General features: G+C 38.0%; 1 long non-coding RNA gene across 1 annotated transcript; it reads right to left on the minus strand.

The window, feature by feature from the left end:
* Window positions 1-1,547: 1,547 nt before the first annotated feature.
* Window positions 1,548-60,460, minus strand: LOC129060804 (uncharacterized). Its single transcript, XR_008527700.1, has 3 exons — window positions 60,306-60,460; window positions 3,918-4,071; window positions 1,548-1,695 (listed from the first exon to the last, which is right to left on the minus strand). It is a non-coding gene; the product is annotated as an uncharacterized LOC129060804 (long non-coding RNA).
* Between the last annotated feature and the right edge of the window lie 11,629 nt (window positions 60,461-72,089).

Here is a 72,089-nt window from a genome sequence, read left to right on the forward strand (position 1 = left end):
ACCAAATGTTCTCACTCATAAGTGAGAGTTGAACAATGAGAACACATGGACACAGGGAGGGGAACATCACACACTGGGACCTGTCGGGAGTTGGGGGCTAGGGGAGGGATAGCATTAGGAGAAATACCTAATGAAGATGACGGGTTGATAGGTGCAGGAAAACACCATGGCACATGTATACCTATGTAACAAACCTCCACATTCTGCACATGTACCCTAGAACTTAAAGTATAATAAAAAACAGAAATAAACACATTTTTAAACAATGATGTTCATTGCAATATTATTTATAATAAAATGTCACAAACCTTCTACCTACTTAACAATAAGTGATTAGTAAAATAAAGTATGGTTCAACTATATGTGATGCAGTAGGCAGCCATTAAAATGTATGAGAAGCACAAAACATGGTAAATATTTATTTTATAATATTAAATGGAAAATTCAAGTTACAAAGTAGAATATGCAAGGAGATTCTAATTTGTATATAGACCCAGATATAGAGCCAAATGAAGTGGCTAAGTTAGGTGATGGGATTACAAGTAATTGTCTTCCTTTTTGTTGTTTTTCTGTATTTTCCAAATGTACTTCAAAGGAATGGTATTGCCTTTATAATAGGAGGAATATCCAATGCACTTTGTAAAAATGATAGTAGTACATTACTTTTGAAAGGAATGAACCAAAATGCTGTTTAATGATATTGTAATCTTTTGTAGAAAGATTACAATATCATTATATTGTATAATATATGTCTATAATGAATGGATAACAAAACATATTTTGCTGAACAGAGCCAATACCACTTTATGGGCTACTGTTGTTTTCTGTGACTTTTGATCATAATTTCAGATGATGTAGTGGACATTTGTTGTAACCCCCAAGAATAATTTTTCCTGAAAATTTTCTGCAAATAACTTTTACACACTAAAAGATTGAAATAGAATCAAAACTTATAAAATCAGGCAAGACAGGGGAAAAAAAGGCTCAAAGGGTCCTACTGTAATTTTTCAAAAGAACACATTGTTCCCTCATTGCTTTGTCTCCATTAAAAAGACCTATGTGCTTTGCTTTAATTTATACCAAAGACATTTGGAATTTGGAATAAATTAAAATATAAGATGACTTTCAAGAATAATGTCAGGATAAGAAAGCTTCTATTACACACTAGCTAAACATTTTTAAGTCCATTTTGTCAGATAAAGCTTAAAGCGTTCTGGGGCAAGAGAATTTTAATCTAAACTCCTTGCTCATTTCTTTTATTTTCAGTGTCAATTGACTACATGTTCATTCCAGCTGATAAAATCCTCAGTAGCAAATGCCTGAGGAATGCCTGTCAGAAGTCATCAGTGTGTCACTGATTGCTCAAATTGAATCAACTTTTCTTTAAAATTATTTTTTAGTATTTAAGTTTGTTCTCATGGTTAAGAAAAATTACAACTTCAATTTGTAAATCTCTTAAAATTTCTAGGTCATTTATTCCAACATGATAAAACCTTTTCTTCAAGTGAAAGTGAATATTGAGAATCTTCAGTGCATTTTTAGTTCCTTTGCCTTTATCTTCATAGCCATTCTTTATGCATGGCTTCATTTACCTCCTCATTTGTCATGTTACAGACAACATTTCTGTCTTCAGATATGTCCTGATAGATGTCTCCTGGAACTCCAGTTTTATTATATCTTCTCTCTTTCTTGCATCTGCAATGACAACTTGTTGACCATGAACTCATATTGACACAACTCAGCCTTACATTAGTGTCCCTCCATGGGGCTACACTGTCTACACAATCCCACCTAAAGTACCTCTGAACAGATATTCTCTGCTCTGGAATGATTGTGCTTCTTTTTGCTACATAGTATGTTATTCTTTTCTTTTTTGTCATTTCTTATGTTTTATCTCCATCTAAAATGTCTTTCTGATCAGGCACGGTGGTTCATAGCAGCACTTAGGCTGAACCAGGAGGATTGCTTGAGCCCAGAAATTTGAGAACAGCCTAGACAACCTGGCAAGGCCCTGTTTCTACAAAAATTTTAAAAATTGTCCAAGCATGGTGGTGCACACCTGTGGTCCCAGCTACTCAGGAAGCTGAGGAAGGAGGATTGCTTGAGCCCAGAGGTTGAGGCTGCAGTAAGCCATGTTTGTACCACTGCACTCCAGTCTGGGCAACAGAACATGACTCTGTTTCAAAATAATAAACAAATAAATAAATAAATAATCTTTCTAGGCCTTTATCTCTCTGCTCGCATCCTGAACAACATTAATGTCCTATCTCTGTTCTTTGAAAATCCTTTGACCATCACTTTTACTTTACTCAACATTTTACCACCTGATTTAGTTGTCTTGAATAAGTATCTGATTATCTAAGTCATACATATATAGGTGCTCCTTCCACAAAATTATAAGCTTTTTGTTATTAGAGACTGTATCTTAAAATGTGTGTAACTCGACTATCAGAATAAAATGGCCCACCAATGAATTGGGGTTAATAAACTTTGGAGAAGTTACTAATTATATTGTCTTTCATTAGAATATGATTACTAGTTTTAGAACTATTTTCTAAAGACATGAAATTTGGCCAATTACTCATAAATGTGTGTAAGGGAATGCCATGGAGATAGAAAGAGATATATGAGCTTATTTATTTCCTAAATCTTCATTGCACCTCCTGTTTATCAGGTACTGGGTAGACATTGATAAAAATGTAATGCCAAAAAGTTTACGCAAACTAAAATGTAATTGAGTTAAAAGATACTACACAAGTTATCAAATATGTGCACAAGAAATATATAAATGATTATAAGTGCTGTGACAGACAAGATCAGCAATGGAGAAAATTAGAGGGAGGGAGGGAAAAGTACAAGGTAAACAAGCTGTCTGGAGTGACCTGGAGGAAAGGCGTCAGCTACATGAGGAGGAAGTGAGGGGATTTTGCAGGTTCTGGGAACAGTATATGAAAAAGCTTACAGATGGGAACAAAATAAAATCATGGTAGCTTTGAAGCATTAAAGAAAGGCCAGTAAGGTGAGGGCAGAGTAACATGAGACGAGGATGGAGAAATTGTCAGGACCGCAGACCACGGACAGCATCATGGACCATGCAAAAAAAATTGTGGATCTGATTTAAACTGAAATGTAAATTGATTTGTTCTTTAAACTCAGCTTTACTGGAATGTAGAAAATGGATTACAGAATATCCAACAATACAAAGTGTTTATGTTTTTTATTTGCCAAATCTACGTTTTCATTGAGCCATATCACCTAAGATAATGAAATATCATAATATCTTCTAAAGGTAAATTGTCTAAAACTTTTACAATTGATCATTAGACAATCATCAGTTTTTTAAATAGCAGTTGTAGAACCTAGAGAAACCTGTTGTTTTATTTATATTTCAGTGGCAATATAAAATGCCTCTAGTTCAGCTTCACTAAGCTCCCTTTCCATTAATACTAAGTGGAATGGTTTTCTGTCTGGTCATCCATGTCCAGGCAGGGCATTATGAGACATCTGTATAGGATGCTTCACCCCATAACTGATTATATTCAAACCCAAGACTGGAATTTTCTGATAAAAAGCATTTCTCGGTAATCTTTGATAATTGTCAAACTCAAAAGCGTCTTTTTGCCTCTGTTTAACTAAGATTAAAATGAATTTTAATTGTTTCATCCTTACATTTAAGAAAAACAGTTAATGTATTACCCCACCTAATACCTTAGACTTAATTTGTCAGCTAATATTTTTCTAACCTTCTCAAGGAATGGCTCAAAGTAAGTTAATTATGTTTCTGTGAAGTTGGACCTTTGGGAAGAAAGAGAAGGCTTGTATCTATATATCCTAATCTGCAATATCCTTTCCAATTCATGATACGAAATGACCTAAATCAACCAAATTAGCAGAAAACATGTAGGAGTTTAGCTTACATGGCCCTCATGTGATTGCTGTGGTGAAATCACAGAATGCATCCAATTTTAAATGATCTTGATGTGAGATGAGTAGATGCTAAACAATCCTCTATTTCTTCTCAGCGTGTTTCAATAACAAATTCCATTTTCAACAGTTACATGATTACAAGCTCTGAAATTAAATTTCATGATGAATAATTAAGCACCACTCTTCAGAGTCCCTGGGAGAAATCACCATTGCTGCAGCACAAACACTTGGAATAATCGATTGGGAGTCAATTGGCAAGCACTTCAGTTTTAATTTGCAGTTCGGAAGGATCCTCCTTCTCTTCAGCCATTAGGGAGTGTGTGGCTTCCCCTCCTTGTCCCATTTGGGGGTGGGAGCAGGGAAATAGGACTTTGTCTTGCTCTGGTATTGTTTCACACTGTAATATGTGAGTACTGCGTTTTAAAAGATACCCATACAAGAGAGTTCCACAGTAACTGTAAAATCGTAACTGCTATCAAAGTCCTGAAAAGTTAACCTTTCTTTTACAGCCACAGGTGAAAACAATGAAAAATGTAAATTTAACATTTTTGTTCATTTGTTTTTATTCTGGAGTTCAGGGGATAGCCAATGCAGGAGTACTATATAGAACAAGGACCATGACTTTTTTTTTTTTTTTTTTTTAGAAAAAACTATATTCCAACCACTTGATTAGGATTCAGAGCAATTAGATTAAATTATCTGTGTCTCAGTTGCTTTATCTATAAAATGGGTGTGATGATTAATTTGTCAAGTTGACAGGGACATAGGGTGGCCAGATATTTGGTCAAACACTCTTCTGGGTGTTTCTGTGAGAGTATGTCTGAATGGGATTCACATTTAACTCAGTAGACTGAGTAAAACAGAATGCCTTTTCTAAGGTGGCCATCCATTGAAGGCCTGAATAGAACAAAAGACTAAGAGAGAATTCTCCTGCCTGATGGCCTTCGAACTGAAACATTAGCTCTTCTTGGTTCTACTGCAGCTTCTGGCCCTCAGACCCAAGCTAGGATGTGGCTTTGCAGATTTTGCACTTGACTGTCTCCATAATCATGGAAGCTAATTCCTTATAATAAATCTCTTTTATTAAAATAAATAAGATAATATTTTAAGATAACAAACCATCTTTTTGTTATAAGGGATTTAAAGAGATAAAATATCTTTTATGATCATTTTTAGTATAAAATAATCTCTTTTATTACAAGAAATAAGCTCACGATACACACACACACACAAACACATATATGTATACACATCATATATATACATCCTATTGTTTCTGTTTCTCTGGAGAACTCTGATTAATACAATGGCTATAATAACATTTCTCAAAGTTGTTGTGAAGAGTAAATAAGATTATAAATAAAAGATCTCTCACACAGTATTTGGCCAAAGTAGACAGTTCTCCCTAAGGATAAAGTCTGGATGATTCCTTATTCACAAACCAGAAGGTTACAGAAATGATATTCAGTTTATTTCCATTTTCAAAAAATTTAACCTGCCTTCAGTACACATACGACCATGTATACGAGTGAAATATTCATCTGTCCCACAGCAATGCTGCTTCCTGAGCCCACTGTGGCCTGGCTGGGCTATGACGTAATGGGAGGGTAGATACTGGCAGTCTGGTATAAAGCAAATTTTCTGTAAAGAACCAGATTATGGGTATCACAGTCTCTGTTACAACTACTTACCTCTGTTCTTACGGTGAGAAGGCAGCTGTAGACAACATGCAAGCAAATGAGTATGCTGTTTTCTGATAAAACTTATTTACCGACACTGAAATTTGAAATTTGAATGCTATATAATTTTCACTTTTCACAAAACATTATACTTCAATTGTCTTCAACCATTTAAAAATGGAAAAACAATTTTTAGTTCACAAGTGGCACAAAAATAAGTGGAGTCCTGTATTTGTCTAGTGGGTGTGGATGTGTTGTGGGAAGTCAGGGACCCTGAACGGAGGGACCGGCTGAAGCCATGGCAGAAGAACATAAATTGTGAAGATTTCATGGACATTTATTAGTTCCCCAAATTAATACTTTTATAATTTCTTACACCTGTCTTTACTCCAATCTCTGAACATAAATTGTGAAGATTTCATGGACACTTATCACTTCCCTAATGAATACTCTTGTGATTTCCTGTGCCTGTCTTTACTTTAATCTCTTAATCCTGTTATCTTCATAAGCTGAGGATGAATGTCACCTCAGGATCCTGTGATGATTGTGTTAACTGCACAAATTGTTTACTGCACAATATGAAATCTGGGCACCTTGAAAAAAGAACAGGATAACAGCAATGTTCAGGAACAAGGGAGATAACCTTAAAGTCTGGCTGCCTGTGGGCCAGGTGGAACAGAGCCATATTTCTCTTATTTCAAAAGCAAATAGGAGAAATATCGCTGAATTCTTTTTCTCAGCAAGGAACATCCCTGAGAAGGAGAATGCGTTCCCAAGGGAAGATCTCTACAATGGCCGCTTTGGGACGATCTGTCTTTAACGGTTGTAGATAAGGGACGAAATAAGCCCCAGTCTCCCATAGCACTCCCAGGCTTATTAGGAGGAGGAAATTCCCGCCTAATAAATTTTGGTCAGACTGGTTGTCTGCTCTCAAACCCCGTCTCCTGATAAGATGTTATCAATGACAATGCGTGCCCAAAACTTCATTAGCAATTTTAATTTTTGCCCTGGTCCTGTGATCTCACCCTGCCTCCATTTGCCCTGTGATATTTTATTACCTTGTGAAGCATGTGATCTCTGTGTCCTACACCGTATTCATATACTCCCTCCCATTTTGACAATCACTAATAAAAACTTGCTGGTTTTGTGGCTTGGGGGGCGTTATGGAACCTGCCGACATGTGATGTCTCCCCCAGACACCCAGCTTTAAAATTTCTCTCTTTTGTACTTTCCCTTTATTTCTCAGACCAGCCGACAGTTAGGGAAAATAGAAAAGGACCCACGCTGAATATCAGGGGCTGGCTTACCCTGATATGGATGAAAGAGGCTAAGCTGAGAATCCCACACCTGGGCTCCAGATCATCACTATCAGTAACTCTGTGCCACTGAGACCAGCAATATGTTCTCTTCGGCCCTCAGTTTTATCATTTGTAAAATAGAAGGATGAACTTGATCATGTTTAAATTTTCCTCCTGCTCTAAATTATCTGTCTCCAATTCTTAGTGTACTTATTGTTCCCAAGAAAGTAAAGGCAGAGCCATCCAGCCTTCTCTAACCCTGTTCATGTGGTTTTTTAAAGCCCTGGAGTCCCAAAGTTTCCAAACAGACCTGTGCTCTACTCTAAGGAGTAACATTGGCCTGTCCTTTAACTACACCCTGAGGCTTTCTGGGGGAAGGTGAACCAGAACTTCTGCTTCAATTACTTACCATTGGGGGGAATAGAATCCTTTTCCTTTGTGACCTGGGTGGAAAGGTAAAAGGCTATACTGAGAAATCCATAGACTATATAAATGGATGAGACACTGTATCCCTAGAACACTTTATTTATAGACATTGAAATTTGAAATTCATATAATTTTCACTTTTCACACAATATTGCCCTTCTTTTGATTTAATTTCAATCATTTAAAAATGTAAATATGTTTATTTATTTACTCTGAGATGGAGTCTTGCTCTGTCACCCAAGCAGGAGTGCAGTGGCATGATCTCAGCTCACTGCAACCTCTGCCTCTCAGGATCAAGCAATTCTCCTGCATCAGCCTCCTGAGTAGCTGGGATTACAGGCACGTGCCACCATGCCCAGCTAATTTTTGTATTTTTAGTAGAGACGGGATTTTACCATATTGGCCAGGCTAGTCTCAAACTCCTGACTCAAGTGATCTGCCCATCTCGCCTCTAAAAGTGCTGAGATCACAGGCATGAGCCACCATGTCTGGACTAAAAATGTAAACATATTTTAAAAGGAGAGAGTAGTGTAGCCTCACTCTTGTCAAAAAGGCAAGAGGCAAGGACATCTGCAGAAAGATAAGGAGTGAAAGATCTGATGGGGAAGAGGTAGAAGTTTGGGGCAAAGCAGAACTGGATTTGAATCCTATTTTTTCCCTTTGTGGGTTCTATGACTTTAAACACGAAGTTGTCAAACATCTCTTTCACAATTTTCTCATTTATAAATACTGATTAAAATACTTACTTTATTGGGGTATTGTAAAGATAAATGAGTTATTCTAATCATGGTTCCTGTATACAGAAGATACTCAATATCATTAAAACTACTCTATTTGCTACTATGGTATTTACAGAACAATGGCACCCCAAAATGTCCATGTCTTGATCACTGAAACCTGTGAGTATGCTAGGTTATAAGGCAAAGGGAAGGGAAGGTTGCAGATGGAATTAAGGTTGCTAAGGAGCTGATTTCAGATGGGGGGATTATCTTGGATTATCCAGGTAGTCCTGGTATCATCACAAGGGAAAAAGTAGGTGGGATACAGACAACCAGAGAGATGGTGGTGAAGGACTTGGCCTGCGACAAACCAAAGGAGGCCAGCAGCCTCTACATGATGGAAAAGGTGAGAAAATGGCTGCTCCCCTGGAGCCACCAAGAAGGAACATAGTGAGATCCATTTCATACATTTGTCTTCCGGAGCTATAAGACAAGAAATTTGTGTTGTTTTAAGCCACTAAGTTTGTGGTGACTTATTAGAGCAGCAATTGGAAACTAATACATACTATTATTATTATTATTGTGATTATTATTATTATCCATGCAGAAAAACCCAGCTGTCCACCAAAATATGTGATTCCCCCTTCTGCAGTGTAGAGATTTTGCTCTAAGCAGCTGCCTGGCCAGGAGCTCTATTTTCCAGCTCCTTGCATCTTGTGAAATCATGCAATCAAAATTGGATTGCTTCTGGACCAAAGCACTTAAATAGGTGTCCCTTCCCTTTCTAGGGCTAGATGCAAAGAATCCCAAGTTACAACATGGAAAATGCCTTGCCCCCTGAATCACTATCTGGATAAAGGTCACCTGCTCACCAGGAATACCTGCCTTGGACCATCACATGAACAAGAACAAAAACTGAATTATGTGAACCACTGATGTTTTAGGATTTATTTGTGAAAGCTATCATTATTTTAGCTGAGGTATTATCTGTCACTAAATTCCCATTCATTTTATTTCACTGGAAAAGTGGCCAGAAAACATCCTTCCCTTTTGCAATCCTTTTATCTCTTCAGAAAATTGCAAGTGTTTCCTTAGATCTATCTGTGAGAGTAACCCTGATAGTTACCCTTTTAATATCCTTTAATATTTCTATTGATGTAATCTCCCAATACCCCAATGCCTCAAGGAACTCTATTACCAAATTCTGAGACTACTATATTCAGATCCTTGTCTTGAGACATTGAGAAATACAGTGTTATAGAATTGTATATTTGAGGAGGAACAAACATTGTTCTCACCTCGTCCATGTTCTTATGCACAGAGAGCTTTCCTACATCAGGCCTGGCCTTCTCTACTCCTGGCACCCAGAGCCAGGCCCCCTGTTCCTGCTATCACTCTTAGTCATTCTGGATGTTTTAGAAAGTTTGTAAATGTGAGTACTCATCAAGGAGCTAAATTGCGGTTGGGAGAAAGCTGGCAGGACATGATAATTATAAACATTTATTTCAAAAAAAATGATATGTTCTCAAAGCAAACAGAGTCACCCCATAAGGTGTCATAGCTGGAGTGGTGTGTAAGGCTGCAGAACACACTCTCAGCTTGCTCTCCTTTGGCGCCAAAGTGTGTTGTACAGGACATCCATGGACGTTAAAGGAAGAAAGACGAGTTCTGGGCTCAAATAAGTTTGGGATACCCTGAATTAAACAAGATAAACATATTTGTTTTCTTTGACATTATTGGTGCTTTCGTTCTATGTTTTAAAATGTGAACTATAGTATGCAAGTTTTCTAATTATATTTGATCATGGACTTACATACACATATATGGAATATATGTATACTAGTAAATACACATGTACAAGAAATCAACATTTTTAAAAAGGTTTTCATAAATTACCTTGCTAGCAATGCAGATTTAGGGACTAAATTTCTAGCTTGTATATTATTCAACTTATTTTCATTTCCTTCTTTAACTGAATGGTTTTGTCCTAACTGTGTGCATATTTTCCAGCTAGTGTCAGTGAACAGGAAGGTAGAAATCTCAGACCATTTCCTGGTTTGCTGTTTTATTTTGTCCAAGGTTACAAAGAATGTTTTGATTTCAAAGACAATCATACTCATGTTTTCTTAAGTCTAGTGTCTCCGTGGAAAATCCAGGGATGATGTTAAATGGCCTGCCTAGAACCTCCTTCTTTCCCAGCATATGAGTACAAGTTTTCAATGACAAAACTTTATCCTGCACAGATTAAAAAAGGATTGAAGCAGCCTGGGACCCCTAGTGGAGAAGCAGTGAAGTACGTGGCTCAAATCTCTGGCTGTGAAATCTGGCAGGCCTGATGACAATCTTGTAGCTGTGTGATCTTGGGAAAGTCCTTGTGTCTCAGTTCCTCCTCTGTGAAGTAGGGACAACAATACCTACTTTGCAGGCATGTTAAGAAATTAAATGAGATAATATATATCAATCATGATGCCTCTTGATAAACAGTATTATTTGTGTCCTCAATTTCACTGGTCTCTATTACCAGTTAGGTCAGTTCTGGTAAAGGATCAATACAATATGCTGTACCACAGTATCTGATGATGCAGCTGCAACAAAGTGACACAATGTCCTCTAAGAAAAATGACCCTGTTAACACCTTCTTCTCTAAATATTTCCTATCAAGCTCTTCAGTATTACAAGATCAGGATCCAGAAGCACCGATTCCTGAGTCTCCACTAAAAAAGTCTGTTCTCATTCACACTGCCTCTTGCCCATACCATTTGGAGTTAAAAATATCCTCTGCTATGAAATTAAACAAATTAACTGCTCAAAGGACCTTACTAATTTAGATTACCATCATCCTTTTAAGCAAGAAGGGGAAGACCCCAAGTCCAATGCAGAAGAGTCATTTCAGTGTTTTATTGTTTTCTTGTCTTGGGCTGTAAGATCAGTAATCCTACTGAAATGAGAAGTGAAAATAGTGAATTTCCAAACTCAAGGTCCTCCTGTATGGGTTTCAGACATCAGTCAGTGTTGCTATCAAAACACTCTTACAAACTTTCCCACTGGGAAGTTATCCCCAACTAAAATTACCCTTAGGCTTTCTCCCTTCTCTTAACCAATTCTACCAAATATACTCATAAGAGAAAGGTTTTATGCATACCTTGAAATTAGGCCTAATTCATAATTATGGGAGAATCCTAGTTCCCTTGAAGGAAATGTAGTTTTATTGACTTTAGAATAGCAGCACTAAGGCAATGAAATGGCATTTCATGTTCAGATTGGTGGAATTGTAAGAGCATTAGACCACTAGATGATAAAAAGTGATTAAAAAGTCAAACCTCTGCTTCAAATAGGCATGCTGAGTTACCTGGAAAATACAATGAGCCTCAGTGCCTTCATCTATGTGTAGAAATTCTCTTGCTATATCTTTTTGTCAGTCACATAGGACTAAAGTGGGTGTATAAGGATAAAAGAGACTATCAAGGAGCATGCTTGAATGAGGCAGATTTCTGAATACTGATCCAAGGCTGGCATTTCAGCAAACTTCCACCTGAGTTGCAGATGCAAGCTGTGAGACAGAGCTGAATTGCCACGAACAAAGAGGAAGTTTTGGAAAATTGTGTGGAGCAGAAAAGGAAAAAATAATGTGAAGGATGACACTAGAGAGGGCCCTTTAGAGACAAAAAAGAAAGATATCTAATGGGGAATTAAATTATGTTTCTGTGAGTGTGGTTTTAAAGAGAATTTTCTCCTTACTACATCTTAAACAAAACAATCTATTGCTGTTGGTGGGTTATGAATGTTCATTTATTTTATCTTTGTGATAGTGAGATAATTGGTGACTCAACATAAACAGACCAACCAAAAAGACCTACACATGTGCATACCACAGTATAGATGGAAAGTGCATTAAAGTGGGTGGGAGGCAGGAACTGAGAGTTGTAGTCACATTTTAACAACTGGGCATAGTCAATGACTCTAGGTCATGGTTTTCCTTTTCATATCATGGGATCTGTTTCTTTAATATGCAGGCATCTTCTGATCCAATATAAATGTTTTGGAAAAAGCCTTGAGAAGGAAATAGTAATATTAGCATAAGAATTAGACTCAGAACATCTGATAGCACCCAGTTTGCTGGCAATCACAGCCTCATCCTAAAGATGGCCTGTTCTAATGAAAATCTGAAAATTCCCTGAGTCATGCAGGTTGTACAGTTGCCAAAACAACTCTTCAGAAAGAGTAGCCATGGAAACAGCACACCAGATTGTCTCAAGGGGTGTATAAAAACATCTGAAAACTGACAGGAAGAGCACTTTGCAAACACTGGGAGAGGTAAGAGGCTATACTCCTGAGGAAAACAAAGGCTTTTTAACTGTTACTGCTGCTCTGAAAGGTGTAAACATACAGTCTAAAGGCAAGAATCCTGAGCCCAGAGCAGGCTCTGTGGTGACTAACTTCCCAGCTGACATCTGCTAAGTAAAGATCTGATGGCAGAAAATCTTTAGCCTGAGTTTATCAACAGTAACATCTCAGACAGCTTTGGTGATATGCAATGCTCTACTGCCATTAAATCTGTGATTTGATGGTTAATCTCTTCATCCATTAAGCCCCCAGGAAAGTATACCTCTGCACAGAATGAAGGAAACTGTTCCTAGAACTCTCATTGACATAAGTGAAACCACACTGTTCTCCTTATTACACAGTTACTGAAATCAAAAGAAGTTTATGCATATGTTTATTTGCTTTAATTACATAGGTAACACATGGATTAATTCTTGTGAAAACATTTAAACTATACAGAGTGCAGGGCAAATCGTTCCCTTCTCACCTCGTAATCCCATTGCCCTATAAGAGGCAAACTTGGTTATCAGTTTTGTGCACAAACTTTTAGTCCTTTCTCTACATGTTCCTACAGTGTGTGTTTGGTTTGAGGTTTACTATTTAATACATGGGTATGTTTTCACCTTCAATATACTTTTTCTCCCACTTAAGTGTATGTTTTGAATATCTTTCCACTTGTGTCCATCTACCTTCAGATATATTGTTCTAAAATTTGCTTCAAAACAGGTAACAGTTTCCTGAGAAAAAGCACTTCTCTTTCCTAAGCACAGATCCAGAAATAGCCAGGAATAGGAGAGAGAAGAGGCTTTAACATAAAAACAATTCACATTCCATCTCTGCTAGTTAATATTTAGTTGAATTTGGGCAAATTACATATACTTTATAGACCTTAATTTCTGTTTAAGAAGAAGGACAGATAATAAATTTACAATGAATAAGAATAACATAGAACTTCATCCACCATATTGTCTGGCACAAAATATGTTCAAAGTATATGTTAGTTGTCTTTGCTTTGTAAAAATGTATATAAAGGAATAATATTCTAAAATAGATAGGTAAAGAGTTGGTGATAGTTGGCACATAGTTGGTGTTCAACACATTTTGTTATGGAATAAATGAATGAAGGTGTATCTCCTGTGTAGAAGACACATGGATCTTCAGAATCATATCAATTCTGATTCTATTGTAATTGTCTTACATCCATTGGATGGGAGTTCTTTGAGAAAAGGACACAGATTAGACTTAACCCTGTAACCTAGATTATGGAAAACCTTGGCCACAGTTTCATATGATCAACACACAAAATTCTTTTCAAACAAATAAATGATATATTGTCTCCCAACTGAAGCACTTATTTGACCACAACGAAGAGGTTTCCACTTTTCCCCATCCTTCATTCACCATTTTTGTTATTGTCTTATCAATCTGATTAAATTATATCTCACTAAATGGAAGAATTCCAGGCACATATCAGAAGGGCAATAAAAATTTGTTGAACAAACTGTAGCCCTATTGGAAACCCAGGTTTTCAGCCTTTGGGAAGGATAGTATTAAAATTAAAAATAAATTCAACATTGAAACCCATGCATCTCATCTTTTCTCAAAATCTCATACTCACAGCACATGCTATTTCTCTGTTCCATTCTAGGTAGCTCTTTACCACCACTCTGCTTCTGCTCTTTCTCTTCTTCCTTACATACATTGCCTCCTGAATTGCTCCATGACTTAATAAGAACAATATCTACTATCTAGAAGATATAAAACAATGTATAATTTGGATATTAATGGCACAACCACTTCCTTCTAGAAATTAAGGGTCCCCATAGCATACTGGTTAACATATCACTGTCCTACTATTTCATGCATATAACCTGACTCCTGTCTGTCCAAAGTCATTTCAATCCATCTTTTCCTTTATGCAGTAACCTTGCTCCAATCTGAACTTCTTGCTATTTCTCAAACTCTTGTGTACTTTGAGGCCTTTGCATGTGTAGTTTCCTCTGCCGGAATGCCCCTTTTCCTCCTTAATATAGGCTCCTGGGCATCACTCAGGCCTCAGCATAAATGTCATATCCTCTGAAAATACTACCACCATATCAAAGTTCTACACTCCCATTATCTCTAATCCTACTTTCTTTGTTGTCTTTTTTTTAAACTACAGATGACAGTTTAATTTTTTTGTTTATTCATTTATTGTTTGCCTCCTTCATTAATGTTTCAGCTTCCCAAAAGCATGTCCTATGTCTGTTTCCCTTAATATTTGAATATATAGCAACTAGTCTGAGTTTTGGCATACAGTTGGTACTCATATTGTTGAATGAATAAGTCAATAAAGAAAGATGGAATGTTCTATTAACTTTTCTGGATTTAAATTTACAGTTTCTGGGATACAACATTTAATAGAGATTTTAGTTTCTAATGATCATAATTGAGATTTGGCTTCTTTGAATCCCTGTATATTATGTTTTACAATAACAAAACATTTATTTCCCATTTTTTTCAAGTAAGCAAAGTGTTACTCTCTATTGATAAGGGAAGGTGTTTACATTTAACCAAAGGTGTTAACAGCATGTGGTCAGTTATCAGAAACCTGCTAAATAAAACTAATGTGTAAGAAACGCTAAATAATTTTTCCAAGCCAACAATTTTATTATTAGGCACACTATCTTTCCATGCTAGATATGTAGCAATTCCAGTATTTGGTATCATTTTAAAGAGATAGCTGATATTTTATTTCTGGCATTAAAGCAGAATCTTGCAAAATAAGGAACTGACACAATCAATATCTTAAATGCATGCACTCAGAATAACAAGGCCTCATTTATATTCACTTCTCCAAAATTTTGGTAAAGCAGAAAATAATAAGTATTAATGAGAGCTTATTAAAGGTAAAACATTAAATTATCGTGGGTAAAGAATTAGATTCTATTTCTTCAAAGTTTCTTTCTTCTTGCCAAGAGCTCCTAATTACTTTGAGCTCGAAAACCATTCCATCTGCACCAACATTTCCCTGATGGTATTCCTATTTTGAAAATACAATTTGAAATTACTTATTAAGAACTTGTTTAGAGAAGTAAAATGCAATCTCTATCACAGTATATGTAAACATCTGTTAAGAATTTTTAGTCACTGAAGATTTTTTTAAAACCAGAGGTTTGTAAGAATGCAATATGATTACTATACATCAGCATAAGAATGTATTCTGCAATCAAAAAGAGGAGTGTTCCTGATTAGCAGAAAACTTTACTGATATACCCAACCTTCTGCTCATTATCCCCAGAACTTGGAACTGGAATGTAACTGGATCCATTTGGGAAAGTATTTTACTGAGGAAAGGGAAACAGGATGCTACCAAACTGCTAGAGAGAACAATTGTTAGAATAATAATAATAATACTTCTCAGTGCATGCAGTGTGCTAACTAATTTACATGCTTTGTTTAACTTAATCCTCACCACAGTAGGAACAATTATTATGCCAATCTATGACCAAGACAATGAAGGCCATGTGTGGCCAATACGTGCCTCTCAATATTTGCCAGTCAAGTCAGTAGTTTACTGTATCCACCTGTAGCCTTGCCTGTCAGATATTGAGAGACAAGCATTGGCCACGCATGGAAGTGGGGTGGGGGAAGTGTCTGAGAGGCAAAGAAGCTGTCTCAAATCTCCCTGACTCTGCTGAGGAAGACAGGACTCATGAGGCCATGCCACAGGAAGGAGGGAGCAGTTCCAAAGACATGTGGTCTTTTAGATGAGAAGACAAATGAAATGTAGCAGGAGGAGCTGCAGACAAAACCTCTCAGACACCGAGTTGTAGAAGGAAGGGCTTTATTCAGCTGGGAGCATTGGCAAGCTACTTCCTCAAAATCCGAGCTCCCTGAGTGCACAATTTCTGTCCCTTTTAAGGGCTCACAACACTAAAGATTTCCCATGAAAGGGTCGTGATTGATTTGAGCAAGCAGGGGGTACGTGACAGGGGCTGCATGCACTGGTGGTCCGAGAGAGACAGAACAGGGCAGGGAGTTTCACAATGTTCTTCTATACGATGTCTGGAATCTATGAATAACATCGATTTCTAAGTCATGAGTTGATTTTTAACTACTGGGTTCAGGCCAGGCAGGCCCAGGCCTGGTTTCGGGCCTGGCGCCAGGCTGCCTCTCTTTGGTTTTACTTCCTTGTTGTTTGTTCTTAAAACAGGTACTAAGTATAAAACAATATAAAATAATATGAGAGAGTCTTTCTCTTCCTTCAGAATGATAAGAGAAAGATGGTGGACCCCTTGATATTGAGAAAGGTATCCCACCTGAATGTTTAGTATGTGGAAATAGAAGGGGCAGAAGAAAAACAAAAAGGGAAGGGCTATTTATACCTTCATCTCACAATATTGGAAATCAACAGAAATCATCTGTCTTAGTTTCTTAGGGCCGCCATAACAGAGGCCACAGGCTATGTGGCTTAAACAGCTGGAATATATTGTTTCACCGTTCTGGACACTAGAAGTCTGAAATCAATGTTCCAGCAGGGTTGGTTTCTTTGGCGGGCTATGAGAAAATGATCTGTTCTGGGCTTCTCTCCATGGCTTGTAGATGGGCATCTTCTCCCCATGTCTTCACATCATCTTCCCTCTGTACAAGACTGTACAAGACAAATGTCCCCTTCTTATAAGGATAGAGATACATTGGATCAGGGCCCACCCTAAAAATCTCACTTTACACTTGATTACCTGTGTAAAGACCTCAAATACAGTCACATTCTGAGGTTCTAGGGATTAGGAGGACTTCAACATATAAATTTGGTGGTGGGGGATACAATTCAACCCATAACATTATTTGTAATTGAAGGAACAAAAAATAAAGGTGATAAGTATATATTTTTGTAATTGCAAAAGCAACTGAAAACAGTCATGTAAGTGTACTCGGAAGATGACTGGGGAGCGTATAAGTGAGTCTTCTGTGATAGAGTAGGATCTAACAGCAGACAATCAAGAGACAACACCTGAAATTGACATATTCAAAAAAGTTTATTATTTAGAGATAAGTGGCATCCTCCAGAAAATGAAAAGCTCATTTAAAATTAAAAGCACTGTTCTTAGACTTCTTATACCTTAGGGAAGGTATAAGTGGGTGGGAGATCCAGAGGCTTTTAGCTTTTAGCTGTAAGCCCTGCTGAACTATTTAACTTGAAAATTTTAAGTAATAACTTAAAATAACCAAATATGGTAATTGATTGAACATTAACTTAGTTGATGACCTGGCCCTGGCCCAGAATTGAGAATCAAGTATGAATGCAAATATTGGATAATCCTTTACAGAAAAGACATTTTGGCAAACGGTTTCCATTCATGGAATATTGTAATAGAAAAAGAGGAGGGCTGGGGAGAAAAAATTCCTAGGGCTGCATTCAAACAACATAAACATAGCACTGAAGAAAAAAATTTAAGAGTTTTTTTTTTAAGTTTACATTAAGCATTGAAAATTGTGTAGCAAAGACATCAAATTAACCTAGGTGCCCATCAATGGTGGATTGGATAAAGAAAGTGTGGAATTTTTACACCATGGAATACTACACAAGTATAAAAAAGGAGGAAATCATGCCCTTCAGAAACATGGAAGCAGCTGGAGGCATTATCCTAAGTGAATTAACAAAGGAACAGAAAACCAAATACTATGTTTTCACTTATAGGTGGGAGCTAAACCTTGGGCATGTATGGACATAAAGACGGAAACAATTAAACACTGGGGACTACAGAGCAGGGAAGGAAGGAAGAAAGGGCTGAAAAACTACCTTTTCGGTACTATGCTCACTACCTGGGTAATGATATCAATTGTACCCCAAACCTCAGTGCCACACAATATACCCATGTAACAAACCTGCACATTTTATTTTTCAAAATGAAAATTGAAAAAAAAAGAAAAGAGGAAGTTATGGATGTAAATTGTTATGGGCTGTACTCATATCCACTGTGAACTTTCCTCTAATCCAAAGAGCTCAGTCAAGGCTTTTCCAGATTATTCAGATGTCTAGAGTTCCTTGGGTCTGACAAAGGTCATTTTTTATTTGTATCTTTACTTACAGAGTAGAGAGATCTTGAGAATGGCCAGCAGCTTCTTGCAGGTCTTTGCAACCTTTTCACTTTGAAGTATATTTGTAAAACCCTGATTTTGCTGCTACAAATCTGGGAGACTTGGAAAAAGGGAGAGGTAAAGCCCTCCCTTTCCTGCCAAGAATGATTCTATAGGAAAGCGACTGGGGACAGACTATACTGGCATGTCCATGCCTCTGCCCAAGCTGTTTCCTTGTCTTGGGTGCTCTTTAGTTGCTGGAGGAACCTCCTTTAGACTGAGCTCACTGCCATGGAGCTTTCCCCAAACCCCTTCAGAGCTAAGGGCTGTGGTCCTGTTGCCCACTGTGCACACATCCATCCTAACCCTTTTTATTTGGTATTCTTACTCTCATCCTCACCATCAACAACCACCATGAGATTTTGAGTTGCTTGAATAGCAGTTAGGAAAAGTTTGTTGAATGGAAGTTTAGCAGTAGTAGGTCTTTGAAAATAAAAACTTGACTAGAATGACAAAAGGAATGGCAAGTTCTAGAAACAGATATATGAGACCCAGCGCTAGTGGTTTCTATCTTGATTCTAAAGTGAATTCTGAGAAGAATTCTGATTGGAAATATAAGAGAAAAAAGATAAAATAGGGGAGGCAGATGTTCAGAGTTATAGATAGGAGTCTTTCTTGATTTAGTGACTGAGTAGAAAATAATAATAGTTAAGTCTTACTGTACTATGTGTGAAGTTATTTAATAATCACTATAACTTATGCTGTCAGTACTATAATTGCTGTCAGCATATTTTCTTTTACAATTATTTTTATTTCAACTTTTATTTTAGGTCCAGGTGTTACACGTGCAGATTTGTTACAGGGGTATATTGCAAGATGCTGAGGTTTGGGATACAACTGATCCCATCACTCAAGTAGTGAGCACAGTACATATTAGTTTTTCAACCCTTGACCCCTCCCTCCCTCTCCCCTCTTGTAGCCTCCAGTGTCCATTATTTGCATCTTTTGCGTCCATGTGTGGCTTAATTCCCAAGGTTTAATTCCCACTTATAAGTGAACATGTGTTATTGGAATTTCTGTTTCTGTATTAAGTTGCTTAGGATAATGTCCTCCAGATGCACCCAAGTTGCTGTAAAGGGCATTGTTGCACTTTATGCTATACTGTACTATTGGCTGTGTAGGATTCCATAGTGTATATGTACCACATTTTCCTTATCCAATCAACCATTGATAGGCAGCCAGGTTGATTCCATGACTTTGCTATTGGCTATCAACATTTTATAAATGAGGAAAAGACAGGTAACTTGCCCATGCAACCACAGTTAGTGTGCAGTAGGGCCAGGAATCAAACCCTGGGAGGCTGACATCACCACAGTACTAGCAGTCACCATATTATATGCTATGTTAGATTTAAGGAAGAGACTGAGAGATGAAAGAAGGATAATTTTCTTGTTTTTAGTATGAGTAAATGGGGAGTGCTTTTATTCAGCTGAGAAGAAATTTACTTTCATTTTGTCTTGCCTCTCATTGTTCGTGGTGGGACAGAAGGACCCAAGAGATGAAGTAGCTTGCTTGAGGTCACATAAGGAGGTTTCATTGTGTAATAAATAGCAGAAGTTTCATCAGTATGCCCGTTATCTGCAACCTATGTTCATTGCAGTACTATTCACACTAGCCGAGGTATGAAATCAGCCTAAGCATTCAGCAACAGATGAATGGAAAAGAATGGCATATATACACAATGGGATATTATTCAGCCATAAAAAAGAGTGAACTCCTGTCACTTGTGGCAAAATGGGTGAGCCTGTGGCACATTATGTTAAGTGAAATAAGCCAGATACAGAAAAATAAATACAGCATGTTCTCATTCATATGTGGGAAGTAAAAAAGTTGATCTGATAGAAGTAGAAAGTAGAATAATGGTTACCAGAGAAGGGTAAGAAGGCATATAAAGAGGTTGGTTAATAAGTAGAAAATTATAGTTGTATAGAAGGAATAATTCTAATATTCAATAGCACAGTAGGGATTATCGTTAAAATAATGTATTCTCTGTTTCAACATAGCTAGAAGAAATGATTTTGATGTTCCCAACACAAAGAAATGATAAATGTTTGAGGTAAATGATAGGCCAATGATAAATGTTTGAGGTAATGGGTATGCCCTGATTTGATCATTGTACATTGTATATCTGCATCAAAAGAACACATATACCCCATAAATATGCATAATTATGTATCAGATAAACATTTAAAAATTAAAAATAGAAAAGAGCAGAGATTTCAGCTCATGAGGACAAGTTTAAGGCTTAGCTCTGTCTACGTACTAGCCTGAAGCCATTTCTTACCTTCGTATCTCAGCTATGGTCATGTGAGAATTGAAATTCTGATATCTACTTCTAGAAGAGAATTTCTAGAAGAGAAGGTGAAAGTACAGTTTAAGCTTCAGGGTTCCTCACTTGCATAGGCCCCCTGCAAAGCTGTATACTTAATTTTCTATTCATAATTTTATCATTTTTCCCCATAAGGTCCCACAGATGTATCAGCTTCACAGAAAGACCAGGTGTGCCTTGGATCTATTTCACTTTAGCATTTACAATGGCTTTGTTTATAAACCTGGGGCTAAAATCAAGGTGTCCTGACATCTAAGCCAGAGTTCTCTCCCCTTCACAAGAACGAATGCTTTTTCCCTTCCATTTCCAAATTCCTGGACTTTTTCTCATTATCTCTTCCTTTTCATCCCTGTCTATCATTGATGTCCAGACACCCCCAACACCCTCAATGGTAGTGCTGTAAGACTTTAAAATGTATCCTCTCACCCTACTCACCTCTGAAAATACCTACAGGTAGAATCAAAATACCATTCTCTTGGTTACATTTTCTTAATTTTAAATGTTTTTATAAGCAAACAAGTGAAGGACAAGTAAATGCTGCAAAGTTGTAACTTTCATCTTTCCAGAGGGCATTTGCATTCTAAGAGAGGCTATTTATTAAGGCAAAGGAAGGAATGAACAAGGTAGAATTTGCTCCTGTTGGGCTGGCTCCTGCCTTCTTGGAGAAGTGGGTTCTACTATGATCCTATTTGGAATCCTGAAGGTGGTAGTCCATCCCCATGAAGGCTGGTAGAAAGAACTTCAGGAAGCAAGATTGTGGTACCTAAAACTGATTTTCTCCAAAAATCTCAATCTTGAAAAAATGTTTAATCAAGATTGTTAAAATGAAAAATGAAATTACAGACTGTGATTGTTAATATTGGGTGTCAACTTGATTGGATTGAAGGATGCAAAGTATTGTTCCTGGGTGTGTCCATGACGGTGTTGCCAAAGGAGATTAACATTTGAGTTGGTTGAATGGGAAAGGCAGACCCACCCTTAATCTGGGTGGGCACAATCTAATGAGCTGCCAGCCAGGTCAGAATAAAAGGCTGAACATGAAAAGACTAGACTGGCTTAGCCTCCCAGCCTGCATCTTTCTCCCATGCTGGATGCTTCCTGCCCTTGAACATCAGACTCCAAGTTCTTCAGCTTTGGGACTCTTGGATCTTTGACCACAGACTGAATTCTCCACTGTCGGCTTCCCTACTTTTGAGGTTTTGGGACTCAGACTGGCTTCATTGCTCCTCAGCTTGCACACAGGCTATTGTGGAACCTCACCTTGTGATTGTATGTGTCAATACTCCTTAATAAACTCCCCTTTACATATATGTATTAGTTCATTTTCATGCTGCTGATAAAGGCATACCCAAAAGCGGGAACAAAAAGAGGTTTGATTGGACTTACAGTTCTACATGGCTGGGAAGGCCTCAGAATAATGACAGGAGGTGAAAGGCACTTCTTACATGGCCACAACAATTGAAAAATGAGAAAAAAGCAAAAGCAGAAACCCCTGATAAAGCCATCAGATCTCGTGAGACTTATTCACTATCACGAGAATAGCACGGGAAGACCAGCCCCCATGATTCAATTAACTCCCCCTGGGTCCCTCCCATGACACGTGGGAATTGTGGGAGCACAATTCAAGTTGATACTTGGGTGGGGACACAGTCAAACCACACCAATATACATCTATCCTATAAGTTCTGTCCCTTTAGAGAATCCTGACTAATACATGGGCTATGTTAGTTTTGTTTTTCATAATGCCTCAGTTGACTTCAACTGGAGTTGAAAGTTTACACCTTGAAAATATTTGCATATTTCACAAGTATAAAGTCAACTCTGGATGCCATGAAGCAGAATGGAGTCTTGCTCTGTCACCCAGGCTGGAGTGCAGTGGTGCAGTCTCGGTTCACTGCGAACTCCACCTCCCAGGTTCATGCCATTCTCCTGCCTCAGGCTCCCAAGTAGCTAGGGCTACAGGTGCCCGCCACCACGCCTGGCTAATTTTTTTGTAGTTTTAGTAGAGACGGGGTTTCACCATGTTAGCCAGGATGGTCTCGATCACCTGACCTCATGATCCGCCCGCCTCAGCCTCCCAAAGTGCTGGGATTACAGGCGTGAGCCACTGTGCCTGGCCTCCTTATTTTTTAAAATTCATTTTTAATTAATTGTTTTTAAAAATTTGACTTTAAGTTCTGGGATACATGTGCTGAATGTGCAGGTTTGTTACATAGGTATACATGTGCCATAGTGGTTTGCTGCACCCATCAACCTCTCATCTAGGTTTTAAGTTCCACATGCATTAGGCACATGCCACCATGTCTGGCTAATTTTGATATTTTTAGTAGAGACGGGGTTTTGCCATGTTGGCCAGGCCAGTCTTGAACTCCTGGCCTGAAGTGATCCACCCACCTTGCCCTCCCAAAATGTTGAGATTACAGGTGTGAGTCACCATGCCTGGACTATCTTCTTATTACTAAAAAAGAAAATAAGTTCAGGCACGGTTGCTCACACCTGCAATCCCAGCATTTTGGGAGGCCGAGGTGGGCAGATGCCTTGAGCTCAGGAGTTCAAGACCAGCCTGGGCAACATGGCAAAACCCCACCTCTACAAAAAATACAAAAATTAGCTCAGCACAGTGGCATAAGCCTGTAGTCCCAGTTACCTGGGAGGCTGTGGTGGGAAGATCGCTTGAGCCCGGGAGGCCGAGGTTGCAGTGATCCAAGATCATGCCACGGCACTTCAGCCTGGGTGACAGAGTGAGACGTTGTCAAAAAAAAAAAAAAAAAGAAGAAGAAGAAGAAAGAAAGAAAGAGAGAGAGAAAAAAGAAAGAGAGGGAGGGAGGGAGGGAGGCAGGGAGGCAGGCAGGGAGGGAGGGAGGGAGGGAAGGAAGGGAGAAAGGAAATTCCTTTTGAGTTTCAATCATCATCAAGGATGCTTTCTTTAAATATAAATTTTTCACAGATAGTTAAAATCTCTTTTCCCATAATGCCAACACAGCACAAATAGTCTCAAAGTATCTTAATTATTTATATTAATTATTCAAATGTGTTTAGCTCCTAAATAATAATTTACCAAGTATTAGAACAGTTACTTTGGATTTTCTGCTGCATGTAAATTAGTTATGAATGACTTAATTCCAACTCATTTAACTTCAAGGTGATACTCATAAAGAGTGTCGAGAAGTTTTAAGAAGAACAAAATTTAAGAAACATTCTTGCTGCAGAGAAGATGGGTGCCTAACTAAGAATAGCACCATGCAGACTTAAAGTGGAGTGCTAATGAGAACCTGTGCTAGATGCTTGCTGGCTGTTTGATGCTCCAGAGCAAAAAAACATGTTATCATCAGAGATTCATCTTTGCTCTCACATCTTGGAGTACAAAGACCAAAATGGCCCTATGGCCCTCGCCTCTCATCAGTGACAACTTCAGGCCCTACTAATAAGTGGGGTGGTAGAAAATTCTTGTGTGTAGCCCAGTAGATTTTTTTTTTTCAGTTTCAGCCACAAGCCTTCTGGCTGGGAGTCTGACTAGAACACAAGGAGAACACTTTTTTGACCAATCAAACTGTAATACGCAAATGAACTCTGGCATTCAGAGATTTCACCTCAAGTCCTCAAATGGGGAAGTCATTACTCTTCTGAATCCCCACCCCTATTCCCAGAGGCATGTGACCTCAATCATAAAAGGTAAGACAGTCTCCTGTAATCCAGAACCACCAACAACTAGACCAATATTTTTTAAATGTAAATGTTATTCTGTTACTGCTCTCCTTAAAAATCTACTTTGTGCTTAGAATAAAATGTAAACTCCTTCACTGTGTCATAAATCCCTTCCTTAATCAGGCATCTCCAATTCCAATTCCCACCTCTTCTCATCCTACTCACTTCCTTACTTATCATGTTCCAGCTTCATTAGCTTTCTTCTCTACTGTAGAATCAAGCTCTTTCCTTCCCAGGGGTCTTTGTATGGCCACATTCCTTGGTCTGGCATCTACTTTCCCCAGCTTTCCACAGTGGGGCCTGCTCTATCCAGCTTATCTGATCTATTCTCTCTGCCCCATCCCACTAGTCTCCTTATCGTCATGGCACTTCCTTTCCTGGCATCCACCTCCTATTCCTCACAAACTAAAATTATTTTGTTTCTTTGATTTGTTCATTTTTATTGTCCAATCCCCTTTAGGGTTCTCATTAGCACAATGGAAATGTTCAAAAGTTTTTGTTGAATCAATTCAATGAATTAGTTAGTAAACAAAAGAATAATTGCAAATGGAGAGAAAGGAAAGTAGAGCTTCAATGAGGGATGTGGGGAAAGTTAGCATTATCCCAAGAAAACTGTAATATGGGGAAAGTTAACATTATCTCAAGAAAACTGTAATATGGGGAAAGTTAGCATTATCTCAAGAAAACTGTAATATTGACATGATGACAAAAAAATGCATTATGAAATTAGAAAATGAATATACAGGACCAGAGAGGAAGCAGACCAAGAAGGCCAAAAGAAGTCAGTGATCATCCCCCTGACCCCACTGCAGGAACACTAAACTGAACAACTATCCACAAAGAAAGCACCTTCATAAGAACCAAAATCAGATAAGCAATCACAGTAGCTGGCTTTAACAATATATCAGAGAAAGAGGTACTGAGGGAGGTTGAAAAGCCAGTCTTGAACTCCTGACACCACCCCCTCCTGCATCCCTGGCAGCAGCCATGTGTTGCAGAGAGGGAATGTGTACTTGGGAGAGAGCACACAGTGATTCTGAGACTTTGCATTGGAACTTAGTGCTGCCCTGTCACAGCAGAAAGCAATATAGGGCAGAATTCACCCTGTACCCAAAGAGGGAGCATTTAGATCAGCCATAGCCAGAGGGAAATCAACTATCCCAGCAGCTGGAACTTGAAATCTGGCTAGCCCTACCACTACTAGCTAAAGCACTCTGCATTCCTAAATAAACCTGAAAGGCAGCCTAGGCCACAAGGACTGCAATTCCTGGGCAAGTCCTGGTGCTGTGCTGGGCTAGAGTCAGTGGACTTGGGTTGCATGCAACCTAGTGAGACATCAGCCAGAGCAGCTAAGGGAGTGCTTGCACCACCCCAACCTCAGACAGAATAGCATGCAGCTCCAGCGGAGAGTCCTCCCTCTGCCTAACGAGAAGAGAAGCAAGAATAAAGAGTACTTTGTCTTGCAACTTGGACACCAGCTCAGCCACAGTAGAACAGAGGACCAGGCAGAGTCCTGAAGACCCCATTTCAGGCACTAGCTTCTGAACAACATTTCAAGACACATTCTGGGCCAGAAGGGAACCCACTGCCTTGAAGGGAAGGTCTGAATCCTGCAGTATTTATCACCTGCTGACTGAAGAGGCCTTGGGCCCTGAATAAGCATCAGAGGTAACCAGGCAGTACTTGCCTTGGGACTTGGGTGAGACCCAGGATTGTCCTGGCTTCAGGTGTGACCTAGCACATACCCAGCTGTGGTGGCTATGGGGAGATATATCTTCTGCTCAAGGAAAAGAGAGGGAAGAGTAAAGAGGATTTTGTTTTGCAGCTTGGGCACCAGCTCAGCCACAGTGGGGTAGACAACCAACCAAGTTCTTGGGGTCACTGATTCTAGATTTTGGCTCCTGGACAATATTTCTGGGCCCGCCCTGGGCCAGAGGGCCTGCCCTAGGATGCCCTGAAGAGAGATACCCAGGCCACACAGCATTCCTCACAAGCCAACTAAAGAGCCCTTGGCCCTTGAGTGAACATCACGAGTAGCCAGGCTGTACCCACCTCAGGCCTGGGGCAGTGGTGGCCATAGAGAGAGAGTCCTTTTGCTTGAGGAAAGGGGAAGGAAGACTGGAAGGGACTTTGTCTTGCAGCATGGGTGCCAGCTAAGCCACTATAGAACAGAGTGCCTAGTAGATTCCTAAGGTTTCTGACTCCAAGCCCTTGCTCCTTCATACCATTCTAGGACCTACCCTGGGCTGAAGGGGAGCTCACCTTCCTGAAGGATAGGACACAAGACTGGCTGGATTCACTACCTGCTGACAGAAGTGCCTTTGGGCCTTGAGTGAACCTCAGCAGTAACCAAGCAGTGGTCACAGTGGGCCTTGTGCAAGACCCAGTGCTATGCTGGCTTTGGGCCTGGACCCAGTTCATTTCCAGGGGTGGTGGACACAGGGGTGCTTGTATCACCCTTCTCCTACCTAGCTCCACGCAGCTCAGTATGGAAAGAGACACTGTTTGCTTGGGAGAAAGTAAATGAAGAGAACAAGAGTCTCTGTCTGGTAATTCAGGAAATTCTCCCAGAAGTTTCAAAAGACCACCAAGGTGGTACCACAGCATTACTGGACTTGGGGTGACCCCTAATGTGGATATGGCTGCAGTGACCAAAGATTTATATCATAACACTCAATTCTCTTTGAATACTTGGAAGACCTTTCCAAGAAGATTGGATACAAATAAGCCAAGACTGCAAAGACTGCAGTAAATACATAACTCTTCAATGCTTGGGCATTGACAAATACTCACAAGCACCAGTGCCATCCAGGAAAACATGACCTCCCCAAACAAACTAAATAAGGCACCAGTGACCAATGCCAGAGTGACAAATATATGACCTTTCCAACAGAGAATTCAAAACAGCTGTTTTGAGGAGGCTCAACCAAATTCAAGATAACACAGAGAAGAAATTCAGAATCTTATCAGATAAATTTTTACAGAGATTGAAATAATTTTTAAAAATGGAACAGAAATTCTGAAGCTTAAAAATGCAATTGACATGCAGAAGAAAGCATCAGAGTCCTCCAACCATTGAATTGATCAAGGAGAAGAAAGAATTAGTGAGCTTGAAGACAGGCTATTTAAAAATACACAGTCAGAAGAGTCAACAGAGAAAAGAATAAGAAAGAATGAAGCACACCTACAAGTTCTAGAAAATAACATCGAAAGGGCAAATCTAAGGGTTATTGGCCTTAAAGAGAAGGTAGAGAAAGAGATAGAGGTAGAAGGTTTATTCAATGGGATAAAAACAGAGAACTTCCCTTATCTGGAGAAATATATCAATATCCAAGTACAAGAATGTTAGAGACCACCAAGTCAATTTAACCCAAAGAACACTACCTCAAGGCATTTAATAATCAAACTCCCAAAGTTCAAGGATTTAAAAAGGATCATGAAACCAGCAAGAGAGAGGAAACAAATAGCATAGAAAAGAACTCTAATACATCTGGCGGCAGGCTTCTCAGTGGAAAGCTTACAGGCCAGGAGAGAATGGCATGACACATTTAAAATGCTGACTGGAAAAAAAAAAAGTTTTATTCTAGAATAGCATATACAGCAAGTATATCCTTCAACATGGAAGAGAAATAAAGACTTTCCCAGAAAAACAAAAGCTGAGGGATTTAATCAACACCAGAGCTGACCTACAGGAAATACAGGAGGGAATTCTTCAGAAAGAAAAGGACATTAATGGGCAATAAGAAATCATCTGAAGGTACAAAACTCACTGGTAATTGTAAGTACACAGACAAACAGAATATTATAAACTGTAATTATGGTGTGTAAATTACTCACACCTTGAGAAGAAAGACTAAAAGATAAACCTGTAAAAATAATAACTACAATAACTTTTCAAGACATAATATAATAAGATATAAATAAAAGCAACAAACAGTTAAAACTCGGGGGGATGAAGTTGAAGTGTGGAGTTTCTATTAGTTTTCCCTTTGCTTGTTGTCTGTTTGTTTTTTGCAATCAGTGTTAAGTTGTCGTCAAACTAAAATAATGAGATACAAGATGTTATTTGAAAGCCTTATGCTAACCACAAATCAGAATACCTACATCAGATGTGCAAAAAAATAAAAAGCAAAAAATTAACATACCACTAGAAAAAAACACCTTCACAAAAAGGAAGTCAAGAAGGAAGGAAGAGAAGAATAGAAAACAACAAAATGGCAGAAGTAATCTTTACTTATCAATAATAAACATTGAATTAAGTGGACTAAACTCTTCAAACAAAAAACATAGAGTGGCTGAATGGATTAAAAAATGAGACTCAACAATCTGTTTCCTATAAGAAACACACTTTACCTATAAAGACACACATAGACTAAAAATAAAGGGATGAAAAAGTATTCCATACAAATACTTAAAAAGGGATAAGGAGTAGATATACTTATGTCAGACAAAATAGATTTCAAGACAAAAGCTATAAAAAGAGACAAAGAAGGTCATTATGTAATGATAAAGGGATCAATTCAGCAAGAGGATATAACACTTTAAGACATATATTCACCCAACACTGGAGCACCCAGATACAGAAAGCAAATATTATTAGAGCAAAAAAGAAGATATATCCCAATATAATAATAGGTGGAGACTTTATCATCCCATTGTCAGCACTGGGCAGAACATTGAGACAGAAAATTATCAAAGAAACATTGTACTTAATCTGCACTATAGAGCAAATGGATCCAAGAGATATTTATAGAACGTTTCATCCGATGGCTGCAGAATAAACATTCATTTCCTCAGTGAATGGATTAGTCTCAAGGATAGACCACATGTTAAGTCACAAAACAAATCTTAAAACATTCAAAAAATTGAAATAATATCAAGCATCTTCTCTAACCACAATGGAATAAAACTAGAAATCAATAACAAGAGGAACTTTGGAAACTATACAATACATAGAGATTAAACAATATGCTCTTAAATAACCAGTGGGTCAATATAGAAATTGAAAAGGAAATTGAAAAATTTCTTGAAACATATGATACAATAGCTACAAATAAGTTAGTTAAGACACCTAGGAATAAACTTAATTAAAGAAATGAGAGATCTCTGTAATGAAAACTATAAAATGGTGATGCAAGAAGTTGAAGACACCAAAAATGAATAGATATTTTATGTTTATTGATTAGAAGAATCAATATTGTTTAAAATGACTACCAAAAGCAGCCCACAGTTTCAATGCAATCCTTGTCAAAATACCAATGGCATTCTTCACAGAAATAGAAAAAACAATTCTAAAATTTATATGGAACCGCAAAAGACCCAGAATAGCCAAAGCCATCCTGAGCAAAAACAAAAACAAAAACAAACAAACAAAAAACTGGAGGAATCATGTACCTGACTTCAAATTATACTACAGAGCTATAGTAACCAAAACAGCATGGTGCTAGCACAAAAACAGACACATAGACCAGAAGAACACAATAGAGGACCCAGGAACAAATCCACACTCCTACAGTGAATTCATTTTCAACAAAGGTGACAAGAACACACAATGGAGAAAGGACAGTCTCTTCAATAAATTACATTGGGAAAATTGGATATCCATATGCAGAAGAATGAAATTAGACCCCTATCTCTCACCACATAAAAAAATCAAATCAAAATGGACCAAAGGCTTAAATCAAAGACCTCAAACTATGAAACTACTAACAGAAACACTGGAGAAACTCCCCAGGAGATTTGTCTGGGCAAAGATGTCTTAATTAATGCCCCACAAACACAGGGAACCAAAGCATAAGTGGACAAATGGGATCACATCAAGTTGAAAAGCTTCTGCCCAGCAAAGCAAACAATCAACAAAGTAAATACATAACCCACAAAAGGGGAGAAAATATTTGCAAAATATCAACCTGAAAAGGGATTAACAACCAAAATACATAAGGAACCCAGACAATTCAATAGGAAATAATCTAATAACCCAATTTAAAAATGGGCAGAAGATCTGAAGAAAATTCTTCAAAATAAGACATACAAATGGCAAACAGGCATATGAAAAGGTGCTCAACATCGTGTATCATCAGAGAAATGTAAATCAAAAGTACAGTAAGATATCATCTCACCCTAGTAAAAATGGCTTTTATCTATAAGTCAGGCAATAATGAATGCCAGCTAGGATGTGGAGTAAAGAGAACCCTTGTACACTGTTGCTGGGAATGTAAATTAGTACAGCCACTATGGAGAACAGTATGGAGGTTTCTGAAAAAAATTAAAGATAGAACTACCATATGAACCAGAATTCCACTACTGGGTATTTTTCCAAAGGAAGCAAAATATGTCAAGGAGATTTCTGTTCTCCCACGTTTATTGCAGCACATTCACAATAGCCAAGATTCAGCAGCAACCTAAGTGTCCATCAACAAACGATAGATAAAATGCAGTACAGATACACAATGGAGTACCATTCAGCCATTAAAAAAGAATGAGATTCTGTCATTTGCAACAACATGGATAGAACCGGAGGACATTGCGTTAAATGAAATAAGCCAGGCACAGAAAGACACACTTTGCATGTTCTGATTCATTTGTGGGATCTAAAAATTAAAACAACTGAGCTCATGAAGATAGAGTTTAGAGCAATGGTTACCAGAGGCTTGGCAGGGTAGTGGAAGGTGGAGGGAGTGCAGATGGTTAACGGGTACAAAAATATAGTTAGCTAGAATGAATAAGATGTAGTATTTGATAGCACAACAGGGTGACTACAGTCAACAATAGCTCATTGTACATTTAAAAATAACTAAAATAGCATAACTGGAATGTTTATAACACAAATAAGTGATAAATACTTGAGGTAATGAGTACCTCATTTACCCTGATGTGATTATTATGCATTGTATGCCGGTATCAGAATATCTCATGTACCCCAAAAATATATGCAGCTACTATGTATCCATTAAAATTAAAAATAAAAAAGAATATTGAGAAAAAATGTATATATAGGTCCATAACAATACAGAGAAATATTTCTTTTTACACATATCAAGTCTTTATATTCACTTCTTCTGAGTATTTGTTAAATATTTATTGAATAAATAAAAATGGACTTTAGGGTAGGTTCTCTGCAATGTTTTTCTAATAAATAAATCATTATATAATTTAGCTGGCCTGAGCCTTAAGATATACATTTATTCATTCTTTGTTTTCCTGTTTCTTAAAAATGTGATTTTAGTCTAAGACTAAATTTATTTATTTATTGAAATTATTGTGTGATGAAATACTGTATGTACTTCTGTGTTTTACTTAGTTTTGACTTTCAACAAAGTGTAATGTGATAATTTATGCTTACAGGGGGAAAACAAAGTTAAATTTTATATTTTTTGAAAACTTCATTTTATTCTTCTTCTTAAAGTAGCTTGGCCAAATGGCCCTTGTATTACTTACGACAGTTGAAACCGCTCCAACCAAGAGACATAAAATTCAGCTGCTAAAATAAAGTGAATGTTTATTCTTCTCTCATGTCATGGTCAAGAAGCAGGTGGTACAGCACTGGAAGGGGAAGGGAAGCTCTGCAATCTCCAAAACATCCAAAGCAGCTGCCCCAGTTCTCCTCATTATGAAGCCTGTGTCAAAGAAAGATTTCACTGGACAGAGTTAAAAAAGCAAGGAAGACCTTATTCAAAACAATTGGAAGATAGAAGAAAAATTGTATTCAGAGTTATTAAAACAAAAGGCAGGAAAGTGTTGAAGCACTAGGGTGAGCTGGTGGAAAAGTCCTGGAGGATATTAGGGGGCAGATTGGTCCATGTGATTAGGCCATTTGTGTTTTCTAATTGGCACTTATGGAAGTTAGTCACCTACCCTCCCAGAGAGACTGAGAGATAGAGGCAATATCTTCCTTGAAGATGAAATTTCTAAGGGATGGGTCCCAGGTCCTTGAGAAAGACATCCTTGGGTTGCAAATCTAGCAAGAAGCTGGGAAATAATTTACATTTTAAAGGGGCAGGAAAATAATTCACAATTGCAAGTTTTCTAAAGCAAATGCTCTAAGAAAAGTCAAGAGCCTGTAATCAAGAAGAAACCTGCCTGAAATAGTCAGTCTGAGGGGAATGCTAAGCCTATCTTGGTCACTTGTAAGAAGGAACAATGGAATTAAGAGAACACACATTTCTTCTTAGGGACACAAACAGGAGGAGCACACATTATTCCATTTATATCCCATTGGCCAGAACATAGTCACATATTTACACAAACCTTCATAGGAGGCTGGGAAAAAGTAGTCTTAGGGCAGTCATGTGCCCATCTAAAACTGGCCTGAATTGGGATTCTTTCACAGGAACTTGCGAAAAACTCCACTCTGCACTTTTTTCCACCACTGAATCCTCCAACACCATAGAGTCTGCCAGGTGGTATGGCTTATGAGGTGGGGCTGTTTGCACACTGCTGCCTTGACCTGCCTCAGAGCCCTTTCTTGCTCCTGACTCCATTCAAAGCTAGCAGCCTTCTCTAGGTCGGAACAATATTCTTGGATATGGAATGTGTGGCCTCAAAACCCAAAATCCAGGGTATTCTTGCTTTATCATAGGAAATGCAAGAAGTATTGACTTGTCTTTAATTTTGGAGGAAATATCCTAGCATACCCCTAATCTCTGGACCCCTAATCATTTTACTGAAATGGCGGGTCCCCGAATCTTCATGGAGTTTTATCTTCTACTACCAGGAGCACACATGTCTTACAAGGATTTCAGCATGCTTGCCACTTCTTGTTCCTCATGTGCAATCAGCATGATGTCATTGACATAATGGATTGATGTAATGTTCCAAGGGACTCTGACAGGCCTAATCTCCTAAGACTTATAGCACCAAGGGAAGGAGAGTTAGCAAAGCTCTGAAGTGAAAATCATAATTTTCAAAATTATATTTTGAAATATATTTTGGCTGGTCTCATGAATGCAAACTGTTTCCGATCCTGTCATCTGACAAGAATACGAAAGAATGCACTCACTAAACCAATGGCCATAGGAAAGTGAGGCTTTATAAATCTGCTCTAGAAATGACACTACATCCAGCACAGCAGCTATGCTGCTACTACTTGCTTGAGCTCACAGTGGTCTATACTACAGTCATTCTCTAGAATCCTTCCATTTCTGCAGGAGGCAACCTGGCAAATTTAACAGAGATGAGATAGGGACCACCACCCCTACATCTTTTAGATCTTTAATTATGGCATTACATTTGAGTATATATAATGAGGAAGAAAATGATGTATAGTAATTATAGGAAAAAAAAAAACCCAATAAACTGCTGACTCATTCATCAGGGAGACAGTAATCTAGGGAAAAAGATAAAGGACAGAGAGCACAAGGTTTGAATATTTTAGCCACACGGCCTGATTACTCTCTGCATGACTCACTATACATATTTAACTCTCTAAATCCAAATTCCTCTACCTGTAAATAAGGTTGGTAATATTTGCCTTCAATCTGTCTTGTATGGAAGGCTATTAAGTAAACAGATGAATATAGAATGTTTCTTTAATAATGGTAGATATTCGGTGCTGTAAAAGCACATTCAACAGGCTACCAAACACTTTGAAAGGAAATATAAGCAATTCAGTAGAAGGGAAGTGTTTCTATAATAAAGATTTGCCCTGCTGGATATTGCCAAAGGATGAAACACCATCTGGAACTGTGTGGTCAGTCCAACCACTGAGAAATGTAAGGGGCAACATAAAACTTCCTCTTCGCCCTCTGAAGCTTAACTGAAAAATCAACTGACAGAAGGCAGATTAATAGGAGAAATTGCATACACATTTATTGACATGAACAGTGGAGAAGCACAGAGTGATTATGACAAACCCCTGATGGGGTTCAGAAGCTTATGTACCATCTTGAGTTTACAGAAAAAATAAGGGCTCAGCCAGGCACGGTGGCTCATGCCTGTAATCCCAGCACTTTGGGAGGCCAAGGTGGGTGGATCACCTGAGGTCAGGGGTTCGATACCAGCCTGGCCAACATGGTGAAAGCCCGTCTCTACTAAAAATACAGAAAATTAGCCTGGCTAATGGTGGCGGATGCCTGTAATCCCAGCTACTTGGGAGGCTGAGGCAGGAGTATTGCTTGAACCCAGGAGGTAGAGGCTGCAGTGAGCTAAGGTCGTACCGCTGCACTCCAATATGGACAATAAGAGTGAAACTCTGTCTCAAAAATTAAATAAACAAATAGAATAAAAATAAAAATAAGGGCTCAGCACATCATCAAAACAGGTTATGGTGGCAGTGAGAGAAGAGGAGGTCTGGCTAGAAATGGTGGTCTTGTAATGCAGATGAAACCTTACACATAGAGGTCCTCAGAGAGAATAGATGGCAAAGTTTTCTTTCAAACCTTTAAAGATGTCATACTCTCTGTCAAACTTTCCTAGATAGAACAAACAAAGGGCCACAGAGAAAACCTGGCTACATCAATGAAGATTTTCTCTACACATACAAATCCCCTGCAACAAAAGACAGCTTTTCAGCTATTCTTGTATTTGTATTTCCAGTCCTTCTGTATAGCCACCTTGAACTATGGCAAGGAAATATATTTTGGGGTGAATATTTTGATTTCCTTCAGTCCCTTCTTTTGAAACTTTAGGAAGTTTCACATATTAAAAGGCAACATGATGGTTTTGTAGAGATTTAGATTAGAGGTTGTTAGGTAAGAGATAGGCAAAGGAAGAGAAAAACAAATTGAGATAAATAGAAAATAACAAATGTAAATATATTGCCCCATGTCTTCTTGAGTCAGTCTTAGTCCTGAGAATAGGTCAGCTAAGTTTAACAGCTATATCCCATTCTAGGAGGTGACATTCCAGATGGACTAGGATCCATCTACATAGAATGTAGGCAAACAGATATTTAATCAGAGGCATTTCTATGGAAACAGAAGAAAAACAAAGGTTAATGTCTGGAGTAGTCTGTACACCGCTTTTTCTTAGAGTCTCTGAAGCATCTTCTGATTCCATGGGCAATATGGCAGATTTTTCTGGATCATGATTTGAATCAGGTGTTTCAATGAACTTTCTGAGTAGTCGATATATAAACAAGCATATCTAAGTTGCCATAATAATTTCTCCCAAAGTTTATAGCAAATTTTCAGGGCTTCAAGAAAAGTACAGTTTTAATTTTTGTTAATTTCAAGTTAGATAAACGGGAGACAAATTTGTAAATGTTAGTTTGGAGACTTGTAGCCAGGAAAGAATTCAGAATTCAGTCCAATCTGTAGGCAAATAGTAAGAATTCAAAAGCAATGATCAAGGCTAGGATCCAATAATAGGTGTGTTGTAGCTTTCTTCTGAAACATATATTTTTTTCTCTCTAGTCCCTCATTTTCACCAAATATAAATCATAGTAGGACCAATTTATTTTCAAAATAAGTTTTACTCTTATTATTCTTGGCCTGAATATTTGTATAAAGTGCAGAAAGAAGAGTGACTGGCCACATAGGACCTTTTTAACTTAAGGTTGCTGGAACTTTTTCATAAGAAATTTTTCATTAGACTTTTAAAAGCTTTTGAGTCTAAGAAGCCAAACCAAGGATTTGACATCAGACTGTGCCTGTAATACCTGTATGAATTGGGTGAATTCCTCTCTTCTTGAGATCCCCAAAATACCCTGAAGTTCCTACATCTGTGACATTTGTTTCTTACTGCAAGGTCAGGAACCTTGTAAGGGAACAGTATAGATGAAGTACCAGGCAAGTCTTCTTTTCCAAGTCTATTGGCTTGAAAGTAAATCTCCATTCTTCAAAGCAATTTGGTCATGTTTGAAAATATGACATTCCAGTAAAAGCTTTGGTAAAATAACCAGCGTCTCCAATTATGTGTTGTTACAAAAGAAAACAGATTCTTATTGAACTTATGCAAATTACTATATTGCCATAAAATAAGGATACTCATGAATAGTTTCTGAATTCTAGAGAAGTTAGATAAAGAAGAAGGTAAATGTTTCCATTTTGCTCACAAAACTACTTTATTCAATTGCTATAAGTTATAAATAGTTTAAGAAAAAAAGTTTTCTTGACCCTGGAAAACAAAACATAAAAAGAATAAGCAGTGTTTCAAACAAAAAGTCAAAAGATTATGTCAGTCCTTCATTAGTTCAGTCCCACACAATTAACTCTTTTTCTTCTCATGTTAGGTTAGCAATTTTCATGAACCCATTAGTTTTTAAATTAGAGTTCTGCAAGTCTTTAACTAGTCTAATGGTATGATGTCAAAAGTTATCAGGAACCAGAATTTAAAAGTACTTGTCCTTGAAGAAGAAGCAGATTTTGGACTATAGCTGATTATAAGCTGCTATTTGAGATGAATAAAAATAAGTAATAATTGTAGATGACAAAAGATAGAATAGCCATGGTTAAAGATGTAATTGAGAAGAAAATTTGTCTATTTTCTGTGGCATACAATAATTTAACATAATAATTATGACTATTAACATATACCAAGACATGTCAGAATCTTAGGAAGCTCATACAATTTTGGAACACATATTAGTAACATATTTGTACAAATATAACTCAAAAAAAGTTAAACATCATTTATTTGACAGTGTTTTCCAGATGATATTTTATAAGCCAAGTAAGCCTAATATGGTTCTCTTGGACTTCCAGGGTTTCCTTTTGGAATTTCCAAAAGTTAGTTCAAGGTCAAAAAGACTTAATCTAGAATTTGAAATTTAATTTTGGGAAGTTTATCAAATATCAAATGTTTAAAATACTTGATCAAAATAAGATCACACAGGTCACTGTAAAATAATAACTATTCATTCAGCAAAGTGATAATTAAAAGATTTCAAAAAGCCAAAATCTTTACTCTTTAATTGAAAAGAAACTTGGTTTGCTACATAATCAAAAGTCCTGATAATGATAGCATGAGACAAACTCTCTCTTCTTTTTGCAATTTACTCAAAAGGCAAAAGAAATATTTTACTGTCTCTTATTAATACTACATAAAAATTTTGTTCAAATGAGAAAACCAAATTCTAACTTTGAATCAGTGTATTATTATTAAACCCAAATTTAATAAAACCTTATACACATACTGATCCAATCTCAATCAACTTTGACCACACATGATAAGATTTTCAAAAGCCTTTTATAAACTCTTCGAATTTTTTCCATTATCTTTCCCCAACTTTCCACACCCATTTAGTTTTTATCTATCATTTTCATTTCTTTCTTCAATTAAAACAACCTCTAAGAACCTCTAAGTGAGACAAAATTACTTTTTCTTTAACAAAAAGCACATTCTCATGCCTTCTTTATAAACTTTGTCACCAAAAACATATCTTAATTTTCTTATACTCTCTGATATCGAACTTTTTTTATGTAGTAGTTTTAATTGTATATATCAAGTGCAATGCTAACTCTTAGTTACCCTAATTTTCAATGAAAACTACCTAGGAAGTAGGCAATTTTAATTGTAATATATCAGGTGCAGAGGCTAGGAAAAGGACAGAGGTGTGAAGACAATACCTGGTGGATCCAACTAGCATGGCCAGAAGGCACAGCTGGGTCTGGGAGGACATACTGACTTTGGTTCTGCCCCACAGTTAGTGACCCAGGCACTTTGGCTACACATATGTCCCCAGATCTCAACATAGTCACTTGTCTGGACCCCAGAATCCATAAAGGCTCAAAACCAAAGACAGAGTCACAGAAAAATTTAAGCAAGTATCAAAATATCAGAAGAAACAGTTTTATGACCTTACACATCTATTGGAGACAGTATAATCCGTCTGACCAATAGACCCAGGCAAAAATATCTAAATTAAATTCAGAAGATATTTCCATCTCACTTTACCAACCATGTTAAGAACTGGCTTTATTTACCAACTGTTACTGAAGTCATATAAACTTGAAAAGAATTTGAGCTTATTTACTTAATTTATGAATGTTCATTTATTTATAAGTCAATTTGGTCATTTTGGTCCCATGTAGACAATATACAAACAGACATGTAAACATATATATATATAAAATACAAACAGACACAAATAAGCCTTTATAGTTTTGATTAGAAAATTTTGGCCATGAGACAGGTATGAATAACTAGTTTCAAAGGACAGCTGGATTAAATTATGCCTCTATAAATGGAACAAGTTAAATTTATCTGCCTCACATGTCTGAAACCCTTACTCAGTTTTGGAGAAAACAGGGTAGGAAATTTATATTTCAAAGCACAGAGAGAAAATTTCAGCTTTTTCTTTTTTTTTTTTTTTTTTATTATTTATTGATGATTCTTGGGTGTTTCTTGGAGAGGGGGATGTGGCAGGGTCATAGGATAATAGTGGAGAGAAGGTCAGGAGATAAACACATGAACAAAGGTCTCTGGTTTTCCTAGGCAGAGGACCCTGCGGCCTTCTGCAGTGTTTGTGCCCCTGGGTACTTGAGATTAGGGAGTGGTGATGACTCTTAAGGAGCATGCTGCCTTCAAGCATCTGTTTAACAAAGCACATCTTGTACCGCCCTTAATCCATTTAACCCTGAGTTGACACAGCACATGTTTCAGAGAGCAGGGGGCTGGGGGAAAGGCCATAGATAACAGCATCCCAAGGCAGAAGAACTTCTCCTAGTCAGAACAAAATGGAGTTTCCTATGCCCATCTCTTTCTACACAGACACAGCCACAATCTGATCTCTCCTTCCTTTCCCCACACTTCCCCCTCTTCTTTTCAACAAAACCGTCATCGTCCTCATGGCCCGCTCCCGATGGTCGCTGTCTCTTCGGAGCTGTTGGGTACACCTCCCAGACAGGGCGGCCGGGCAGAGGTGCTCCTCACTTCCCAGACGGGGTGGCTGGGCAGAGACGCTCCTCACCTCCCAGAAGGGGCGGCCAGGCAGAGGCGCTCCTCACTTCCTCCCAGCCGGGGTGGCAGCCAGGCAGAGGCGCGCCTCACCTCCCAGACGGGGCGGCCGGGCAGAGGCCCTCCTCACTTCCCAGAGGGGGCGGCCGGGCAGAGGCGCTCCTCACCTCCCAGACGGGGTGGCCAGGCAGAGGCGCTCCTCACTTCCCAGACGGTGTGGTGGCTGGGCAGAGGCGCTCCTCACTTCCCAGATGGGGCAGCCAGGCAGAGGCACTCCTCACTTCCTCCCAGATGGGGTGGCGGTCAGGCAGAGGCGCTCCTCACCTCCCAGACGGGGCGGCCGGGCAGAGGCGCTCCGCACTTGCCAGATGGGGCGGCCGGGCAGAGGCGCTCCTCACTTCCTCCCAGACGGGGTGGCGGCCAGGCAGAGGCGCTCCTCACCTCCCAGATGGGGCGGCCGAGCAGAGGTGCTCCTCATCTCCCAGACAGGGCAGCCGGGCAGAGGTGCTCCTCACTTCCTCCCAGACGGGGTGGCGGCCGGGCAGAGGCACTCCTCACCTCCCAGAGGGGGCGGCTGGGCAGAGGCGCTCCTCACCTCCCAGACAGGGTGGCCAGGCAGAGGCGCTCCTCACTTCCCATATGGGGTGGCGGCCAGGCAGAGGCGCTCCTCCCTTCCCAGATGGGGCAGCCAGGCAGAGGCGCTCCTCACTTCCTCCCAGACGGGGTGGCGGCCAGGCAGAGGCGCTCCTCAACTCCCAGATGGGGCGGCCAGGCAGAGGTGCTCCTCACTTCCTCCCAGATGGGGTGGCAGCCGGGCAGAGGCACTCCTCACCTCCCAGACGGGGTGGCTGGGCAGAGGTGTTCCTCGCTTCCCAGATGGGGCAGCTGGGAAGAAGCACTCCTCACATCCCAGACGATGGGCGGCCGGGCAGAGGCACTCCTCACTTCCTCCCAGATGGGGTGGCAGCCAGGCAGAGGCACTCCTCACCTCCCAGACAGGGCGGCCGGGCAGAGGCGCTCCTCACCTCCTAGACGGGGTGGCCAGGCAGAGGCGCTCCTCACATCCCAGACGATGGGCGGCCGGGCAGAGACGTTCCTCACTTCCTATATGGGATGGCGGCTGGGCAGAGGTGCTCCTCACTTCCCAGATGGGGTGGCTGGGCGGAGGGGCTCCTCACATCCCAGACGATGAGCGGCCAGGCAGAGACGCTCCTCACTTCCTAGATGGGGTGGCGGCAGGGCAGAGGCTGTAATCTTAGCAGTTTAAGAGGCCAAGGCAGGAGGCTGGTAGGTAGAGGTTGTAGCGAGCCGAGATCACGCCACTGCACTCCAGCCTGAGCACCATTGAGCATTGAGTGAGCGCGACTCCGTCTGCAATCCCAGCACCTCGGGAGGCCGAGGCAAGCAGATCACTCGAGGCCAGGAGCTGGAGACCAGCCCGGTCAACACGGCGAAACTCTGTCTCCACCAAAAACACAAAAACCATTCAGGCGTGGTGGCGGGCGCCTGCAATCCCAGGCACCCGGCAGGCCAAGGCAGGAGAGTCACAGGAGCCTGAGGCAGGGAGGTTGCAGCGAGCCGAGATCACGGCAGCACAGTCCAGCTTCGGCAACAGAGGGAGACTGAAAAAAGAAGGAGAGGGAGACCAAAGAAAGGGGAGAGGGAGAGGGAGAGGAGGGAGAGGAGGGAGAGGGAGAGGAGGGAGAGGAGGGAGAGGGAGAGGAGGGAGAGGGAGAGGGAGAGGAGAGGGAGAGGGAGAGGGAGAGGAGGGAGAGGGAGAGGAGGGAGAGGGAGAGCAATTTCAGCTTTTTCGAGAAGAAATTTGGTTCTGTTAGAGGAAGATTAAAAATGGATGCCAGGGTAACAACATTATAGCCATAGCAGGATTACGAGTCTAATTTGATTTAGATAGGAAGCTTCTAATTTTATCTCTGCTTTTTAACTGGATTCTGGTATGTTGTCTTTGTTTTCATTGGTTTCAAAGAACATCTTTATTTCTGCTTTCATTTCGTTATGTACCCAGTAGTCATTCAGGAGCAGGTTGGTCAGTTTCCATGTAGTTGAGTGGTTTCGAACGAGTTTCTTAATCCTGAGTTTTAATTTGATTGCACTGTGGTCTGAGAGACAGTTTGTTATAATTTCTGCTCTTTTACATTTGCTGAGGAGTGCTTTACTTCCAACTATGTTGTCAATTTTGGAATAACGATGATGTGCTGAGAAGAATGTATATTCTGTTGATTTGGGGGTGGAGAGTTCTGTAGATATGTATTAGGTCCGCTTGGTGCAGAGCTGAGTTCAATTCCTGGATATCCTTGTTAACTTTCTGTCTCATTGATCTGTCTAATGTTGACAGTGGGCTGTTAAAGTCTCCCATTATTATTATGTGGGAGTCTAAGTCTCTCTGTAGGTCTCTTAGGACTTGCTTTATGACTCTGGGTGCTGCTGTATTGGGTGCATATATATTTAGGATAGTTAGCTCTTCTTGTTGAAATGATCCCTTTACCATTATGTAATGGCCTTCTTTGTCTCTTTTGATCTTTGTTGGTTTAAAGTCTGTTTTATCAGAGACTAGCATTGCAATCCCTGCTTTTTTGTTGTTTTCCATTTGCCTGGTAGATCTTCCTCCATCCCTGTATTTTGAGCCTATGTGTGTCTCTGCACGTGAGATGGGTCTCCTAAATACAGCACACTGATGTGTCTTGACTCTTTATCCAATTTGCCAGTCTGTGTCTTTTAATTGGAGCATTTAGCCCATTTACATTTAAGGTTAATATTGTTATTTGTGAATTTGATCCTGTCATTATGATATTAGCTGGTTATTTTGCTCCTTAGTTGATGCAGTTTCTTCCTAGCCTTGATGGTCTTTACATTTGTCATGTTTTTGCAGTGGCTGGTACTGGTTGCTCCTTTCCATGTTTAGTGCTTCCTTCAGGAACTTTTGTAGGACAGGCCTGGTGGTGACAAAATCTCTCAGCATTTGCTTGTCTGTAAAGGATTTTGTTTCCTCTTCACTTATGAAGCTTAGTTTGGCTGGATATGAAATTCTGGGTTGAAAATTCTTTTCTTTAAGAATGTTGAATATTGGCCCCCACTCTCTTCTGGCTTGCAGAATTTCTGCTGAGAGATCCACTGTTAGTTTGATGGGCTTCCCTTTGTGGGTAACCTGACCTTTCTCTCTGGCTGCCCTTAACATTTTTTCCTTCATTTCAACTTTGGTGAATCTGACAATTATGTGTCTTGGAGTTGCTCTTCTCGAGGAGTATTTTTGTGGCATTCTCTGTATTTCCAGAATTTGAATGTAGACCTGCCTTGCTAGGTTTGGGAAGTTTTCCAGGATAACATCCTGAGGAGTGTTTTCCAACTTGGCTCCATTCTTCCCATCACTTTCAGGTACACTGATCAGACATAGATTTGGACTTTTCACATAGTCCCATATTTCTTGGAGGCTTTGTTCATTTCTTTCTACTCTTTTTTCTTTTAACTTCTCTTCTCACTTCATTTCTTTCATTTGATCTTCAATCACTGATACCCTTTCTTCCAGTTGATTGAATTGGCTACTGAAGCTTGTGTATGCATCACATAGTTCCCGTGCCATAGCTTTCAGCTCCATCAGGTCATTTAAGATCTTCTCTACACTGTTTATTCTAGTTAGCCATTCGTCTAATCTTTTTTCAAGGTTTTTAGCTTCTTTGCAATGGGTTCGAACATCTTCCTTTAGCTCAGAGAAGTTTGTTATTACCAATTGTCTGAAGCCTACGTCTGTCAACTCATCAAAGTCATTCTCCGTCCACCTTTGTTCTGTTGCTGGCGAGGAGCTACATTCCTTTGGAGGAGAAGAGGTGCTCTGATTTTTAGAATTTTCAGCTTTTCTGCTCTGGTTTCTCCCCGTCTTTGTGGTTTTATCTACCTTTAGTCTTTGATGATGGTGATGTACAGATAGGGTTTTGGTGTGGATGTCTTTTCTGTTTGTTTTCCTTCTAACAGTCAGGACCCTCAGCTGCAGGTCTGTTGGAGTTTACTGGAGGTCACTCCAGACCCTGTTTGCCTGGGTATCACCAGAGGAGGCTGCAGAACAGACTGTTGCAGAACAGCAAATGTTCCTGCCTGATCCTTCCTCTGAAAGCTTTGTCTCGGAGAGGCACCTGCCTGTATGAGGTGTCAGTCGGCCCCTACTGGGGGGTGTCTCCCAGTTAGGCTACTCGGGGGTCAGAGACCCACTTGAGGAGGCAGTCTGTCCGTTCTCAGATCTCAAACTCTGCTAGGAGAACCACTACTCTCTTCAAAGCTGTCAGACAGAGATGTTTAAGTCTGCAGAAGTTTCTGCTGCCTTTTGTTCAGCTATGCCCTGCCCCTAGAGGTGGAGTCTACAGAGGCAGGCAGGCAGGCCTCCTTGCCCTGTGGTGGGATCCACCCAGTTCGAGCTTCCTGGCCACTTTATTTACCTACTCAAGCCTCAGCAATAGTGGATGCCCCTCCCCCAGCCTTGCTGCTGCCTTGCAGTTGGATCTCAGACTGCTGTGGGAGCAGTGAATGAGGCTCTGTGGGCGTGGGACCCTCCGAGACAGGCCTGTGATAAAATCGCCTGGTGTGCCCTTTGCTAAGACCACTGGAAAAGTGCAGTATTAGGGTGGGAGTGTCCTGATTTTCCAGGTACCGTCTGTCATGGCTTTCCTTGGCTAGGAAAGGGAATTCCCCAACCCCCTGTGCTTCCCAGGTGAGGCAATGCCCCGCCCTGCTTCAGCTCACACTCCGTGGGCTGCACTCACTGTCCAACAAGCCCCAGTGAGAAGCTGGAGGCATCATGCTACCTGACTTCAAACTATACTACAAGGCTACAGTAAGCAAAACAGTGTGGTACTGGTACCAAAACAGAGATATAGACCAGTGGAACAGAACAGAGGCCTCAGAAATAATACCACACATATACAACCATCTGATCTTTGACAAACCTGACAAAAACAAGAAATGGGAAAAAGATTCCCTATTTAATAAATGGTGCTGGGAAAACTGGCTAGCCATATGTAGAAAGTTGAAACTGGATCCCTTCCTTACTCCTTATACAAAAATTAATTCAAGATAGATTAAAAATTTAAATGTTAGACCTAAAACCATAAAAACCCTAGAAGAAAACCTAGGCAGTACCAATCAGGACATAGCCATGGGCAAGGACTTCATGACTAAAACACCAAAAGCAATGGTAACAAAAGCCAAAATAGGCAAATGGGATCTAATTAAACTAAAGAGCTTCTGCACAGCAAAAGAAACTACCATCAGAGTGAACAGGCAACCTACAGAATGGGAGACAATTTTTACAATCTGTCTACCATCTGACAAAGGGTTAATATCCAGACTCTACAAAGAACTTAAACAAATTTACAAGAAAAAAATCAAACAACCACATCAAAAAGTTGGCGAAAGATATGAAGAGACACTTCTTAAAAGAAGACATTTATGCAGCCAAAAGACACATGAAAAAATGCTTATCATCACTGGTCATCAGAGAACTGCAAATCAAAACCATCTCACACCATCTCACACCAGTTAGAATGGTGATCATTAAAAAGTCAGGAAACAACAGGTGCTAGAGAGGATGTGGAGAAGTAGGAACACTTTTACACTGTTGGTAGGATTGTAAACTAGTTCAACCATTGTGGAAGTCAGTGTGGCAATTCCTCAAGGATCTAGAACTAGAAACACCATTTAACCCAGCCATCCCATTACTGGGTATATACCCAAAAGATTACAAATCATGCTGCTATAAAGACACATGCACACGTATGTTTATTGCAGCACTAATCACAGTAGCAAATACTTGGAACCAACCCAAATGTCCATCAACGATAGACTAGATTAAGAAAATGTGGCACATATACACCATGGAATACTATGCAGCCATAAAAAAGGATGAGTTCATGTCCTTTGTAGGGACATGGATGAAGCTAGAAACCATCATTCTGAGCAAACTAACTCAAGGACAGAAAACCAAACACCGCATGTTCTCACTCATAGGTGGGAATTGAACAATGAGAATACTTGGACACAGGGTGGGGAACATCACACACCAGGGCCTGTCACGGGGTGGGTGGAGGGGGGAGGGATAGCATTAGGAGATATACCTAATGTAAATGACAAGTTAATGGGTGCAGCACACCAACACAGCACATGTATACATATGTAACATACCTGCAAGTTGTGCACATGTACCCTAGAACTTAAAATATAATTTAAAAAAAAGAAAAAAAGGCCTTAATTCCATTAATGAGGAAGAAACCCTCATTGCCAATTCACTTCTTAAAGACCCCAACTTTTAATACTATCCATTGGCAACACCTGAATTTTGGAGGGGACACATTCATACCATAGCACCCGTGTTACTGATTTAATCCCTACCCTTCACAATATACTCTGATATTATTTCACATTCTTTTTTAAAAAAATTCTATCTTTTTACATAGAAATGAGTTGAAAAATACATGAAACATAAATGAACAATGTGATTAAAATTATAAGCAAGCATTCATGGAATTACCACCAAGGTCAAGAAATAAAAATGTACCTTGAACATTGTAATTTTAATTAACACTCTTTCCCTAATATATAAGCGACTGTAAACAACTATGGAAAAATACACATTCTTTGTAAGTATATATGAAATATTTATGTTTGGCCATAAAGCAAGTCTCAACAAATTTCAAAGACTTAAAATCCTACAGAACATATTATCCAATCACTATAATCAAGCTAGAAATGAGTATAATGGTAACTAAAATATTTTTCTAAAATTGGACATTAAACGATGTTGTCCTAAGTTGTCCATGGTTCAATAAAGGAACCACGTGAAAATTAGAAAATAATTTAAAGTGCATGTTAATGAAAATATAGTATCTTAAAACTGTGCTTGGAGAAAATTTAATAGTTTTAGGTATCTATATTAGAAGAGAAAAAAGTCTAAAAACCAACAGTGTAAGCATCATTTTCAAGAAGATCAAAAAAGACAGCAAGTAAACCTAATTAGAAGAAAATAATAAAGATAAAATTAGAAATCAGTGCAACAGTTAACAAATATATCTAAACATTTGGCATCTTATATGTCTAATAAATTGATTAATGCCTGGAAACACTAATCAAGAAGAAAGGTTCAATACAAGAACTAAAATGGGAAACATCACAACAGATTCTATAGACATTAAATACAATAACCATGTGTGATATATAAACCATGTTATGATAATAAGTTTTAAAAGTATAAAATGGACACATTCCCTGAAAAGTCAACTTAGCAGAACTGATACAAGAAGAAATTGAGTATCTTAATACTACTATATGTATTAAATAAACTGGACCTATCAGTAAAAAGTAAACCCATCCACAAGAAAATGCTAGCTCAGATTACTTCACTGAAACATCTTCCAACATTTAAGGAAGAAATAGTACCAGTCTTACAAGAACACTGTTAAAGAAAAGCTAGTTCCCAAGTCATTTTATGAGGTCAGCATAGTCTCAATACCAACATCTGACAAAGGTACTACAAAAAAAGAATACCATAAATCCAAATATTTCATTAACCTAGATAAGAAAATCTAAACAAATTATTTCAGAAATCAAAATCAGCAATTTTAAAAAAGAGTAATATGTCACTAACAGGGTTTACTACTGATATTTTATCTTCTTGGTCTATGAGTCCTTGAAATTAGTGTTAAAATTTCCAGCCAGATGATTGTGAATATTTATTTTTCTCTTTATACTCTGCCAGTCTTTGCTTTATATATTTTGAGGTTATGTTTTCAGGTACATACAAATTTAAAATTGCCTTTATCTTCTTACTGAATTGACCTTTTATCATTATGAAATACCTCTTTAAGTTTCTTTATTGTTCTCGCTGTGAAGCGTTCTTTGTCTGGTAGGTATATAGCCACAAAAATCTGTCTTCTCTATAGATAAACAATAAATGTTCTGCCTATCTAGTAATACATCTTGCCTTAAAGTCTACTTTGTCTGATAGTATAATAGCTATACGAGCTATCTTTTGGTTAGTGTCTATATGGTTCATATTTTTCCATCTTTTTTATTTCTTTTATGTAAGTACTGATAGATCATGATTTCAATGTACCATATATAAATATTCTATCATTACCCTTTCCCATATTTCTTGATTTATTTTAAATTAATTATTGTTGTATATTTGTATGTTCTTTTAGTATATTAGTCTACATTCTTTTATGATTCTTTTCCGTAGTCAGCTAACAATTGCAACATGTGTCCTTTCCTTATTAGCATTTCTTTATTACCTTTATCATTTCTTTGAAAATATGAGACATTTAGTCATTTTGGTCCTATTTCCTGGAAGACATAGTAATTTTGAATTAAATGCCAGACAATTTGACAGAAAACATTTTAAGGCACTAGACATATTTATCTTCCTCACAATGTGATATACTTTTCTTTGCCAGGAAAATAGAGTACAAACAATCAATCTCTGATGAAATCAGGGTTTGAGATGTTCTGATTATGTGGGGTCTCAAGGCAACTCCTCATTAGTAGGACCTGAAATCTCCAACACTATAAGACTGCCTAAGCTGCTGTTTAGTTGGTTTCTAGAATCCTCCTCCATACACAAACAGCTTAGGAATCAGGAAATACCCTAAGGGGAAATTTTGTGCAGTGCTGGGCTTATTGCTTAGTGATTCACTTTTCTCTAACACCTTCGCTACTCAAATCCTGCCTGCCTTGGTTGCACTGAACTTCAGTTTTGTTGTTGCTCCTGCTATTTTGTTTTGTTTAGGTTGTTTTTTTCTTCTTTGCCCAGTCCAGTGATACTGCAACAGGCTCTAAACAAATTTTTTGGTGCAACACATCACATAGTAAATGCACTGGGTGGAAGTGTTGAGATGGAATACAGCCAAATATAAGACTCTCTTCGGATTTTTCTGTTCTCTTGGAGCTTGTGGACTCAGTCTCTGAAGTCCTAGTTGCCTTGTTTGATCACTGATAACTTCAGAGTAGGTACACCAGCACGATAAGCAAATACGTTAAAAATAATATGCTTTAACCAATCATGTAACCATTGCAAAAATATTTTGAGGGTACTCTAACATTATAATTTTGATTTTAAATGTTACTAAATAATGTAATGTAATGCTACTAAATAACTCTCTCCTAGGCCTAGAACAATATTTACCTAAAAGCTACACAGTTTGAATGGTTACCAATCATGTAACCATTGCAAAAATATTTTGAGGGTACTCTAACATTATAATTTTGATTTTAAATGTTACTAAATAATGTAATGTAATGCTACTAAATAACTCTCTCCTAGGCCTAGAACAATATTTACCTAAAAGCTACACAGTTTGAATGTTAGAAGTTTTGTCCTTCCTAATGCATCATATTGAGGTATAACCTGAGTGGAAAAATTGATAATGGTAGTGATGCAGGAATTTTCTCAGCCCCTTCGCCCAACTCCCAGCAGAGGCGCCCCCTCTACTTGTCATGAGCTCAACTCCTTGCAGGAGGGAGCACATGAGCCAGTGAGTGCGGATCTGGCCAACATAGGAACAAGCTCTGTGTGGGGCCTGCGGCCAGACCAGGTACTAGCAAGCGAGTGCAAGACCCGGCTGGCTGCCCTGGGTGCCGACACAGGAGCAAACTCCATTTGGGACCCATGGCCAACCCGGGTGTGTTGCCTCAAGGAGAATGAAGCAGTGCTCGTGTGGGGGTGCCCGTGACCCTGAAGCCCCAGATGAAGTGTTACAGTGCTCCTTTAGTTCTGCTGTCCATGAACGGTGGTGTGTTAGCAACTCAGTTGGCCTCTTGCCTCGTTGTGTGGGGCAGCTGTCCTCCACTGGTGAGGGCAAAGGGCCAGTGTGACAGCTCTTGCATGGCATCCAAGAAGAATGAGGTCAAACAGATAGCTGAAGGATGGTGAAGGTGGAGAATTTCATTGAGTGATGAAAACAGCTCTCAGTAGAGAGGGGAGCTGGAGAGGGGACAGGAAGGGCAGGTCATCTTCCCGGAAGTCAGGTTGTCTCTTCCCTGAAGTCAGCCTATCTCTTCAGAGGGGGAGAAGTTAGACCATTTCCCCCTCTAATGACTGAGGTGAGGTCTTTATAGGCACAGGATGGGGAATGTGTGCTGATTGGTTTGTGAGTATGCAAAAAAAGGTTAAAGGGAAGGCATCATTCAAAGGTGGGAAGACAGTGTAGAAAACCAATTAGGAAAGGGTAGATATATGTAAAATAAGTGAAAGGTGGGGATCAATCAGAGGAAAGCATGCCAAAGAGGAAAACAAGTTCTCAATCTCATCCAAGGATTTAACTTGTAGCTTGGCTTTCAGGCTTTAAACTGTCTTCAGCTTGGAGGTGGGGTTTTATTGGGTACCTACACCATCTGCCTAGGCATTTGGCTGCCTCCTGTCACTATCAGTAGGAATATATGGGAAGTATTACTTCATTGCTAGTATTTATTTCTCATTTGCAAACCACATAGTGGATAAATTTCCTGAGTACCTACATTGTACAGGATGCTGTGTTAGGTGCTTTATATTTATAAGGTCATTTAATCTTTACAGTGAACTTTCAGTGTAGATGATATTATACCAAGTTACAAATAAGGAAACTGAGACTCAAAGATGTTTGGACACACCAGAGCTAAGATAACCCACTAAACTGTAAATTCCATATGTATCAGATTTAACAATTTATTCTTAACATTTAAATCAGAGCTTCATACAACAGGGATTTAATACGTGTTTGCAAAAGGAAGGGATTCCTTACACTATTGATGCAGAGTCAATAGAATACTATTTACAGAAATCGTTAAGGAAACTTCCTGATGATAACTCATCCTAAGGAAAAGGGGCTCAATGGGACAACCCTAGCAAAAGGACAAAACTTTAATCATCAGGATCAAAGTCAATTCTGAACTTGTGCAGCATGTGTTTGTCATTTGAATTTATCCCTATTCTGGACAAGGCTGATAATTAAGTTTTGTTGAGGTTAGGGGCTATGGATAGAAAGTGAAAAGTGTGTTTTATGAAAAACACTATAAAACACAGTGGCATTAATAACACTGCTTCAAGACCCAGGTGGAAAATTATAATAATAAAATGAGGAGCATGACAGTGTCCTTAATTTTACTTGGAATAGCATAGTTTCTGCTACCCAGAGGAGTCGAGAGGACAAAATTCTCTTTTGGTGTCCCAGAGAACTGCAAGCAATCTACAGTAGGAGCAGGAATGTTAGCTGCGGGCGCTCAGAAGTGTGCCTGGTAGGAAATTTTATGGTAGAGACCCATCTGGGAAACCAAAGACAATGGTCACATTCATTCATGTATAAATATTTACTGAGCGCATATAATGTGTAAGTCTGCGTGAGTTGCTGGAGTGGAGCAAATGAACAAGGAAGAAGACATTCCTGTTTCATGGAGCTTCTAGAGGGAAAGAAAGAGAAAAGGTTAGCAAAAACTTAAAAATAATTGCCGACTGTGATAAATGCTGTGTAGGAACTTTTAAAGAACACAATGATACAGAAAGGAATTAGGGGCAACATTAGATTGAATGTCAAGGAATACCTCTCTCCAAGGAGATGAAAGCTAGATAATGAGAAAGTAGCAGCCAATCAAAGATCCAGAAAGACAGCATTTCCTGTAGAGGGAAGACCAGATGCAAGGAAATTCTTTATGGCAGTAAATTACTAGGCCTGGTCTTGTAATGGGAATAAGGCTTTTGTAGGAAAAGATGTAAATGAGCTAAGGGCAGAATGGCTAGACACGAGTTCAGAGCTAGATAGGACTTAGATTGTAGAGAATAAACAAGAGATCAGCAAATATTTTCCATAAAGGCTCAGATAGTAAATATTATAGGCTTTGCAGCCCAGACATTCCCTGTTGCAATGACTCAATCTGTCATTGTAGTACAGAAGCATCCATACATAATACATAAATGAATGAGCATGCCTGTGTCTAAAAAAATTATTTACAAAAGCAGACAGTGAAACCAACACAACCTGCAGGGTATCATTTGCCAACCCGTGGTAAGAACCATGGTAAGGATTGGACGATTCCAAATACATTGGGAAGCCTCTGAAGAGGTATTTTTGTTGCTGCTATTTTTTGTTTGCTTGCTTGCTTGTTTAGCACGAGAGTGTGATATATATTTCCAAGTGATCACTCTGGTTGCTATATGGAGATTGGATAGCAAAGAGGGTGTGAATGGAGCAGAAAAAACAGAGTTATTACAGTGTTTAGTCAAGACACAGGTCACTTGGACTAGAGCAGCTTAGAGTAGACCTAAAAACCCAATATATAAATTTGTAAAAGAAGAAAAAGGACTAGGCAATTGATTGCATTTTTGAGATAAGGAAAATACATAAATCAAGGATGACTCTTAGATGGTGGCATTGAATAACATAGAGAAAACTTGGACTTGAGCAGATGAATAGGTACACAAATTCCATTTTGAAAGTTTTATGTTTCAGATGTCTATTAGACATCCAATAAAGGTGTTGGATAAACAGTTAGATATGTAGTGCAGAGGAGAGCTCTCGGTTGGAAATATTAGGTTGAATCAATAAATTGCTGCTATTCACCTGATTTTTACTTACAAAGACATCAGTTTCATGTGGTTCTATTTAACATAAGCTTGATAATCAGGCAAGGTGAAAGTTTAAGTGAGAGAAAATAAGTATGAAAAGTACAGAATTTGACCAGAGGTACACTAATCTTTAAAGGTCAAAAGTCCTGGTGTTCTACAGCATTATGGAATAACTATAATTAACAACCATTTATTGTGTATTTTCAGATAGCTAGAAGAGTAGATTTTGAATGTTTCAAACATAAAGAAAGGACAGATATTTAAGGTGATGGATGTGCTAATTACCCTGATTTGATCATTACGCATTGTATACATGTATCAAAATATCACACTGTACTCCAAAAAGATGTACAATTATTATCTGTCAATTAAAAATAATAGTAAAGCAAAAAAATAAAATAAATTACACCAAATCACAAAAACTTAGGACAAAAGAAAATCATAAAATAGTTTATTAATTATTAATTATTTTGTATATTTATTATGTTGAAATGATAATACTTTTGTATATTGAGTTAAATAAAATATATTCTAATATTTTATTGAAGAAAGAGGAAAAGCCAGCAAACCAAAGACTAAGAAGGCATGGCCAGTAAGTAGAAACAAAATTTGGAGGGTGGCATGTCACTTAAACACAAAAGAGAGTCTTCAAAAGAAATTATTTTGGATGCTGCTGAAAGGTTGGGTAGAAGATGAGAGAGGAATGCCCATTGATTTAGGGAACATTGAGGTCATTGACAAATGAATTGAAGGTAAGAGAAACCAGATTCAAATGAGTTAAAGAATGAATGGGAGGTGAGGAAGTGAACACAATGGGTGACATGACAATTCTTTTGATATGTTTTACTGTGACATTCAGAAGCTGGAAGATGATGGGGCTTCATGTTTGACTATTTGTTTTAAGATCAGAGATATAAAAACATAGCTTAATACCACTAGAAATGATCTATTAAAGAGAGCAATGTGGATGATGCACCAGCTACTAGATGTCTCAAGGCAGAAGTAGTCAAGGAGGTGAAAGTGCAGGGGACCTGGAGCACACACTAAACAAAGCTGGGACCAGCACACCTGAGTTAGGCATTCTTTAAAATCTGGATTTCAGTTCTTAATCTTCCAGCCCTGACAGATGACATTAGATATTTCATAAACAGAAAGATAAAGCAGCATATTTTTAAGACATAAAGTAAAAGAATATTATAATTCTGAAAGAGGTTAAAATAAAACCAGGGAACACAGAATGTGAAATGTTTTGTGAACTTGACACCTACACATATTGGCTCCAAGATTAAATAATCAGAGTTCAATGTATTTTCCTCTGTAGGGCTAAACAGGGGAGAATTCCAGGTTCCCCCACTTCTTTGAGACAAGAATATGAATGGATTATTACTAAACAAAAGCATATTTCATTTGTGATAAAAGAGGAAAAGGAGAGAAATAAGGAGAGAATTTGGGAGTTTTAGAATTCCATTCAGATCACTAACACAAGATGCAACCAATTGAGAATCTTTAGCCGGGACACACTGATAGAGACCTGTTGGTTACTTACATCATTAAATAATGTCATACCCATTGATAACAGACCGTGCCCCAAATTCTTCTACAGCTCCCTTATTTACTCTGGCCCCTCCAATCAAATCCTGTACCTCCTATTATCAAGCAACTAAGGGGTTAATGCTTAGCACAGTAGGGGACATCTGATCCTACCTATCTGATATGGTTTGGATGTGTGTCCCCTCCAAATCTCAATCTCATGTTGAAATGTGATTGAGGTGGGGAGGATCCCTGATGAATGGCTTAGTGCCGTCCCCCTGGTGAAGCATGAGTTCTCACTCTATCAGTTCATGGGCAAGCTGGTTGTTTAAAGAAGCCTGGCATCTCTCTTGCTCCCACTCTCACCATATGACAGGCCTGCTCCCCATTTGCCTTCTGCCGTGATTGGAAGCTTCGGAGGCCCTCAACAGAAGCAGATGCCAGCACTATGCTTCTTCTACAGCCTGCAGAACCATTAGCCAAGATAAACTTCTTTTCTTTACAAATTACCCAGCCTCAGGTATTCCCTTACAGCAATGCAAACGGACGAACACACTATCTTTACTGTAATTTTTCTCTCTAGTATCCTTCCCTTTAACCATCTGTGCAAACTGAGCAGGCTGATACTAAGGTAAAGAAAAGTAGCTCTCCCTTCTGAATGGCCTCCAAAATGCTTTCCTAGCTACAAAATTTCTCCACAGATCCCCTCAATCCCTTAGTTTGAAGGCAGGTAGGCATACATTCCTCACGGAGGAATCAGACAGAGGTACTGCAAGCACAGGAGGCAATGGCAGTGCATAGGAAGGGAATCTAACTTCGAACAGAAAAAAATGGGAATGAGTTTGCAGAATTGCAAAGTAGTCCAGTTTGGCTAGAGCACAGATAATACATAAAGCACCAGGAGGTGATGGCCGGGGTAGGAGAGGGCAAATAGTAGTCAAGGCTATTATGTGGGAAATCTGGCACCAGGTTACCTGCTTTAGAACCCCAGTTTCCCTCTGTGAGCTTGAGCAAATTATTCAACCTCTGTGTCTCTGTTTACTCATAAGAAAAATGGGAGTAATAGTAATGTCTGATTCTGTCCAGGTGCAGTGGCTCACACCTACAGTCCCAGCACTTTGGGAGGCTGAGGCAGTTGCATTGCTTGAGCTCAGGATTTTGAGACAGCCTGGGCAACATGGAGAAACCCCATCTCTACAGCCTCTACAAAAAAAAATACAAAAATTAGCCAGCATGGTGGCATGTGCCTATGGTCCCAGCTACCAGGGAGGCTGAGGTGGGAGGATCTCTTGAGCCTGAGGGGGCAGCAGGCAGTGAAAGTTGTAGTGAGCTTTGATCATGTCACTGCACTCTAGCATGGGTGACAGAGAAAGACCCTGTCTCAAAATAATAATAATAATAATCATGATCATCATTATCATCATCACCATCGTCTACTTCCTAAAGTTACTAAGGATTAAATGAATAGGGTTAATAAGTACTCAGAAAAAGTTAACAGAGTTAATAAGTACTCAGAAAAGTGCCTGACCACAGTGAATGTTCAGTAAAAGCTGCCTGATGGAAAGCGGTGTCTTAGTTTGTTAAAAGGGGGTGGTGTGGCTGCTTCCACGCGCAAATGTTTGCATTTTAGTCACTAAATATAACTATCTTTGATGTCATCAAAGCATAAAGGGTGCATATTGCAAGCGATTCCAAAATGGTCCATGACTCTTTTCAACAGAGAGTGGGAGGATTGGCTGAGTCACGGGAAATGCAACAGATTAAGGCCTTAGAAAAGAAGTTCATTAGCATCAAGCTGGCCCAGCATCAGTAAAGGACAGATTATTTATGCCTTATGACTGTAGTTTGACAGTGCTTGCAAAGCTCAACAGTAGGATTTCTTCATTTCCTATTACCTATCCCCTAGAACAACTTTTATTTTGTATACAATCCAACCAATACTTAAATTTTGCTTCTTAGAAGATAAATTTTAAAAATTTAGGTAATATGGGTGGTTTAATAGAAATGAAATTTGGCCAACTGCTATAGGTTAATAAATATTAGTCAAGAAGTCAGGGACATGGGGTACTTTTTCAGTTTCACTTGAATCTTTTAACCCCCAAGATGATCCAATGACATTTGAGTGAAAATTTTATACTAAAACTGGTTCAATGTTAGAACTTGAATCTATAAATTGTGGCCAAGATTTTTTTTTAATGTACATACTGTACAGTTATATAGGACTAAAATTAATTCCATAGAAAATCCAAAAGTCAGAAACCACACAGTCATTAGTTTGCTTTTTGACACTGAAACAAAACAGAAATTAATATAATATTTTTCTCACTTTATCCCATATCTTATTTTTAAATTTATGATTGGCATAAGAAATTGGCATACATTAAAGTTCTTCTAAGTTAACTTATAACAATAAATGACTCATCAAGTTTGTATAATTAAAATGTTAAACAAGCATACCTAAACACTTATTTTCAGGTAACTCCTTCAAAATTTTTTAGAAAAGAAGAAACGAAAGGAGAGAGAGAGAGTGATGAAGAAAGGGAGAGAAGGAAGAAGGCAAGGAAGACTGGAAGGGAGGAAAGAGATTAAATAAACAAATATATTTACACAACATTTTCTATATCAACTGATTTACATTGTTGTTGGGTGGAAAGGCCAGCTATCATTTGCCATCGGAGTCACATCAGCCTGGCCTGATGTCACATGATTTCTCTGCCATTGCAATCCCCTACACAGAATGTCAGAGGTTAATGACTAGTCCCATGAAGTACAAGAAAGAGGAAAATTATTAACTGCCTGTCAATATTTGTTAACTTTGAAACACATGGCTTTTTAATATTTTAATGAAGGATCATGCATGTGACCTCTGTCTTGGAATGAACTTGTCGACATTGCTCTAAGAAGGAGATCAATATACTATATTACCATAAACCTTTGCAAAAAATGCACTGAGAGAGACTGCATCATAGCCAGCACTGAGGAATATCTGCTGTGAATAAATACATTCAGTGATGGGGCCATAGCATTGTGCCCATGTGTTAGAGAACAGACAGTGAAAGAGAAAAAGAGAAAGGAAATGCTTGTGTAAATCATCCAATTACAAGAACCTAAGCAGATAGCTAGAGGGCACAGCTAAAAGTCTTGCTAAAGTGCACCCTCCATAAATTACCAGATTTTTAAAAATTTTAAAATAAATATTATGACATTAAAGATATATAAAATAAAAATATCTGTAAATTTATCACCCTTTTAATTGAATGTGTTACTTTTCATATTTTACTTAATTGTTGTCAAGCCCTGAGCAGGCCTAGCATCATCTCAGCTATCTGATGCTCCTGACTCACGTCTTCCATTGGCCCTCTCCTGAATCCAATAGGAACAAAATCTGGAAACCTAGCAGGAGCTTCTAAGGCTCTGGTCAGTAGGATTTAGAGCAGCTTCTACTTCTCCATACCCAAGGATTCTGTAACTATTGGGGTTCTACAATTTTAATTGCTCAAAATTTTTGGAAATTACTGCAATCAAAGGGAGGCCTAACTTCGTATTTGGTCTGAGTTCCACTCCCATCAACAACTGCTCACCTCTGCTGGAATCTCTTGAGCATTTAGGGGTTTCAAAGTGTTTCCTAGTCTTTGACACCAAAAAGAGCCCTGCTCGGCTTTTGAGCCATCAGGCTAGAGCTTGCTCGCCAACCTCTATCCGCATAGGGGTAAAGCTCCAGTTTCAATCACCTGGGACTCTTCTTTGATTGATATTTCAGGAAAATTCTTCCTCTGTCTCTGACTCACCCTCCATCTGCATGTCACACTTCTAGAGCCATGTATTCTCTACCATTCAGTTCAAATGCCCTTTGAGCGGGAAGCCTGTGCAACATCAGATGGGACTGACTATGTAGATTGCTGTCTTCCTGACCATAGGATTTAGTAGGTGTCTAGATCTTATTCCTTGTTTATCTTACTTCAATTATCTCTCAATATTCATGTGCAAGTGGCTGGCCTTGCACATTAGTACATATTAAGCCTTTCATGAGAGCCATGTTTCACAGTTGTAACCATGATGAGTTGACTATATATTATTTTGTAGTTTAGTAGAATTTTTCTGAAGTCCGAATTGCTTTATATTCTCCATAATAGTTCATTTGAATCATTATGTAATATTCTGTTCAGTTAAAATAATCATTTACATAACCATTTTTCTATTGCTGTCATGTTGTTGCCCCTACTGGTAAGGCTAAATAGTGTATTGATTTAGAGTACAAAATCCACAGTCTGATACCTGTTGCTCAGTGGCAAGTTATTTAAACAATTTGCGCCTCATTTTCCTTATCAATAAGATGAGAAAAGGACATTTGTGAGGATTAAATGAGTATGTCAGCACCGAAAATGCAAACATCCCTGGTGCAGAGTATTATGTAAGTGTTGGCTGTTAGGGCTATTATTTCACTTTCACTGCATAGAAAAAGTTCAATGAATATTCTCTCCATGTATATTTTGATTTAGAATAAATTATTTTCTTAAGAATATATTCCACATACTGCATTTGCTCAGTCAAGAGAGGATAAATTTTATAACTTTTGGCCTATAGCCAAATTGCTTTCCAAAAAGATTATGCTAATTTGTAACATATATTAAAACACTAGTTTTGAAATGTGACAAAATTGTCAACTATTTTTATTATGTTGTTGATTAATATTAAATAAAATATTTTATTTTTATTTCTCTGATTATTCACAAGTATAAGGGTTTTTACAGTATGTTTGCTAAATAATTCATTATGTTTTTTTAAGTAAAATGTGCTGTTTATTTAATATTGTGTGAAGTCTTTCATAATATTCTGAGCAATTGTAAAATCAATGCATCCCACTTTTGATAATACAGAAGTAAATCTACAATTCAAGAAATGTAAGATTGGCAGACTCATTCAAAACAGTATTTTTCTTGGTATCTAAAATAGAATTACATGATATACAGTCTTCCAAGGTGCCCAGTGAGAGTAAGCACTTATGTAACTATGTGTGTCTCCCTCTGAGTCCATTAAACTTAAGCTACTGATTGATAGATCAATTAATTGCCTGGACTAATCAAGAGCAAGAAGACATGGGAAGGCCATGGCATTTCTGTTTACTATTATCAATATGAATTACTTATTGCATTTTGTGAGTTTAAAATCTGCTTCAAATTTTAAGTAAATTTTTATAATAATGACTCATGATATTGATGATGATGATGATGAAATACCTATTAGTTTTCAAGCATCAAATATGTACCAGACATTGCACTAAATATTTGACATCAATAACCTCTAATCCTCATAAATTCTTCACAAACTGTTTTCAGATGAAGCAACTGAGAATCTGAGACTATAAGTTTCTTGCCCAAGAATGAATGAAAAGTGCATATGTATGGAATAACTAGCTATTCAGTAGGAGTAGGAGCTGTCATTTTAAGGTAACCCAGTGCTATGGATTGAGTTTGTCTCTATCAATACTCATGTTGAAATTTGATCACTAATGTGGCAGTTTTAGGGAGATGGAGCCTAGTGGGAGGTGTTTGGATAATGAGGGTGGATCCTTCATGAATAGATTGGTACTCTTCTCCCAGTAATGAGTTCTTGCTCTGGCAAGACTGAATAAGTTCTCACAGGAATGAATTAATCCTGTGAGAGTGGGTTGTTATAAAGCCAGGATGCCCCTGTGGGTTTTGCATCTTTGCATGGGCCTGCTTTCCTTTTGACCTTTTCCACCATGTTGTGATGCGGCACGAAAAGCCTTCACCAGAAGCCGAGCAGAAGGAGGCATCATGCTTCCTGTACTTCCCAGCCTGCAGAACCATGAGCTAAATAAACAATTTTTCTTTATAAATTACCCAGCCTCCGGTATTCTGTTATAGCACTGCTAAATGAACTAAAATACCCACAAATATTCATTAATATAAAATAAAAAATGATATGAAATGCTGTCTTGCTGCTGAGGAAGACTGCAGTTCATCTTCTGTCTCTCTAAATACTGAAGGATATTTATATAAGATGCAACACAGACAAAGCTATTTTTCATCATATGAAACAAAATTATCCTTCTTCTGTGGAATTTTGTTTTTTGCTTATATTAGATGAGAGAACTAAAACTAAATTTCCATTACTACCTCATATTCTGTGTACCTTCAAAACTGTGTCAACTTACTTTCAGGCTTGGGAATTTATTTTCTTTCATAATTTTACCTTGGACTTGGTGAATGGGACAACCAAAAGTGTAGTGTCCATCACTATTTGCTCTGGACAAATTGGTCTCTAGGAATTACTGGCAGTTTTCCTAGATAAACATGAAGATTCTGAAAATAAACACATATTATCTGTAAAGACACCTAACATGAGAACCTCACAGGAGCATAGAGTTGGCCAACAATCATATTCATTCATTCATTCACAAACAGTTTTAACTATTTTTAAGCATTGTGATGGATTTTAAAGGGAAACAAAGATAAATAAGAAATAGTCCCAGATCCCTAAGATCTCCCTTTCTATTGAATGAGACAGATACCAGATTAAGTAATTATAATAATGTGTTGTTATGAGAGCACTGAGGAAGAAAACCAAACCCAGCCTTTGTTACAACCATAACCTTCTTCCATAGCTTAAGGCCAAATCACACATGGATTTATTTATTTATTCCCCAAAGACTTATTGAATAGTGTATTATAAGATGGGAACAAAAAGCTAAACAAGGCATAGACACCAACTCCCTAGCAACACATATTCTTGCAGGGAATACAAATATGTATGCAAAAGACTGATGTACAATGTAAAGAATGTAATGATTAAGGCACGTACCATTCTTCAATGTTTGATAGCTCACTTGGAAGAAATTCTTCTATTGCCAAACATGAATTCTTCAAAAAGGGCACACCTTTATTTCTTCTTCTGTTATCCAAACTAAAGACATAGAAAAGTTCGTTACCATCCCTCACTAACTTGATCACAATTCTGTGGCTGTAACTAAGGAAACAAATACACTTAGAATTTAAGATTCTAAGGATGGAAACTAAGTTGTAGGTACTTTGTCTCTAACAGGAATTCTTATTTCAGGTTTGGAATGTGAATATAGCTTCCATCTCAATAGAATATAAAAAGTGCTTCAGTGTTGAAATTCTCTGTGCACTCCTAGAAAAAGAAAATATATGTATTAAGAAATCTGCAGAGGACTTTCTGACAAAACAACTTACTTGGACTTTCTTCACTGAACCATTCCAGTTGAATCAGTGTGTTTACATCAACCTATTAATATTTCACGAGTACTTACAATGTTTAAGGTATTCTTCTAAGTATCCTCAGAAGTTCAGGTTATAATATTATAGGACAAAGAGGTTCATATGCCTGCTGCACATTAATATACCAATACACTCAAATAGCAGGGTTTGCAACAGAGAAAGAGTTTAATAATCACAGGGTGTTGAGTGAGGAGGTGGGAGGAGACCCTCAAATCCATCTCCCCAATGGGGTTCTGGGTGGGGGGTTTTAAGAGAATCATGGAGGGTGACAGGCTGAAAATTGGAGTCATTGATTGGTTGAGGCAAGGGGGATGAAATCATCAGGATATGGAAACTACATTCTGTATTCTTTGTTAAGGCAGCACCTCATGGGGTCCTTCAGACCAGCTGGTATCAGTAAAGTCCTTCAGTAGTTTCATCAGAATGCAGAACCTGAAAGAATATTTCAAAGACAAAACTTGACGTTTTATAATGCTCAAGTTGTTATCTTTACAGCAGTTAAGGGAACTATTATCTGGATCTGCAAGATTCTAGGACAACAAGCACCAAACATCTATGAGGAAGTAGGCCAGAGAGTAAGCTGACCTAATGATTAATGCTGAATGTACTGTAGACTTTATTTATTTTTGTTTCTCTTGCTCCCTTCTCCCTGATTGATTTTATAAAGTTTATAGAGATGGTTTCAATAATCTAATTTGAGAGGTTATATATATTATATACAGAAAGAGAATTAGATATAAAGGTATAAGTTGCCTATTACCTAATACTAGGTGTGTATGTGTGTTTGTGTGTGTGTGTGTATAACATAGATATATATAACATATATATGCTATGTATGTGAGATATATATTTATTTTTATATTTTAAATAATTCTATTTATAAAGTTTGATTTATACACTCTTTTTTCTAAAAATATCTGATTTATAAAATAACAAACAGATATACTAAGAATAATTTTGCATATTTCTTATTTTTTTCTTTGAGGCAGGGTCTCACTCTTTCTCCCAGGCTGGAATGCAGTGGCACTATCATAGCTCGTTGCAGCCTCAAACACCTGGACTCAAGTGATGCTCCTGCCTCAGCTTCCCAAGTAGTTAGGACCACAGGAGCACACCTCCATGCTCAGCTAATTTCTTTTTATTTTTGCTTTCTGTAGAGATGGGGTCTCACTATGTTGCCCAAGCTTGTCTCTAACTCCTGGCCTCAAGGGATCCTCCAGCCTTGGCCTCACAAAGCACTGGGATTACAGGTGTGAGCCACCGTGTCTAACCTAATTTTGCATATTTCTATATCTGCTTTTCCTCTACAGCATCAATGTCTCATAATCACTTGACATTTAATAGGTACTTATTCAATATTTTGGAATGGATCAATGAATATTTTCTGACCAAATATCAGCTGGCAGTGACAGCAATAAACCAAACCACACACTCAGTTTTTATTATTGGAAGTTGAGAACTTTTAAGAGAAAATATGGATGAAAGATTTTGTAGACTCCTAATATGAAATCTTTGAAACCAAGTGTAAATGTGACATCATAGAGTTGATAAGCATTTGATTAACAAAGGAAATGTTAAGCTTGTTTACAATGGAGATATGAAGACGTCATTGCTTTACAAATGGAGAAAAATTTACAAAACCAAAAGATAATTGCTTATGCCACTGAGAAAAAATAGAATGTCTCCACCTAATTGACTAATCTTTTCTACTTTTCTGTGGATTATCCAAGGAGGTTAATCCCCCATTCCTATAACTGGTAGCATTTTTAAAATTTGCCCTTGAAATATTGAGAGATTTAAAACTCCAGCCAAGAGAACCCTTTTTCTCAGCAGCATTTTAGTAGTTTATTCCTTATTAAATACAGAAATAACAACAGAAACAAACAAATAACAATAACAAACAAGAAACTCAATTGGAATCCACTGTGTCTTTAACTTCAAAATAGATTGAGACTTTTTTTAACAGCAGCATCCTAACCTATACTGAAATATACTTAGACCTAATAAGGGCGCTGGCCTGTTATTTAAGCTCACCTGTTTGTTTTGTTGTTTTCAGAGATTAGAGGAGAAAATAAACCTCTGATGATTTAGCATGTTTTCACAGGTGACTGTGATGCTCCCCTGCACATCACCTCTAAGCAGATCATACTTAATCTCTGGGCAGAGAACGAGTGTCTCATGCTGTTCAGCAGCAACCTGTAAATCTGATTAAGGAATGGCCCTGACAGCTCCCATTGAGATTTCTATTCAATTGCCTTCAGTTCCATGTTGATGGATTTATGTGAAAGAGCCTGATGGTATAGAAGAAGCCTGTTTGGGGGACCATAGAAAAACACTGTAACATAATCAGAGGTTTAAGAGAACTATCACAAGGTATTCTTTCCCCGGCATAGAAAACGAATGTAAATCTTGAAGCACTATAGCAGACAATAGGAGTTTTCCAAGTAGAGGCTGTATTTACCAAAAGGGTACCTCAAACTGCGTGATGATAATGAGTACTGGGAATTCAAATGAACTTTGTCACTATTGCCAGTTTCATGAGAGAAGGATGTCCCTGGTGGAGCACAGATGGCATGTCTGAATGAGAAGCTGATTATGCCAAGAGGTTAGTGTGCCTGAGAGCTTCGCTTATTGGTCTGTAAGAACATGAGAGAACCAGCTATGAATATTGATCTGTAAATAGGATGCAGAAGAGCTAGCTATGAAGAGGAATTTATAACTCTCTCTAAAGCACCTGCGAGAATCAAAGCAACTTGAAATGCATATCCAATATAGGAATTATTTTAATTCCCCTAGTCTCTTCTGTTCTCTCTAAAAATAACTAGAAGAAATTCCATCTGTTTAAATGCAGTACACAAAACTAAAAACATGGAACATTAGGAACCGTGTTTAGTTAAGAAATATTTGCATGCAGAATTAAGAAATAATATAGAGGAAACACAGGAATAGTAAAGAATGGAAATCCAAAAAGTTATGGCCAGATCTGCTTCAGGAGCAAAACTAAACTCTGATACTCAACCTATGGTCTTCAACATGGCTCAGCTCCCTTAAATAGTAGCTTCTATTTTGAGAACTATTGGACCAGTTTGGGCCCTATCTTCTTCAGTACTTAATGGGGACTGCAGATGCAAAAGTAAAAAAAGAAAGGATCTTTGCTGTAACTCTATCATTTATACCTGAATCTCTGATGTTCTCCAAGAAGCAATATCAGGCTGTTTCTGCCAGAAAAAACCCTTACTCTGAGGGCATAAACTTTAATAATGTGAAATGGCTGTGCTTCTTGAAACTGAGCTTCCCTAAAGGCCATAAGCATTTTTGGATTTCTCATCATTAGTAATTAAGATTTATTTATCAATTCTGGGTATATTAAGTTATAGAAAATAAATTTAAAGTGCAAGTTCATGATCACACATATAGTGAAATCTAAGAAAAGAAAGCAACTCTGACCTAGAAAAAATTAATCTGAGAAATCTTATTCAAATACACCTGCAAGAGAAATTTTGCTTACATTATTTTAAAATATAAGAGCTGTGAGAGAAGATTTTGTTCCAGGCCTCTTTTCTTGGCTTATAGATGGCCATCTTCATGTTCATAGGGTTTTCTTCTTGTATATTAGAGTCTGTCTTCAATTTTTTCGTTTGTAAGGAACCAGTCTTATTGGCTTACAGCCAGTTCTAATGACCTCATTATAATTTGGTAAAGAACTTGTATTAGTCTGTTCTCATGCTGCTATAAGGACATACCCGAGACTGGGTAATTTATAAAGGAAAGAGGTTTAATTGATTCACAGTTAAGCATGGCTGGGGAGGCCTCAGGAAACTTACAATCATGGTGGAAGGGGACGCAAACAAGTCCTTCTTCACAGGGCAGCAGGAAGGAGAAGAAGGAGAGCTGAACGAATGGGGAAACCCCTTATAAAATCATCAGATCTCATGAGAACTTACTATCATGAGAATAGCATAGGAGAAACTGCTCCCATGATTCAATTACTTCCCACCAGGTCCCTCCCACAACACATAGGAATTATGGAAACTGCAATTCAAGATAAGATTTGGGTGGGGACACAGCCAAATGATATCAGAACCCAGCTCCAAATAAGGTCACATTCTGAGGTCCTAGGGATTAGAAATTCAACATATGAATTTTTGAGGGACACAATTCAACTCAAAGCAGCACATAATGAATATTCAATTACTACAAGCGGAATAATTGGTTTTGGTAATTAAGAATGTATATCACCTAGGTAGACATAGAGTAGGGGTTATGGTTGATTAGTTTGTTTTATTTGTGCCAAAGGGACCCATCTTTCAGTTTATGCATAAAAGTTTTAGGCAATATGTGAACTCACAAAAAGAACAGAAAAATGATATAATTACTTATACCTCTATATTTATAAAAATGGCTTTCTAATTATATATATATATAGTTAGAAAGGCATTATATATAATATGATTATATATAATATACCTCATAAAGTTTTATTATTTGTAATACTTTACATTTATTTGGCTGGAAATATTTGAAAATAATTTGTAACCTCTGAAGTGTTTATTTTTTACTAAATATATTCTCTAAACATTAGAACAAGTGATTTTAGAAATATGAAAGTTTTAATTTAGTCACCAGAGGGAGCTATATGTCACTGTACATAATAACTTAAAGAGAAGATACTAATGTCGTAGAAATTAAAAACATCAATACAAATGAAATTTATAAAATTGAGAAAACCAGAAATAGTGTGGTACTAAGAATAATCCAGACTTGAATAAATTTACCTATTTGACACTTATGGAACATTCTACCCAAAACAGCAGAAGCAGAATGAATGTTTTTTTTTTTTCTGTTTTCTTTTTTCTTTTTCTTTCTGTCTTTTTTTTTTTTTTCTTTGAGACAGAGCCTTGCTCTGTTTCCCAGGCTGGAGAGCAGTGGCCCTATCTCAGTTCACTGCAACCTCTGCCTCCCAGGTTCAAGTGATTCTCCTGCCTCAGCCTCCCAAGTAGCTGGGATTACAAGGGTGTGCCACCACGCCCGGCTAATTTTTGTATTATTAGTAGAGACGGGGTTTCACCATGTTGGCCAGGCTGGTCTATAACTCTTGACCTCAAGTGATCTGACCACCTCGGCCTCCCAAAGTGCTGGGATTATAGGTGTGACCCACTGTACCTGGCCCAGAATGAACATTCTTTACAAGTGCACATAAAAACATTTATCAAGATAGACCACATTCTGGCCCATTACACAACTCTCAAAAAAATTCACAAGAATTCAAGACATGCAAAGTTTATTCACTGACTACACTGAAATTAAATTCATAACAGAAAGATTCCTGAAAAAAGTTGTACAACTATTTGGAAACTAAATAACACTCTTCAAAATAACTCATGTGTTAAGGAAGAAATCAAAAGGAAAATTACAAGGTAGTTTGAGCCGAATGAAAATGAGAATGCCACATATCAAAGTTTGTTGTTTCCCTCTCTGTGTCCATGTGCAGAGGGTGAGAGGAGGAAAAGGAGAATAAAAATAATTATTGGGTACTAGTCTTAATACCTGGGTGATGAAATAATTTATTCAACAAACACCTGTGACCTGAGATTACCTATGTAACAAACCTGCACATGTGCCCCTGAACCTAAAGTAAAAGTAAAAAAAAAAAAAAAAAAAAATTGTGGGATGCTGATAAAGCAGGAAACAGGGAGAAATTTATGGAATAAATATCTTTATAAAAAAGAATAACATCTCAAATCAATGACTTCAGCTTTCACCTTAAGAAACTAGATTAAAGAAGAGCAAATTAAACTCAAAATAAGCAGAAAAAACTAAAGTATAAATTTCAGACCGAAATCTAGAAAATAGAAAACAGAAGAGCAATAGAAAAAATAAATGAAATCTGAAGTTGGCCATCAGTAAAACTGATAAACCTCTAACTAGATGGATCAGATGATCAGAAAAGAGGGAGACACAAATAATCAAGACAAGCGTGAGAGTGACAATGTCACTATAGAGTCTACAGAGCTGTTGTTAAACTAAAGTTGGGAACCTGAGTTTTCTAATCTGTGAATGAAAAAAATAATGCCTTTGTGTGGTAACTGGTCTTCCCCATCCTGGTGTTTACAGGAAAAGTTTGAAGCTCTCTCGGGGCCTCTATTGCATTTTTCTATTGACCCCATTGTATTCTAATTATCTCCATATGTATTTGCTATAGTTTGAATCTGTCCTTTAAAGTTCACATATAGGAAACTTAATCCCCAATACAACAATGTTGGGAGGTGAGACCTAATAAGAAGTGATTAGATCATGAGGGCTCTGCCTTCATGAATAGATTTATGTCCTTATCATGGAAGTGGGTTAGTTATGAAGAGAATGAGCTTGTCATAAAAGCAAATTTGGTGCCTCTTACACACTTGCCCTCTTGCTCTTGTTTTTCTTGCTCTTCTTCCTTTTGCCCTGGGATAATGAAGCATGAAGGCCTCACTAGATGCTGGTGTCATGCACTTGGACTTGCCAGCCTCCAGAATCATGATCCAAACAAATTTTTGTTTATTTTGAATTGCCCGGTCTGTGGTATTTTGTTATAGCAACATAAAATGGACTAAGACAATATCTTACTCCTACTCTAGACAAAGAGCGTATGCAGACAGGTGCTGAACAAATAACTTGAAAATATAAAAGTATAAAATATTATAGGTTGTAAGAAGTGTAACACAGAAAGAATAAGAATGAACATTAGGAGAGTCAGCAAATCTACTCTAAGTGTATTCTCAGGAGAACAGCCTGGTAGCCTCGCTGGAAGAAAAGACTCATTAGAAATAACAGAAGGGAAAGGCTAAATCTCTTCCTTGCCTATTACTTCTCATTTGCTTTTTCCTGACTGTCGTTAAGATTGAATATCTTTTAATACATGTTGGCTGCCTCTCTTTCCTCTTCAAAGAATTGCATTACTATATTTTTTACCCATTTTTAATTACTTTTGCTTCAAAAATTCATAAAAGTGCATTATGTAATTGGGATTTTAATCCTTTGAGTGTTATGGGTAGATTGCAAATATTTTTCTCAAGCTAACATTTATCTTTTGCTGTTGCTTATAGTGTCTTTTACTGTTATGTCTTTTTCTTTATGTTTATGTTTTAGGTAGTTAAGTGCTGTATGTTTCATTTTATTTTCTGTATAGCATCTGAATTTCCCACTTCACAATGAAAAAGCTATCCAAAATGTGATAAATGAAATCTGCTAATTTTCTCTAACATTTTATTTCATACTATAGGCCTAAACTCTTAATCCATCTGGATTTTTCAAATCGTATGAGATAGAGTCTACCTTTATTTTCTTCTAAATTAAGTGCCGGTTTTACCAGCACCTTTATTAAATAAAACAATCATTTTAATTCCTACAGAATTAAAATGCTAACATTACTATACATTGAGTTTTCACATACATTTGAAAATATATATTAACATTCTTTATTTTCCCCTCAACATTTTTGTTTCTTCGTAGCACTGATGCTAGCATTGTTAAGTTTATAGTGAAATTAATGAATTGCCACTAGTTTTTTTAGTTAATTTTATTGATAATTTTAGATTTCCTGACTGTATAATTATATCATCTGCAAATGCACATTTTTGTCTCTCCTTTTCTATTTAAAACCTTTTTCTTATTTTATCACTGTGCTTGACATAATCACCTTCAATATTAAAACATAAATTTGGGTATTCCTTTCTTATTCCTGATTTTAATGGAAATTGCTTTATTATTTAGTATTGGTTATAATATTTGCTCTTACTTTTGACAAATAGTCTTTATTGTATTTCAATATTTTCCTATTTGTGTTTTTTTATAACTTAAATTTTTTTTAATTCAAGATAACATATTGAGGAAGGATAACTAATGTAACTATACTAACCAACCAAATTTAATCATGGATAATATTCTACTTTTTAGTCAATGTTTTTATTTGGAATATCTACTAAATTTTATTGAAGCCTTTTTATTATCAACTAATATAAACAATCCCACCTTCCTATAATTTGTGGATATATTTAATCATATTAATAATGATGATGTATTTCTTAATGTGATCTCAAATTTATGGTCTTAGAATAAGCCCTATTTGATCATGTTGAATTACTCTCAACATACTGATGAATTTAATATGTGGATATGAATTTTTACATATATATAAATGAATTTGATTGATGTTTTCTATACTAACTCATAATACATGAGTTAGTACATAATACTAACTCATAATACATGAGTTACTACATAATACTAACTCATAATACATGAGTTACTACATACTACAAACTCATAAAAAGTGAGTTAGTACATAATACATATTTGTATTAAGCTTATGCTTCATACAATTTTATTCTATGGTTTAAAATCATTTAAACATCATAGGAAGTGTAATCTCTTTAAAAGTTAGACCAGGGGCAGTGGCCCATGCCTGTAATCTCAGCCCTTTGGGAGTCCGAGGCAGGCAGATCACTTGAGGTCAGGAGTTCCAGACCAGCCTGGCCAACATGGCGAAACCCCGTCTCTACTAAAAATACAAAAATTAGCCATATCAGGTGGTGCATGCATGTAATCCCAGCTACTTGGGAGGCTGAGGCAAAGGAATCACTTGAACCCAGGAAATGCAGGTTGCAGTGAGCTGAGATTGTGCCACTGCACTCCAGCCTGAGTGACAGAGCGAGACTCCCTCTAAAAAAAAAAAAAAAGTTAGGTCAAATCTAATCACAAAACCAGGCCTTAAAATGGAGACTTTTCAATGATCTTTACAAACTCTTTAACAGTGATTGATCTATTTAGATGTTCTGCCTCTCTTTGGGTCAACCTTTTGTAGTATTTTTTTTAGTAGAAAAAAATCATTTTCTCTAGATCCTCACATTTCTTGCCATATATTCTTTTAAAGTTATACAGAGTTGCATAAGATAATATCTCATAATTCTAAAATTACTTCTATATCTGTGATTATGTTTCCTCAGTCTTAATATAGAATAATTTTTTCTTTTTTCGAGACAGAGTCTTCCTCTGTTGTCCAGGCTGGAGGGCAGTGGTGTGATCTCAGCTCACTGCAACCTCTACCTCCTGGGTTCAAGCCATTCTCCTGCCTCAGCCTCCTGAGTAGCTGGGATTACAGGCACCCACCACCGCGCCATGCAAATTTTTGTATTTTTAGTGGAGAGGGGGTTTCATCATGTTGGCCAGGCTGGTCTCGAACTCCTGACCTCAAGTGATCTGCCTGCCTCGGCCTTCCACAGTGCGGGGATTACAGGCGTGAACCACTGCGCCCAGCCTGCTTTCCTTCTTTGTTTCCTTAATCTGGATTGCCATACTTTATCTTTTTGATTACACCTTTTAAAGTATTGGCATTTGGCTTTATTTATTTTTTCTACTACTCTTCACTTGATTTTGAATTTTTTTTAACCTGGGCTTTAAAATAAAGTAAAATTTTCATTTCTGGGTTAGTAACAAGGTTCTTAATCAAAAACTAGTTTTTAGACTTAAAATATTGATGTTTCACTATGAAAGGAAAGCTGAAAGCCTCAAGGAGGAATCAGTTGTTTATTGAATATCTTCTATGTACATGATACCCAGTGGCACTAATCATTTCCAGCTTCCCTAGCAAAGCTGAAATATCTCAATGAGGAAGGTGATAAATGAAAGGCACACGTAGGCCTTCATAAATAACATATTAATTAATTAATTGAACTAGACATGTTTCAGTTCTTCACTGCAGGCCAGCTGTGTGAACTCCCAATACCTTTTTTGTAGCTTCTCGTGGTGTGGCTAGATTCTTTTATCCAACTAAATTTGAAATTGTGGAACACAGGCAAAAACAATCCCTAGTTTTTAATAGCATAACAAATCCACAAATGCATGGAGACTTAAAGCAGGACCAAAGTAAAGTAGGCATCTCTTGTCTCTAAGATAATCTTGTCTCTTATTTCTGTCTCTTTTCAAATAATTTATGTTGTACTCCCAGCAATTTTTTAAAGAATTTATTTTAGGAAATACTTCTGTTTAAACTCATGGCAACCATTGTGGTAGTCTGAAAAAAACGGCCTCCCAAATATATAGTCACCTTCTAATCCCTGAAACCCCTGAATATAATCTTATGTGTCAAAATAGTAATGTTATCTTATTTGAAAAAAGGGTCATTGCAAATATGATTAAGTTAAGAATCTTGAGATGAAGATAATATTCTGGATCATTCTGGACCCTAAATGCCATAGTAGTGTCTTTAGGAGAGAGAGGCAAAGGGTGACATACACAGAAGCAAGACACACACACACACACACACACACACACACAAGTGAAGTGAAGACAGAGGTAGAGACTGAAGTAATGTGGCCACAAGCCAAGCAACACCAAGAAATACCTGCAGTGACCAGAAGCTGTAAAAGTCAAGGTACAGATTCTTCTTTAGAGTATAGACACCTTGATGTTAGATTCTGGTCTCCGTAACTGTAGGACAATACATTTCTGTTGTTTTAAACCAAATTTGTAGTAATTTGTTATGGCAGCCCTAGGAAACTACTTGAACCACTTTATGTCTTAAATTCAAACGTTTTTATATGTCTAGGAGAAAGCCATGGGGTCTATGATAGTCATATTTTTTTATTCAGGATAAGAAATATAATGCTTCTTCAATTCACAAAGATTTATTTTAAACAGTCATGTTTCAGTAACATAAAAGAAGGCCAAAGGCAAATCACAAAAATGATATTACTCAAATCCTAAACCCTAGGGTACTGCCTTCTCGACTCCATATTGATTATCAACCAATAAAGTCAGTTTTCATTTAAATCAATTAGATGAGCAGACAGGATGAGCAGACAGGAGTCCCACTGATTTTTTTTCTTTTGCTTTTTTATATATCCACAAGTTAAAGTGATACCGGATTGGAGAGAAATCATGAAATAACAAAAGCCTACTGAAGTCAAATTTTATTTACCTATATCTTCCAATTTTTTATGCATGCTAAAAGTTAAAGTGTGTGTGTGTGTGTGTGTGTGTGTGTGTGTGTGTGTGTGTGCATGTGTGTTAGAGAGAGAGAGAGATTATATGAATCAGGTTCTGTTATAATAAGTACCAAGGAATTACCTTGTTTTGATTATAAGAGCCTGTTTAAACAATTATCACCAGGTTCTTTATAGAACTTATCTTCAATATTTACAATAGTTTTGAAAAGTAAATTTTAGTTGTTTCATTTTGGAAATGAGGAGAATGAGAATTAGAGAGGTTAAATTACTTCCTGAAGGTCATAAAGCAAATAAGATATAAATTAAACTTTGATTCTTAGCCTGTGTTCTTTCCATTATACGGTACTTCCTTCTAACTCTGA

The sequence above is a fragment of the Pongo abelii genome, chromosome 7 (assembly GCF_028885655.2).
Source record: "Pongo abelii isolate AG06213 chromosome 7, NHGRI_mPonAbe1-v2.0_pri, whole genome shotgun sequence".
Lineage (NCBI taxonomy): Eukaryota > Metazoa > Chordata > Mammalia > Primates > Hominidae > Pongo > Pongo abelii.